This window comes from Osmia bicornis, chromosome 9 (genome assembly GCF_907164935.1).
Source record: "Osmia bicornis bicornis chromosome 9, iOsmBic2.1, whole genome shotgun sequence".
NCBI lineage: Eukaryota > Metazoa > Arthropoda > Insecta > Hymenoptera > Megachilidae > Osmia > Osmia bicornis.
In genome coordinates, this window is record NC_060224.1 from 10725032 (window position 1) to 10797120 (window position 72089).

At 41.2% G+C, this 72089-nt stretch overlaps 3 protein-coding genes across 3 annotated transcripts; 1 reads left to right on the forward strand and 2 right to left on the reverse strand.

The window, feature by feature from the left end:
• Positions 1 to 26668: 26668 nt before the first annotated feature.
• On the reverse strand, positions 26669 to 29158 carry LOC123988104. The gene is made up of 2 exons (XM_046286950.1): positions 28856 to 29158; positions 26669 to 27978 (listed from the first exon to the last, which is right to left on the reverse strand). The coding sequence occupies exons 1-2, from the start codon at positions 28986 to 28988 to the stop codon at positions 26669 to 26671; spliced, it is 1443 nt and encodes a 480-aa protein (XP_046142906.1). The 5' UTR covers positions 28989 to 29158.
• A 337-nt stretch (positions 29159 to 29495) lies between these two features.
• On the reverse strand, positions 29496 to 31309 carry LOC123988105. The gene is made up of 2 exons (XM_046286951.1): positions 29694 to 31309; positions 29496 to 29643 (listed from the first exon to the last, which is right to left on the reverse strand). The coding sequence occupies exons 1-2, from the start codon at positions 31307 to 31309 to the stop codon at positions 29496 to 29498; spliced, it is 1764 nt and encodes a 587-aa protein (XP_046142907.1).
• Positions 31310 to 41301: 9992 nt separating this feature from the next.
• Positions 41302 to 41937, forward strand: LOC114881967. The gene has a single exon (XM_029198853.2). It carries the CDS (start codon positions 41302 to 41304, stop codon positions 41935 to 41937), a length of 636 nt encoding a protein of 211 aa, XP_029054686.2.
• Positions 41938 to 72089: the final 30152 nt, after the last annotated feature.

Here is a 72089-nt window from a genome sequence, read left to right on the forward strand (position 1 = left end):
TTCGAAAGCGAAAAGCGAAAATACTTCAACAACTTTCAATAAATCACCGTGATGAAAACCAGAAGTAAGGTACCTATGGAAGATAACGATAGCAAAACGCATCGTAATAAGTAAAGCACGCAATACTGCCCGAAGATAAGCCGTAAAAGCTATCCCTAGTCGGTAACCAACCGCAGCACCAGAGATATTACCAACCGCAATTATTCCATTTACCATATAATACTCGGCTCCGTGACGGTTATCCACAGACCAATTATCTGCCCCGCAGCAGTTACCTACCGCGCGCCAGTTACCCGTTACAACACAGTTACCGTCCGCAGAACCATCCATCGTACAGCCGCGCAATCCTAGGAATCCATACTTACCATGAAACCTATCATCAAAGATAAGTCTGATATACAACACTATTCGCGAAGGTAAAGGTAATTATACTGAAAGTGAGAGGTAACAAATAAAACTTCGAGACGGGGCAAAGTCAAGAATAAATTTATTAATAAGTAAGTCAAAGCTACGATTATCATTTATTACATAAATCATTTATGTTTGTGAATAAACTGAAATAAAATATATAAATATAAATATGAATATGCATATGAATATAAATATAAACATAAATATGAATACGAACTATAAAAGAAAGTGAACCAACCATAAAGCTAGATTAATAACAATTATGAAATAAATCAACCCGTATAAAACCCGCAGACTGCGCGGAGTGCAGGACACACTGCGCTAGCACATTATCGCGGTGCAGAACACAAATTGTGCATAAGTACCGAAAATAAAGGAAAACAACCGCCAAGGAAAGAGAGGCCGAATAAATAAATAAGCTAAATAAAACAAATAACATAAGACACTTAACCAAATAAATCAAAATGAAAATGAAAATCAAAAATCAAGATCAGAATAAAAATAAAAATCAAACAGCGCATGTAACGACGCATGTAATCAAGCAAATCTCATACAACCAATCAAGCACACAATTAAATAGTATTAACTAATACTAATTTACGGGATAAAATAAAAAATAAAATAAAATAAATCAAATCAAAATAAGATTAGATCAATTAACAGGGAAGGAATAGGATGTGAGCCCAGCATAATGCATGACATAATGAATAAATAAATAAATAATATAACAACGCGATCAAGAAAGTCGCAAAATTTAAACATTATACTGCCGTACCGTTTAGAAAGAATTGAATTCGCCTCAAACTCTTCCCTGCACATCCCTGCATGAGAAATCCTCGGAACCTCGAAAGGCTTGACAAGGATGTACAAGGTCGAGGAGCAATGAAAATTAACAAATAAATGTGTAAGATAAATGAAATATATAAGACAATACTTATAATCGATCAAACCATAATTATAAGTACATGAATTATGCAGGCCAACCAAAAAGGTTGAATCATCCAAATAACTAAATTTAAAATAAAATACAGATAAAATACAAATACAAAGCAATAAGAAAAATAATGAAATAAAATAAACGTAAAGTAGAATAGGCCATAGAAAAGTCATATTCAGAGATCAGATGACGGATGACAAATTATTTACAGAAACATAACCCTAAAGTGTCAGAGCAACCAAGTGTCAAACCAGTATGCAAGGACTTGTTAAAAGAAGCAAATTAGCAGTTAAGAGAGCTGAATTGCAACTGAAAATGAAAAAGGGAAGAAAAGAAGGGAAACAGGGTAAGATAATAACATACTATAAAATAGCAGGAATAGCCCATCCTGATGAGATGGATATTAATTTTACAGGAACAGCACACCGTCACGTCATCAGAAAGAACCTTACAATTACCAGAGAGAGACGTCGTGCATGAGTTGAATTAAAGAATATTAAAGAAGAATGAGAATAATATGAAAATGTCCAAGGAATATCAAGGACGTACAGGCAACAAATCAAGAATCAAGAAATCAAGAAGGCGATAATGAAATAAAATAAAATAGCGATAAACAGTGATGGCGTGGCACAGATAAAGTATAAAAATATAAACCGAATGGAGGAAACCATAAATAAGTACATTAAACATATTAATACCATCCACGACACTCCGTACCATCATGAAGATCAAAATAAGCTACATCATATCAATTACTTTAATTCAATTCAATTCAGAGTGAAGAACAAATGAGAGAATGAAAGAATGAGCGACAGAACAGTAAAGTAGTTAATTAAAGATATTAGAGAAGAATGAGGTAAATAATAAGACATAAATTATAAATTGAAGGCCGTAACCAGCAACATAATGTAAAATGTAATGTAACGTAAAACAGTGTAATGCAATGTAATGTTACGTAAAGCAGTGCAATGCAATGTAATGTAATGTAGAGTAATGTAATGTGAAGAAAATGAATATAATGTAAAGAAAGAAATATAATGTAAAAAATATGAAATGTAATGTAATAAAATAGAATACAAAATACAGAAATTGAACTGAACGTATACCATAACCGTAAAGATTATCATCCCAATTACCCTATTTCTTAATCAAAGTAGATTATAAGTCAGATTATAAATGATAAATAATAAATGATCATGTCACTACAAATGCAAGAAGAACCGATTATTGGATGACATATCAAGATAATAACTAAAGCGACAAAACAAATCATCATTAACTGCGTAGTTCAAATAGAAACTGATCACCATATGAGGTATCAAGATAGAATAAATAAACAACAAAATCAAATCAAATATAAAGAGCGTAGCTAAATTAAACACCACATCATTGTACAATCGAACAAGTAAGTCTGATATTAAACATTCAAACCACTATCAATCAATTGTGAATAAATTATGAGTAGACATTTGCACAGACAAAACCATTCATCATCACAGAAAGAACAATAAATCAAATCCACTGGCCTTGATCAATCAAAATAAAAATAAATAAATAAACAATAAATAATGAATGAATATTGAAGGGAGCCAACAGTTCAAAAGATTGTGAAATTATAAATTATAAATTAAGAAATCAAGAAAATAAAGAAAGTGTCAAGTGTAAACTGTAAAGTGTAATGTGTAAGCAAAATAACCAGCACAATATACTGTGATATAAAACAAATAAAAGAATAAGAATAAGATACAGTGAAGATACAGTGAGATACAGTGAAGTGAATTTCAAAATAATATAATCATAGATAATATAAACCATAGAATAGACACCTTCAAAGATGTCGGGTCGAGGTCCGTGGAACCTAACCTAACCTAACCTAACCTAACCTAACCTTGCCTAACCTTTTTTTTTTAAATATTTTGACAACAAGAAAATACATTTACGTAAGCGAGGAACCCGCCGGGTTAGGAGGGGTCTCGGGCAGTGTGGGACTCAAAGGTACATACCAAAACAAGTTTCCCTGAGTTTGATCGTTACAGTACCTCAATACCCACCAAAAACTTGCTCCGTATCGGCCACAGATACCTCCGGCAACCCCAGAGGGCTTTAATGGAGAGCATTCTGTGTAGCCACGATGTTGCTTACACATCGACCGACTCGGACGACCTAAAGGCGTTCAGTCGTCCAAGAACGTCGCGCGTAAGCCCCAGCGCACCTCCGCTTATAACGCAGGCTATTTTGACCGACGGTGATTTCATTTAGCCACAGAAGGTATAGAGTGCGTTGGTGGACACTCTACAGCCGCTGTGCGTACACACCGCCGGAACTGTGCATTATCCTTGCAGAATCATTTTTCCCTACCCGTATGTATTCGCAGGAGATGTGTAGGATTGAGCTGAGCCGCTTGGTCACCAGAGGCCGCAACACACATTTGGGCGAGCTAAGCCTCTCGATGGGCGGATCTCAGCCTAGGAGAGGTCGCGAAAACGAAGGAGTGCTCGCATGAATGCGAGAGAGAGGAGAGCCCGAGCCGCCTGGACACCAGCGACCGCTTCACACATTTGGGTGAGCTAAACCTCTCGATGGGCGGATTTCGGGCCTGGAATTGGTTACGCGCACTGAGGAATGCACGCATGATAGCGAGCGAAAGGAAGTCTTGGGTTGCCTGGATACCATCGACCGCAACACACATTTGGGTGAGCTAAATCTCTCGATGGGCGAATTCTGGGCGTGGGAGAGGACGCGAAAAATTTTTCGAACGAAGGAGTGCTCATGCGAGAGCACGCGGTAGCGCACGGAACGCTCGTGTCGTTTGTCACATGCATTCATCCATCCATTCAGTTCATTCAATTCTATACTACATGTGTAAGGGTGTAATGTAGAAACCGAACGCGAAATGGCGGGCCCCCGCGGACCCGCAACCGCGAGACCGCGAGCGCACAGGTTCGCGGCACGACCACCAGGCGGCGACCGCAAGAACCGCGTAACTCGCGAGGCGGTCTGCCTCGCGAGCATACATATACCGCGCCGCGAACCGAGGATAGGCAGATCTACTCTTTCGAAGCGAGTCTCATGACGAGCGATAACGAAAGTACGATCATCTACATTTTTGGGCTCCTGCATCCTCCAACAGTGTTCGTCGGACGAGGCGCGTACCGCGGTCGTCCGCCGATAGCTCCACTGTATCCGCCAGCCACTGCCGGGGACTCTCCCGGACGGCATCCCGACCGCCGGCCTGGACGCACACGACATCCGAGCGTCCACCGGAGCCACGGTTTTCCGATTATCGAGGTGGGACCAGACGCGCATCGCGGTCGTCCGCCTCAGTGACATCTCAACCCGCTTCTTGAGTATCATCCGCCTACCTCCGTCGCAATCCGCCGGGTCACCGCGCCGCGACCGTACCGTACCGCGCCGCGACCACACCGCGCAGTAGTTCTAAGTCCGCACCGTGCCGCGTCATAGTTATAAGTCCGCAAAGTGCCGCATCATAGTTATAAGTCCGCACTGTTCCGCGCCGTAGTTATAAGTCCGCGCCGTAGTTTAAGTTATTTAGATTGGAAGAACGCTCAGGGCCGTAGGATAAGCATACTGTAGATACGCGAACCTAGGCTAAGTATACTGTAACTAACTAGAATAAACCACGTTATTCCGCTAATCATCGTAACAGTTCTTACCCGAACCCCGGACTTGCCGACTGAGTCGGCACCCCGGCGGAGTTAACCGTAACAAGGGCACCGTAAGCGGAATGCTACGTATAGTGCGGATGCAATCAGAGAACCTAAGGGGAAGAGTAAGAAGCGTCGCGGTTCGCCGAGAGTCGGCCAGCGAGAGGAAGGTTGAGGCCGGCCGGTCTCGATCCACTGCCCGGCAGGTACAGTGAGAGGGAAAGATCGAGCTCGGGATGCTGTGAAGAGCGAGCGCGAGAGAGGGGATCAAAGAAGAAGCCGCGGGTCGGAATCCGGGAGAGAGCCGAGACCCGAGCGTAATGCGTCCGAGATTAGAGGTCACTGATTGGGGATCGCGCGCCATGTTAATGCGATTTTAATTGAATTTAAATAAATTGATGAAATGTAAAGAAATTAAAATGTAATAAAATTCAAAATTTATCAAAATCAAAAATTTACAGAAAACTAGAATTGATGTTTCGTGTTTGAAGAACCACATTAATATTATAATTAAGAATTGATACGAACCAAAACCTTGAATTTTAAATTTGCCATGAAAATTAATCTTAAAGGTAATTAAATACAATTTTCGCGAAAGAAAGTTGGTGTAGGTTGCTTTCAAAATTAATTATCAGAGAGAGAGGTAGATGTATGGAAAATGTAGCATGTATTAAAATTGGATTAGCGAAATTTGAATTTTAGATTAGGCACGAAAGCTAGCAGTTTTAAGCGCCTCGTTGGGCGGGTGGGAGGCGCGTACTAACGGGTGATGAACGGATTACGTCACGCGCTCGGAGGTAGCGGCCGAAACTGGGTCAATGGGTCAGCCGTCGGTCGGCGTCTAAAGGGGGTGCGAACGAACCGTGTTCGTGTACAAAAGGTCCGATACTGCCGATCTGAAGGGGCTTCGCGCGTGCTTCCTTTTTAGTCGCCTTTTACGACAAGCCAAGGAGGCTGGAGACGTATTCTGTAACCCCCCGCCTCCAGGGGAGGATGGGATGTAGTCTTCCACAGTAAATGTGTTAATGCGATGTAGATGAATAAATGCTCGTTATCTTAGAATTAAAGTTATGGGGAGGCTGAAATGGGTGATCAAGGAGAAGAATTGTACTTGAAATTAAGGGGGTTCTGAGAATCTTGAATTAAGATAACATAACACATAGAAACTGAAAGTTTAAAAGTAAAAGCAGATGTGTACAGTAAGAATGCGTGTGGATCCTGAGCAGAATGTAAAAGGTGAAAATAGTGGAGTAATAAAAACATAAATAAAGAAATAAATGGAGGAATAGGGAAAAAGGACGCTAGAGAACAACGAAAAACAGCCAGAAACAGCTATAAGCGGAAAGTTTGTAAAGCGGCATACGGTACATTTGGAGTTAAGCTGTACCAGGTGTCGGGTAGGGTAGGCGATAAAGTAGGTGATGGGTAATAAACGAGCAATGAGGAGCAAGGCGCTAAAGGAGGCGACGTATGGTAAAAGCGGTGCAAGTTCGCCAGGAATAATAGAGTAATAGAGTGAAAGTACAGTGAAGCAGTAAAGCAGAGTAAGGCAGTAGCATAAACTAGGAGGCCTGCTCGAGCGACCAGAAGGAGACAAAGGAGAATGGAAACAATAAGGAAAATAAAGAAGTCGGAGTTTTATTGTTCACGTGAAGCGTAGCTGACAAAAAATAAATATGCAGGGGCACGCTGACGGGCGCGGGAGTCATGTCGGAAAGTTCCCGTGCCTGACTATCAAGGTGTAGTGGGTGTGTAGGAGATGCCGCATGGAGGGAGCTACATATTCGCGTACAGCAGGAGGGTCCAAAAACTAGAGTAGATAGGGTCATGGTTCGTCGAGAATCGGCCAGCAAGAGGAAGAATCGGGACGATCGAACTCGCTCCACTGCCCAGCAGGTACAGCAAGAGGGAAAGATCAAACACGGGATGCCGCAAAGAACGAGCGCCGGGGGGGAGATCAGAGAAGAAGCCGGGAGTCGGGATCCGGAGGAGAGCCGAGACGCGAGCATAATGCGTCCGAGATTCGAGGACGCTAATTGGAGATCGTACGCTGCAGAAAATGCGATTTAAATTAAATTTGATTAAATTGATTAAGATGTAATTTGAAAAATGTAATAGAGTTCAAAGTTCAACAAAATCTAAAATTGGCAGGGAACTAGAATTGGTGATCCGCAGTTGTAGACCGCGATAATATTATAATTGAGAGTTGATACGGGTCAAACCTTGAATTTTAAACTTATCATTAAATACGGAGGTAATTACATACAATTTCCGCGAGAGAAAGTTGGTGCGGATTGCTTTCAAAATTTGTTTCCAGAGAGAGAAGTAGGTGTTCGGAAAAAGGAGCATATCTTAGAATTGTGTTATCAAGATTGTAATTTAAGATTAGACGTGAGAGCTAGAAGTATTAGGGCGCCACGTCAGGCGGGTGAGAGGCACGTACAAACAGGTGATGAGCGGATTACGTCGCCTACTCGCAGGTAGCGGCCGGAACCGGGTCAACGAGTCACCCATCGGCCGGTGTCCGAAGGGATGCGAACGGACCTCATCCGTGCATGCCGGCTTGTTGCTGCCTATCTAGAGGGGCTAAACGCGCGGTGCCTTTTAAGTCGCCTTTAATGACAGGCTTGGGAGGCTGCAGACGTATTCTGTAACCCCCGCCTCAAGGGGAGACTTGATTCTATACTTCCTCAGCAAATAGGATCTGATATAATCGAAACTCTGGTCTATGCTTTATTAAGTCAACACCCTTGACCGTTATTGATCAGTGGGTGCAATTGATTTAATTGTAATTTATTCACGTTATTAATGTTGACTTGATTAGGTCCTTTCATCGAAGGCTTGGTAAGTTTTGGGTTGCCGGGCTTTGCTGAAGACGACTACGAGACCCCTGCTTCGATCGAGGGGAGGCGAGAAAGCGAGGGGAGTGTGCCGAAGCGCGTGTCTCGAAAGCGGGGCTCAAGGGTGAGGGACTACCCCTCGCAGGTTCCCCCAGCCACAACGATTGCCGGCCGCTCTGGATATAAATTGGGGCACCTCGTAGGGGCCTTCATTTAGTACATTTCTAACTGGGGAAGTTGCTAGTTCGCGCTGTTTGTGGTGCACCGAATCGAAGCTTGGAGCAATACGCGTGTGTCGATACGTGCGCCGTGGTGCAGTGAGGGGTTATTGTGCATAACTAAGCGCAGCAGATCAGCACAGCACACCACAGCACATTGCTCATCCTCGCAGCGAAAAGGACCCGCTGTCGCCGACAACGCCCACACGCCAAGGCGTCTATAGCAGAGGCGGGTGAAGAAGAAGAGGAAGGAGGAGTAAAACAGAGGAAGAGCGACGCAGCCGATCACTATCAGTCATCCTACGACAAGCATCGCTGAGTAAATAAGTATTGAGTGATCATTTGTCGATTAACGTTTATCGCACCATCCTTGTTTGTTCAGCCTGCCCGTTTAAACACTACTATTGTTGCTGATGTTGGTGTTAGTTCCGCTGCCGTTGCTCGGCATTAATACGTAGCTGGTTATTCCTTGATTGTCAACCAAGCTGGATATTGGCCGAATGCCGACTGTAAATAGCTGTTCGGTTTGCCGGTGTCCTGATACTAATTGCTTAGTTCTATCCTTACTCTTGATGAAGTTGATTGAATTAGTTCGATCTTGACTAGCTTAATTAATTAAATATATTCAGTTAAATCCTGGCTTGGCTTGACTTCGCTTCACGTTGTCGCGTGGTTCCATGATTTGTTTCTAAGTCGGGTCAGGTCAGCCCGCTGTCCCGCTTCATCCTTGGATTGGGTTGCGTGAGTTGAATTAAGTTGATAGGGCAGGGCGGAGAGGGAGGGTGATGCACGCAGATTGATGCGAGTCAGTTGAAACAATCCCTTCCGTGCTACAGTTGTTCCCTTTTCTCCCCCTCTTTCCCCCTTTTTTTCCCTTCCCTTTTTCCTTCCTTTCTCTTATTCCCTTTCCCTTCCTTTCTTTTCCCCCTTTTGATTCAGATTTAAGTTATAGATCATAAGTCATTTGCTTCGCTTTCCGAACCCATGTTACTCATTGTTCGCTGTGGTTTAGGATCCTTGTACCGTGAGGGTCATAACCGGGGTTGTCATTGCCGTTACAAGTCGCAGTAAGTGTTGGTCACTGCCATGTCAGTTCAGCTCGACTTAAATGTAGATCCTTGTACTTAAGAGTGCCCGTTTCCTTTTGTTCCGATAGCTACGTTACTGTGCTGCTAAATCTCCGAGCCGAAGAAGAAAGAGTACAGGAAAACATGCCTGCGTTCAGCGTACTGCAGATCAATTTCAACAGATGCCGCGCGGCGCAGGATCTCTTGTGGCAGGCCGTGAACGAGTTTCGCGCGGATATAGTCGTCATCAGTGAGCCGTTTAATCCTCATCCGAATTGGCATCAGGACAGGAGCAGCTCAGCCTCCGTGTGGTATACGAATCGTAGCTGCGACATGGGGGTGACTAGAAAGGTGTTTGAGACAGACGAATGCGTGGCATTGGAGACTCGCGAGTTTGTGATAGTGAGTTGTTACTTCTCACCATCACTGACTATAGAAAGCTTTGAAGGTCAATTACGGGGTCTTGCGACATGTCTATCAAGTGTTAGGAAACCGATTATAATCGCCGGGGATTTCAATGCCCGCTCTCCGCACTGGGGATCAGATCGCGTATGATGAATTTGATCGAGCAAGCAGGGCTGATGCCCGTGGCAAGTCAAGGAGGCCCGTCATTCGAGCGTGGTGGCGTTGGTTCTCGAATCGATGCCCTTGCGTGTAGCCGCAGCCTCCACGGTCGAATATCTAGGTCCACAGTGTCCACGCGCTATTCAGGGTCGGTTCACCGCTATCTTATTCATCGATTTAAAGCTAGACCAGAGGCTATTGGTTCGTCCGAGGATTCTCTTTGGGAGGCGAGACTAGGTCGCCCGGACATGGAGGCGTGGAGGGAAATAGTGAGCGGCCAGTTACCGATGCCAGGATCCCTGGATCCAACAGTTCAACGTAGTCAAGAGAGAGAAGCTGCAGCAGCCGGTCCATCGGAACAGTCCGCGCTGCCACCGCTGTGCACCGTGGCCGAAATTGATGAAGTGATTGAGGAGTTAGAGACGCTCTTTCAGTCAACCCGTCCACCATTGCCGACCCGCAAGAGGTGGAAAATGCAAAATGTACCATGATGGAGCCAGGAGATAGCAGATCTTTGTCTCCAAGCAAAGCGTCTCCGCCACCGCTGGCAGAAGGTGGCTCGCCGGAGTCCGACGGCAGCACGACAGCAGGCGCACCCGTATCGCATGGAGATGCTGGAAAGCCGACGTGCCATATCCTTGGCATTGCGTCGAGCTAAAGAGGCATCGTGGAGTGAGATGGTCTTGACTATCCAAGAAGATCCGTGGGGGAAACCCTACAAGGCGGTCATGAATCGTCTGAAGGGGAAGTCGCCCCTGGTTCGCCTCAACCGAGAGGAGTTCCACGCAACGGTGTCCGCGCTTTTCGTGGTGGAGCAGGAGCGACAAGAAGAGGCTGCCATCCCAAGGAGTAGTGCAGCAGAAGAAGAGGAGGAAGACGAAGCAAGAGGAGAAGAAGCAGCGCAAGCTTCATTGATCTGGCCTCGTCGTCGGCATCCAACGCACGCGAGATCGCGGGGGTAGCCGCAGGGTCAAGCGCTGTTCCTCCTAACACCAGAAAGAGATGCTGAAGCCCAGGGGAGGGCACCTCGCGCCAGGGGGACGTGTTCACGAACGAAGATGTGAGGTACGTAATGGGGATGTTGAAGAAAGGAAAAGCTCCGGGTCCAGATGATATCTCTGGCGAGGCCGTTCACGTTCTGCGTAACACTGCATCCGGCTGGGTTTGTGCCCTTTTCAATTCCTGTCTGAGGCTAGGATACTTTCCAAGGGCTTGGAAAGTAGGGTGTCTGGCTTTAATACCGAAGGCCGGGAAAGCCTGTAATTCTCTTTCCGACCTTCGACCGCTTTGCATGCTGTCAGACATGGGGAAGTGTTTCGAATATGCTTTGCGCGTGTTAATGCTAGAAGCGATTCGCCTGTCTGGAGGGCTGTCGGTGCGTCAATTTGGGTTCATGCAGGGCAGATCAACTCATCAGGCGATGAAGGTGGTCATGTCGGAGAGGGATCGTGCGCGCAGAGGGCGAAATCACTGTCTGCTAATTACCCTGGATGTGAAAAATGCATTTAATACAGTGCGTTCGGACCGCATCCTGGCTGCAGCCGAGCGCCGTGGGTTTCCGACCATAATAATGGACATGTTACGTAGCTATGTAAGCGAGCGAAGAGTAGGAACCCGGACGCCAAGCGGTGAGTGGGTGGAAGTAGCTGTATTTGGTGGGGTGCCACAACGATCAGTGTTGGGACCACTGTTGTGGAACCTATCGTACGACGGGCTGCTGGAGGTGCTGCTGCCACCAGGCGTGACAACCGTGGGTTTCGCGGATGATATGGCGCTGCTTATAGTAGCCCGATCATTAGACAGAGTGCGCGAGCTGGCAGAACATGCCTTACGTGTGGTGGGGGCGTGGTACGAGAGAGAGAGACTGGTTCTCGCGAAAGAGAAAACTGAAGCAGTGCTCTTGACTGGGCGGCGCGTACCCGACGGACTTGTACTATCGTACGAGGCCGCGATAATCAGGACACCGCGTTCGATTAGGTACCTTGGTGTGATGTTCAGTAATAGCAGACTCTTTCATAGTCAAATGAACCGGGTATGTGAGAAGGCAGTAAAAGTAGCGCAGCACCTATCGTGGCTGCTGCCGAATCCACGAGGATGCGGTCCGAAACCGCGTTTGCTGTATTACCGAGTGCTAGAATCTATAGTTTTGTATGCGTCTCCGGTATGGAGCGAGGCGGTGGAGTACGGATGTGTGAGACAGCGATTGACATCGACACAGCGGTTGGGGTTACTGCGCAATGCCTTCATCAGAGGCATTGTGCGCGCTGTCAGGTTGCATGCCGTGGGACTTGTTAATAAGGGCCGGGGCCGCTTTTTATGGGTACGAGGAGGCGGAGGACCCGGAAGAGCGCGTGAATCTGCCGCAGGTGGTGGAATATGACACCTTTGATCGCTGGCAAACTCGATGGACAACCTCGGCGAGCGGGGCCTCGACTCGCAGGCTGATTCCCAACATCGAGGCGTGGGTGGAGAGCAATGGAGCACGTTACCTAACCTATAATCTGGCGCAGGTGATGACAGGTCACGGATGCTTTGCTCATTATCTCCATCGGATAGGAAGAAGTCCGTCCCCGAGCTACTGGTTTTGCGATCCTCCAGTGGACGATGATGCGTGCCACACAGTGTTTGTGTGTGATCGTTGGGCAGTGCAACGAACACTTCTATACCTGGAGGTAGTGGAGCTGACTCCAGAGTCGTTTGCAAGCTGTCTTCTGGATAGACGAAGACGACGCTCTCTTATATCGTTTGTAACCGAGGTGATGACCAAAAAGGAGAGTGTGGAGAGAGCAAGAGAACGCGCAGGGTTAATGGTGCCTCGTCGAGTCCGCCGGCGAAGCTCCCGTCACTCCCGCGGCACACGCGGATCCCGGACGAGGGGTGGCCGTGGGCGCCGGTGAGGCCAGACCGGCGAAATTAATGGCATTAGTGAGGGCAAGCCAAACGCACGCACGTACTCAACCCGACCACCTAATTATGTTTGCGAGTATGTGAGTTAAGTATGTGAGTTTAGTATGTGTATTATTGTATCTGCGAGTTTATCTGTGAATTTATATGTCAAGAAAACATTTGTAAGGGAAGGTAAGGAGTTACGTAGAATGTTATTAATAAATGGACGCCTTGCAGGCATTATTGCTTGATCATAACTTAATGTTTGTGTTTACCCAGTCCAGTAATAGGAATGCTGTACTCGTGTCATAAAATAGGGCACATACACAGAAGTTCGAAGGTAGGGTTCACTCATTGAGTTGATCATTACCGGCACAATCGATGCCAAGTATATTATTCGCGTATCTGGAAAATTGAGGCGAAGTCGTACTCATGAGGCCACGCTGAGCGAGAGCAGGGAGGAAGGGGAGCAGCGAAGGAGCACTTCCGCACGGGCATCTTGCCAAGCCATACAAAATCCGACTTAAAAATTTAATGGGTGCAGTATGCAGGCCAGGTAGTCCGATGCCGGGTTAACGAGTTCCGTCACCTTTGGCAAATAGCAGTTGGGAAGGGCCCACACGGGGAGTACGGTAAGGAAAATCAACCGCGGATCGGAGTCCGGGAGAGGGTCGAGACGCGAGCTTAATACGCCTGAAACTCGAGGTCATCAATTGACAATCATGCTGTGCAAAGTGTAATTATGATTAAATTGATGAAACGCAATCTTGAAATAGTCAAAAATTCTAAAATTGACAAGGAACCAGGGTCAATGATTCGTAGTTGAAGGACTATGTTAGTATTATGATTGAAAATTGAGAAGAGTTGTAGATTTGAATTAACTTATCATAAGAATAAAATTAAGAGGCAATTAATACAGTACCGCGAAGGCAATTGATGCGAATCTTTCTCAAAATTAAGCGTTGCCAGGGAGATAGGTAGATATTCGAACAATGAAGCATGTATTAGAGTTGAGTTTTCATGATTGGATTTAAAATGAATGAGGCGTGAGAGCTAGAAGTTTTAAGCGTCTCGTCAAGCGGGTGAAAGGCGCGCACCGGCGGGCGATGAGCGTATTAAGTCGTCCACTCGCACGTAATGTCCAGAACTAAGTCGATGAGACGACCATCGGCCGATGTAAGAAGAAGTGCAAGCGAGGCCCGTCCGTGTACGACGGCCTGAAGGCGCCAATCTGGAGAGACTCCGCGCGACGTCCCGTTTTAGTCGCCTTTTACGAGAAGCCAGGGAGGCTGGAGACGTATTCTGTAACCCCCGCCTCCAGGGGAAATTCAATTCCATATTTCAAATCATAGCCCAGCAAAGAACCAGAACACGAACATGATGAGCCTGGAGTTTGAGGTTGTCGACTGACAGTCGTGCAGCGCAGGAAATGCAATTATATTTAGGTTGATAGAATGTAGTTTGCATAAAAGAGTATGTTATAGTTCAACATTTCCAAATTAAGGACAACAGGGAGCTAGAGTTGATAATTCATAATTCATAATTATGAATCTATACTAGTGATTAGAAGTTGAGAGGGATTCGTAAATTGATTTTTGTATTAACGTGGGAGTTGAAGCTAAGGGGCCATAAATGTAAGTTCACAAAATAGGCTGCTGATCACTATTTCAGGACTTAGGATCAGCAGAATGCTAGAAACGATGTTCACAGAGTGAAAGGTTACATTAGAGTTATGAGAGGTTTCGTACTCTGGTTTTAGGTACATATGTGAGCTAGAAATCAGATTTAAGATTGCATGGATTCAACCGTTGATGAGCCGCTAATCGCAGTTGGTTATTTCCCTAGCTGCTTGCCCAAGCAGTTGCATAATTGAAATTAGAGTATAATTGAGACTTCAGCAGGTCAGAGATCACCCGAACCGCGTGAGCCACTCGTTGGAGGCGAAGCGCCTCATCGAGAGATGGGAGGAACATGCGGACGAGCGACGAGCGAATTCCGCCGCCCGCTTGCGGGTGATGATAAAAACAGGTCAGTGGATCAGCCATCAGTCAACGTCCAAGGAGTGTGGCCAAGTCGCGCCCATGCACGTGAAACCCGCCGTTAGCTATAATAAGGCCACGCGCCTGCCTGGGGGCGGCGGGGTGGGAGCAGATGAAGGTGATGTATAGATGATCACTCAGCGTCTCCCTCGCCGCCACCCGCCAATTTTGCACCATGCGCCCGGCCACAGGGGACGCCCAGCCCAGATCCACAATGGATTTCCCCTGAAACCTTTTTTTTTTTTTTTTACGTGGGGGAAATGTTCAAAAGACGCTCCCAGCCCTCCTGGGGAGGAGCCGAGGGTAGTGCCGGATTTTTACCGGCTAAAACCCCCATGGTGGCCTACGCTGTGTGTTGGAAAGGGCCCCGGGACCTCTGACGAACAACACCGGGGCCCAAACACCCATGGCGCGTTGACGCCGCCTTGCTCGGGGGAGGGTCTAGCTTTGGCCCTCCCCCTACGTGCCAAACTCCGCCGCCATCGGGGGCCACACCTTCTGGAGAGATGGCTGCCTGTAGGGCAGTCTCCAAAACTCGGTACTGCCCGTACAGATCCTCCTCCCTCGCTGGGTCGCGGAATGTCCTTCTTCTGCGGGCCCTTTGCCACTGGCGACGGGCTGCGAGACAATCTAGTCTCAGATCACCAATTTCGCCCGTCCACCAGTAGGCGGCCCGACTGGGGAGGTTCTTGGTCCAGGGCATGGCGGCGTCGCACACCGCCTTCATGGCTCCCCGGAACCATTCTACCTCCGCCCCAATGTCCGCGACCGGCCCGGCAGGTGTTGGCAGCGAGGCCAGAGCGAGGGCTGCAGCCATCAGCACGTCCTCGTCCATCCTCTTCAGCGCCCATCGTAGCGGTGGTGGTCCAGAGGGGCGACGGGTGGTGGTGGTAAGGTCGAGGCGGATGTATAGATGGTCACTAAGTGTGACCGCCTCTTCCACCACCCTCCATCTCTGTACCATACGCGCGGCCAGGGGAGTAGCGAAAGACAGATCGACTATAGACTCCCCCTTGGCACGCACACAGCTGCTAACGGACCCCACATTGAGCAGGTGGAGTCCTAGCTCCGCCGCCCAATTTACGACCGCCCTGCCTCTCGCGTCTGTCCTCGGGGAGCCCCAAAGTGACGCATGGGCATTAAAGTCCCCGAGGACTAGCACTGGCCGGGGAGAACAACGGGAGACAAAGCCCCCCACCCGGTCCAGGTACTGTTCATATTGCGCGAGAGGCCATCTGGGCGGGGCATAGAGCCCCACCACCGCTATTTCACCCCACAGCACGGCGACGAACCTCCGGCCCCGTTCCAGTGGGGCGGGGTGTGGGGGTACGGCGGTGCCAATAATCGCCACGGAGCCGTCCTCGTCCCCGAACCAATCTGGTCTGTCGCGGACTCGCTACGGCTCCGCGGCCACCGACAACCCAGCCTTCCACTCGTCCAGGGTTTGGAACAACATGTCCTGAGCCCTGGCCGAGTGGTTCAAGTTGACCTGAAGTATAGGGCCCTTGGGCCACATACCTAGGCTTTACGAGCCGCCTCCGCGGCATTTTTACTCGCCGATTTGGCAGGGGGATTTTTCTTGCCCCCCTTCGTCGACTCCGCAGGCTTGGTCCTTGATGCCTATTCCTTGGGGGCTGTTCCTGCCCCTTCAACAGCACTCTTCTTCTTCCGCTGGGAGGAGGAGGTGGCACAACCTTTGGCCCCCAATCGATGTCCCGCGGGCCGCCCCAGGTCCGCACAGAGGGGGCATCGCGGGGTGGCGCTACACTTGCTGGCCACGTGGCCCGACTCTCCGCACGCATAGCAGCGGTCGGACCTATCAGCTTCGCAGGTGCATCGCTGCCTAACATGCCCTCTTTGCAGGCAGCGATAGCACTGCAATGGCCGCGGTGGTAGCGCCTGTATTCTGGCCGAGGACCACCCGACCAGAACCCTCCTAGAGGCGGATAACTTTTTGCGTGCCGCTAGAGGGCATCTCGCCCAGACAGTCCCCATCCTTTGGGGGCAGGTGCAAATCTCCCCCATTTTAATTTCTTCAGTGGAGCAACCCCCCGCAGCGGCCAATGCGGCCGCCACCTCCGCCGGGGTGACCGAGTCGTCGAGAGCGGTCACCCTGACCTCGCCCATTTTTATGGGGCGGACAACCCTCACCTCGGTGCCACTGAACACCTGGCGGAGTCGGTCAGCCAACTTGGCAGCTTTCTCCGTCCTGTCCTCCCCACGTAACTCGAGGACCAAGCCACCGGTCCGAGCTCTTCTGGGCATCAACGCCGTGATGCCCAGCTCCTCCAACTTGACCCGCTCCCGGGTCATGAGCATGGCCACGGCGTATGAGACCTTAGCCTCGGCAGCTACGTTGATGGTGACCGCCGCAGTACGAGGAGGGCGGGGAGCCTTCTGCCTGGCTGGTTGGGCCCGTTGCCCCTTAACCACCGGTGCCGCCCCTCTCTTCTGCCCCTTCTGCGCAACCACCTTGGAGCTCTGGGAGGGAGGGGCCTTGGCCGCTGCCGCCTTCTTCTCTGCAGCTTTAGCGTGGCGGCCGACCACCGTCACCCAGGTCCCATCCACCGTCCTACGATGTTCTTCGACAATCCGGGCCATTCTAGCCTCCACAAATGATGCCGGTTGGTCGGGTGCTGAGGAAGGCCCCGGCAACTGCTCCGTGGCAGGCAGGGTCCTATTCCGCACCCGCCTTTCAGCTTCCTTCCTCGATGCAGAGGGGATGGTTGCAGCCGCAGCTCCCCCCTTAACATGTTCCGCCCTCTTAGGCGGGGGCTGGACGGCTGCAATAGCGGCTTTGAACTCCGCCCGGAGCCCCGACAGGCCCTTTTCGAGGATAGCCGCAAATCCCCTCATCAGGTCGGGCTCGAGGCCACCAACCTTCCCCTCCTCTTTGCCAGGTGCAGCAGCTGGGATTGGGACTTGCACCACGGGACATTCAGGCGGGCAAGACGGTAAGTCGGAAGCTTCGACTGCGTCCTTCCTCCTTTTCCTGCCCGCCTCTTCGCCAGACAACGGCGAGCCGGGGCCTTCAGGCGCCGGCACCTCGGTGGCAGCGACCCTGCACGTAATGTCTGCCAGGCTATTTTGCAGGATGTTGATTTGGGCCTCCTGGGCAGCCACTCGTTCCTCCCGCAGCTTCAGCTGTTCGCGAAGCTCCTTGACCTCTTTATCGGCCCTGGCAGATGCTGCCCTGATTCCCGCTTCCGTGTGGATGGCCTTAAGGTAGCGGGGGGCCATCCTCAGCTTGCGAACAAATGTCCCTTTCAGCCCCTTGGAGACGCCCGCGACCTTGTCAGTGTCGCGACAGAACTTCAAGGACTGCGCAATAAGGTCGCACGTGGGGACTTGACTTCCTCCGCCAGGTCCTCAGGGTCTGAGAGGGACCTGATACCCCGACTCGGTTCTATAGGGTCCTCGTTAGGATAGAGCACCCTTCTCTCCTCCAGCAGGTCAAGTTCCCGGCGCTGGACATCCAGGACTCTCTGCTTAGCCGCCGCGACCCACACGTACTGGGCCGTGGTCGGCGGGCGACCCCTCTTGCTCGTGCGCCGTGCCTCCAGAGATACTGCCGAGGAGAGTAACTCGTCCGAGTCCCAGTCCGCCTCACTCTCTCTGGATGCGGGGGCATCAGAGGCCGCCGGGGAAACTCCGGCCCCTCCTTCTACCGGCCTCAGGGGAGGCCACTCCACATCCGCCCTAGTTAATCGGACGGATAAGCGGCGCGCATCCGTTACCCTGCTAGTGCTGGGCTGCACCATATCCTCCGAGCCCGTTTCACGTCTCACGTCCTGTTGAACAGCCGCAGTCGTCGTCGGTACGTCCCGTCCAGTGTTTGTTGTTGTTGTTGGCGTTTTTAGTTTCAAGTCATCCATAGTGTTCCCACGAGTGGGTCGGTCTGTGGGTCCACCCGGGCAGACCCGCTTTACCCGGGTAAGGCTAGTACACCCGGAGGGTCGCCAGATACCCCGGGGTTGGCCGCTAGAGACTGATGCACCCATCAGCCGCCCCTGGCGCAGACCCCAGGGGCGCCCTCATCACCGCGTACCGCAGCTTGGGGCTAGAGATATTTTATAGCGGTTGTCATCCATGCGGGCCGGCCAATGAAGGCAAGCCCCCCGTTACAGCGAAACGTGACCACTGGGTTACGGTGTAATTGCTTGGGCACTCCGGGTTCGCTACCCGCACCCGACCGCCACGCAGCCTGGCCCCTGGAGAACTGAACGAGGCTGCAGCTACCTTTTCGCCTCTCCGACCCAGGCCTTACTGGCAAGGGAGGCCACCTGGGGACGCGCCACGTCGGGGTATCACCTCCCCGCCCAGCCAGTACACTTGGCTACTTTTTTTTTTTTTTTTTTTGGTTCAGTTCGAAGAGGAAATGCGTTTGCGCACGCGCGGGTTGGTTCCCCTTTTCGTCTATTCGGCTAGAGGGGACCCGGGCAGTGTGGGACTCATGTCCGCCCTGAAGGGGCAGCCTGGCGCCCGTGAGGTGAGGGCAAACCCAAAGAGGCAACGCCAGAAGGGGGCAACCTGGCAACCCATCCCTTAAGGGTTGGGTTTAGCACAAGAGTAGGCCACAGCCCTGAAGGGGCGACCTAGACGGGCAGCCCAAAGTGGGCACTCCCGGGGCTGGATATACTACCCACTACAACCTCTCCCCTAACGTGGGCCGCCGGCACCTTTTCACTCGTTAGAATTCATAAAGGAATACAAGCGTATAGCCACAACGACGCTTCGGCACTTCAACGCATTTCGCGTTATTGCTGCCGCCCGTAAAAACGCCATGCGCTAGGCACATGGGGCATCTGCGGATCCACGCCGTTGCACCTCCGATCCAGCGGAAGGACATTTTCAACCTGTACGATAAGGCACAGGATTTTTCTTCGGCCACGACCAGGAACCGGAGCTTCTGCTCAACGGGTGGTCACGCCATGTGTTCATCTGTTTTAACAGGGCTTGCTCTTCAGCACAGCCAGGGCCCGGGGCGAGTCCTTTCCCCGGTTGACTGTGCCACATCTTGGTAGGCTGCAATCTTCGATGACCTGTACCATACATGCTTTACACACACACACACACGCTCATGACAAGCATAGCGCTTCGAGTAGCGCTTCGAATGCCCCAAATATGCAACGATAAATAATGAATAAATAATGAGTAAAGAATAAATGAATAAATAAATGAATAAATGAATGAGTGAATGAATAAATAAATAATGAATAATGAATAGGAATTAATGAGCACATGAAGCCCATGAATAGAGTAGAGGAGCCCATACATTCAATAACAGCTGTCATAATAAGCATACTAAACATACTAAAACTGGTTAAATCAAATCACAAATACAACGGGAAATAAATATATATATGCATCTAATGCATCTAATGCAATAGAGCAGTTAATGAATAGTTAACAGTAAAAGAAACAGTAAGCAATATGAGAACGTGAGAAACTGTGAAGTAAACATGAGTACTATTGCACGCAAGCAGGCAAGCGAGCATATGTGAACTGGACATAAGCAAATGACCAACAAAACCTCCAAAACCTAAAACGTCAAACATACATACATACAGCCGAGCAGCCAAATAGCAGAAGAGGAATATTTAACATTCAACACTAGCGCACAATACAATCACATAAAATTAAACTCAAGATAAACCATAAATTTGAGATGAAATAAACCAAGGATGTGAACCGTAAAGTAAAATAAAGTCGCCAGACAGATAGCAAATAGCAAGCCAGCCATGAGAGAAGGGAAGCAAACATAATGTTGCGCCGGGGAGTGGAGCTCGCGCTTTCCATAGTTAAATGAATACACCAGGAGCAAACCAGACTGTCTATATTTCAGTTACACAATTGGTTTAGCAATAGATCCGTACAGGTCGGCTTCCCGATACAATCTGATATTTAAAAAGACGCGCGGTTGTCTAAGAGACCTCAAGCATCCGGTGACGTGTTTCCGCCCGAAACAAGGGATAGCTTCACGTTATGACCCGACGACAGTTTCGGACGGGGCAGTCGATGGCTCTATCGATACATCAAGAAGCGGTCGATGCGTCGAAAGAGCGGGAACTTCTCGCCGTCGCAACAATAACATAACATAGAATGCTACTAATTATTATCAGAGGTAAAGGTAAATAAGGTACAGTATAAAATATAGAATATAGGGTATAACCAGAAAGTAAGCTGGGAAGAAAATAAATAGGTGAGCGTAATGTAATACTAATAATTGAAACCATTCATTGAAACTATTAAGTTACTTAAATTTACTTGCAGGAACATTTAAGCGACCACAACCTCAACGTGGTTGGCAAGCGAACGTGATGGAGTACAATCAATGATCAAATGAAGACAATAAAAAACAATTAGAAATTATTGCGAGCAAATCATCAATAAAGACAAGTAGCAACATATACCTCATAATGAGAATAATAGGAAGAGACAGAACTGATAACATCAGAAACTAACCATAGTATTAAATGTAAAATGTAACATAATTCTAGTCTATTTGCAGGAAGCCCTAACGCCAGCCAATGGAAGTGGAGGTAGAGTGTAATTAACGGATAACAGGAGAAGAGAATACCCATCTGATATAATATGGGGAGCACATGAGACCTCAATCGGCATAAACCATAAGGCAGATCAAACAATTCAAATAGTTATAAATTGAGTAGATTATATTGTTAGTGGATTATAATACCGCTCCGATAAGTATGGTATTAATATTAATACTGATACAGGTAAGTCGATACAATACAGCGCGTGGTGAAAACTAATCAATAATTAACCCCACATACAACCATATTACTACTAAATCATAATATAAAGGTACAAGAAAACTAAACTACACTACAATAGATCAAAATTACTATGAACATATGTGTATGTATAATATGTAACGAAAACACTCCAAATATAATCAATTTAATAAGTATACCAATGTAGATAATTAATTAAACTCCTCATACCATAGTCAGTTTAAAGGATGCAGTTCCATTAAACCCCCTTTAATACCAATTAATAGAAAAGGCATATAGGTGCTAAACCAAGCCAGACACTCCTATAAGAAAGTCATATCAGATCCACGGTCAAGAAATTCCAAGAATTTAAGGAACCATAACGCATATATGTATGTATAGAAAACCATAAAGACATTGTATCATGCAGAACGGACTACCGCAGCGTATGCCTCCCTGAGCACCAGCCGTATTAACCAATACTGAACTAACACTTTCCAAATCAGAATCAAAATCAGAATCAGAATTGTAATTAAGAAAGGGTAATTAATGTACAAAAGATTGCATAAAGTACTGTAAGTATTCAAAATACACAGATTCACAACTGTCACAGCTGCACTAGAATTGAATTAAACATAGTATGCAAAACATTATCCTGAGGGGGGGGGGGGGGGGTACGAAGAGCTACAAAAGAGCAGTGAATAATATTATAGGAACATGGAACGTAAAACGTAACACTCAATTGAAGAAGAAGTCAGTGAAACATGTCAAGTGACCAAGAATAAAAATAAGAAAAGAATAAGGATAGTGAATAGTGAACGGCGAACAATAAACCAATAAACCAACAAACCAATGTCGTTACACGTCATTCATATCTAAATTGCTAAGGGATATATGATACATCTTATAGTCTACAATTAATTGACAATGCCTGGGAGCCCAAACAACCCCCGAAAGCTTAGAAACAATGCATGATACTACAAGAGGAACTAAGGACCTAAGAACTAAGAAACAAGAAACCAGAATCAGAATCAAACCCACCCTTAAAATATGCAAAGGGATTATAAACGCAATATACGCATATGATATAAACTCATTAACCCATCCAATCCAGATAGACTCTTCTAAATTCCATAATACAAGACCCATTAAACTAAGTCAAATAAATATAACCGCAAATATAATCGCATATATAATCATCACAGATATAACCACAGCTATAATCACAGCAGGTAAAATAAAGCAGACACATATTAATAATCTGTATCCAGTAATTTAATTCAATGCAATTCGATATGCCATATGCCATTGTTAATTACTCTGTACATTTACTTACTCAATTATAATAATATAATGGAAGAGAAAGTTAGGAAGTTATATAATAATAATGCAATACAATACAATTTAATACAGAATACTGGTTAAGTATAGCCTAACAGAGCTAACTAATATAGCTGAATAACTGGACACAACCCAAGGTATAAAATAATAATATTATAATATAACATATAATATATTCAATGCCTACAATGGTCACAGATTGAACGCAGGCTGAACGCAATTGAACGTAGATTGAACGTAGCTTGGATGTAATAACATTAATAACATAAATAAAATAATACAATATGATCATGGTATAATACAATACAATAACAATACTATAATACAATATAACATAATATAATATAACATAATATAGTATATAATATATAATATATAATAGTAAGTAATATAAATGCACAGAGTGCATAAAATGCACAAAACGGAGCTAATGATACCACATTAACAAATACACTGCAATTACACTACAATACAATACCTCCGAGCGTAGCACATTAGTACGCGCACTGTCACAGCAATCACATTCGCACGAATAAATACAAAATTTAAATTAGAAAATTCAAAATTCAATAATTTCAATAAATTCAATTCAATTAATTAACTAATTCAGTTCAATTGACACTTATCACTTAACACTTCGTATCACATCACATCATAGATGACCGATGACCATGTCAACGTCAACTAAGATAGGAAACCGGGCGAAGTAAAATAAAGAGCGCGACCATAAACCATAAAGAACATAGATACCTAGTGTTCGAATTCCCTAGTCCATACCATAATGATTATCGACCATCAAATTAACCACCAAATCATCAAATTAATCAACTAATTATACAGAATATATAAACGTTCAAAAGCGGAAAGCGGAAATAAAAGCGAAAATACTTCAACAACTTTCAATAAATCACCGCGATGGAAACCAGAAGTAAGGTACCTTCGAAAGATAACGATAGCAAAACGCATTGTAATAAGTAAAGCATGCAATACTGCCCGAAGATAAGCCGTAAAGCTATCCCTAGTCGGTAACCAACCGCAGCACCAGAGATATTACCAACCGCAAATATTCCATCCACCACATAATACTCGGCCGCTCGCTCCGTAACAATTCCGTAACGGTTATCCACAGACCAATTATCTGCCGCGCAGCAATTACCTACCACGCGCCAGTTACCCGGTACACACAGTTATCGACTGCAAAACCATCCATCGTGCAGCCGCGCAATCCTAGGAATCCATACTTACCATCAAACTTATCATCAAAGATAAGTCTGATATACAGTACTTTCACGATGGTATAAAGCACACGAACATGAAATCAAACTTCCAGACAGATCAAGATGGAAGATAAATCAGTTAGTAAAATCAATACTACGGTTATTTATTATATATAAATATGAATCATACGTTTGTAATAGGGTGGAATGAAATAAATATAAATTACATATAAATTACAAATTACAAACAATAAGGAAAAATAAAATGAAATCAAATGAATCAACCCGAATAAGATCCACAGATTGCGCAGATTGCAGGACACACTGTATTACTACATATCGCGCCGCAAAAAACAGATTATACAAAACAACAGAACAACAGAATCAACGGAATCAGGAATCGCCACAGAACGAAGGGCCGAATAAATAAATAGAATAAAACATTTAACTTAGACAAAATCAACCAGTAAAGTCAAACGACGTCAACAACGCATGCGATCAGGAAAGTCCCGTGAGCCCAATAAAAACAACTCTCGGTCAAATAATATTAGTTAGTAAAATAAAATAATAAATCAATGAAACTAGAATAAATCATGGTAACAGGCAACTAGCAGAAATGAAATGTGAAGCAGAAATGAATCAATAAATCAAGAAAAATCGAATCAGATCAATGTATAGCTTTAATCAATCAACATCAAAATGAAGGAATGAATGAATAATAAATGAATGAATGTACGTAAACTGAATGCAGGTAAAACAGCTAAGGATATTCACAAATTGGGAACTACAGAAAGTGTGTAACGCGCAACATACGTAACCAACATAACCGACATACATAGCCGACATAATGTAATGTAATGTAATGAAATGTAATATAATGTAAAATAATAAATACAGCAAATGAGTTATATTCCAACTAAATATAACCGTAGGCCTTATTGGCTCAATCCCCCCTACTATATAAATTATAGATTATACGGTTATAAGTCATAGTGTTCGAAAATGCGTTAATTTCAACCGTCGCCACACGAATCGCGGCAGCACTCTTCAGCGCGACCGGCAGCCACCTTGGATGCCGGTCAGGCTGACCAATCACCGAGCTTGACGCCACCGGAAAGAAGCCAACGGCTCTTGCTACGACGAAGCTAGTGATTCGGCCATTACGGTTTTGTATCGTTACGGTAAACACGTGCAGTACTGATTCCAAATATTTCTAGTGCAATTAACGAATTTCGATTCTAAAGAACTCAGCATCGCAACGCGAATTCTGTGCCGACGGCCAACGCGAACTCACGGTTAATCTAGTTCGTGCAAATCCACGAAACTAGTAGAATTTCGTGGTGACCACGTGTTGAACCAACACATGGTTTTAATACAGCGCAATCCCAATCGCAAATTCTCCGCGACGCGGGTGAATCTTTACGATCTACGGTCATCATAAATTCGTGCAACGCACAATTTATTGTAAACACTGTACATAGTGTATTTGTGCCTGTAAATATACATTGTTTGTTTTGTGCAATCTCAAGTGCATTCATTTTCAATTGCCGTCTCACTGCCGATCCTACATTCCGAACCGGTTCTCAATCGCAAACTCAAGACCTCCTTACAATCTCGAACACTTTTGAACACATAGATTGCAAACTGTAAATTGCAAATTGTAAATTGTAAGCGATTGCGTCCATACAAATGCAAAAGGAATAAAAATTTACACCGAAAGATGTATAAGGATAAATCAAAGCACGCCTCGCAAGCATCGAAGTTTCCGCCACGCGCGCAAATCCGGCAGTAAATAAACAGGCTTGTATGCACTCTCGTACAGGGACTTTCCAACAACCAGGCAACTGGGCAGCATGCATCGATTCAGAGAAAAGAAGAGAGACCCATATTGGGGCCTTGCAAGACAACACAATCGGCCAGCGTCGTCACTCCAAACGACAATAAACAGCCGTTCAAAACGAACGTCTTACCGATTAGGTAAGGAAGAAGAAACACTGTGGCCCCTTTCTTTGAGGTAACTCTGCACTATTCTAAGTTGTATTCAATATTCCCAGCTTTAAATGCCACTTCCAGCGCAGCTGTGCAGAAGAAGAAAAAGAAGAAGAAGAAATATCTCGGAACATGTGCGTGACGCCCCTGTTTTGAAGCTCCGAATTTTCCGTCGAAACGGTCGAGGAATTGAGACGAGCTTCCGAAAAACGCTGCTCGTTGGAGCGTGAAAAAAACTTCGACGCGATCGCGGATCGGTATTTAATCCGTTTTTCGGGGAATCCCTTTAAACGATGCACAGAAGGATCGTAGACGTTTTAATCTACAACGGAATTCGATGAAGAAGCGTTTCGTAATAAGCCCGTGTTTACTTTTGTCACAATGCCGACTAAGAGAGAGAGCGAGGATTCTCGGAATCGATATATTTATATCTTTCGCCGTCTCGCCTCGCCCCCCTACAGGTGCCGAGCTACTCGATCCACCCGGGGGAACCTGTGAGGGGAAGGACGAGTGGCGGGGAACCGCGAACCTCGCTCGCCCGTCGGATATGATTTATTTTATAAACGATAAATAGTAGATACAAACAAATATGTACAGTTAATAGAATAAAATAATTAGTTTTAGTATAATGTAAATTTAAACAACAATAATGTAGAAGAAAATATAATTAATAAACGAGCAAATCTCAAACATGCCGCCCGCCTCGTTGTCGGAACGGCAACGACGTGATTGTTTCCAAGAATCGGCGGTTGCTACTGCGTCACTGCTCGTCTGCCGGTAGAGTGCCGCCGCCCGCCGTGACAGACGTATCATGAGACGTCTTCTTAGCCGTAGCGTTGTCCGTATCATTCGGCGACACGAGTGGAATCAACCGTGTGATTGCACGTGTGGTCAGTCTGGTAGCAGTCTGGACGGTCGCCACACGTGTTAGGCCATCTTTTCCCTCGTGGACCTTCACGACGCGCGCCATCGGCCATTTAGTTGGTGGTGTCGAGTCCTCCTTTAGCAAGACGAGGGTTCCGAGTTGGAGGTTAGGAAGCGCCTTCCGCCACTTCGGAAGGTGTTGCAGTTGGCCCAGATATTCTTTACTCCACCTACGCCAAAAATGTTCAATTAATTTTTGTACGAGGGCCCACCTTTTGTGTCCTCCGTCGAAATTTAAATTTTCCGGTGATTCCGGAATCGCCGACAGTGAGTGACCCGTAATGAGGTGATTCGGTGTTAGTGCGGAGAAGTCTTTGGGGTCGTCCGTGAGTGGTGATAACGGTCGTGAATTTAAACACGCTTCCACCTGGCACAATAATGTTGTCAGTTCTTCGAAGGTCAGCCTGTGACCCTCTACTGACCGAAGAAGATGCCTCTTCGCGGATTTCACCGCCGCCTCCCACAGGCCGCCAAAGTGAGGTGAGTAGGGTGGAATAAATTCCCAATTTGTTCCTTCGTTGGCGATTAGCTCAGCAACCTCCCTGTAAAATTCAGAAGCTCGTTTGAACATAGATTTCAACTGCGCATCTGCACCCCGAAAATTCGTCGCGTTGTCGCTCAAGAGGTGAGCACAGCGTCCTCGCCTCGCGACGAACCGTCGGAAGGCCGCGATAAACGCGGACGCAGACAGGTCGGACACTGGCTCCAGGTGGACAGCTTTGGTGCAGAGGCAGACGAACACGGCGATGTAGCCCTTGACCGTCTTCTGGCCGCGACCCTTTGACATGCAGAGGGTGATTGGGCCAGCATAGTCGACCCCACTGCGAAGGAAGGCCCTGGCAGGCTGGACTCGTGAAGCAGGTAAGGAGCCCATTTGCTGCGTACCCGTGTTACCTTGGAATCTTACACAGCGTACGCAATTTCTTAGGATGCGTTTGAGGAGAGTGCGGTCCTGCGGAATCCAGTACGTTTGACGGACGAAGCTTTGTGTCGACGTGAGGCCACCATGAAGAGTCTGAGCGTGTGCTGCCCGAACAATTAGCTCAGCCAAATTAGACCGACGGTGAACGAGGATTGGATGCCGTTGATCGTAGGTGAGCGATGCATGATCCAATCTTCCACCCACACGAATGATCCCGCAGTCATCTAAAACAGGCCGTAAGGCTAATACATTGGATTTACTTTTAATCGGTTTACCTGTTTTTAGATTGTGTAGTTCTTCGGAAAAATATTCCGATTGGCTCAGTCGGAGAATACATCTTCGAGCCTCATCGAGTTCCGTGGAAGTCAGGAAACCCGTTCGCCTGCTGTCGTTGCCCCGAGTGTTCCACACGAAGCGTCTCAGGTAAGCTGTAATGCGTACTAGCTTTGTCAACGACGAAAATCGGCATAGTAAGTCGTTTTCAGATTCTGACTGTTCGGCTGCGATGGTGTGGACGGTAGATCGTTGCTCCGAGAGTGAATCGTCCTGAGAACGAATGGAGGACGGCCAATCACTGGATGGCGTCTGAAGCCACGAAGGGCCATGCCACCAGCGCTCATCTTCCTTCAGAGCCTGTACGGTAACTCCCCTGGTTGCTAAATCCGCCGGATTATCGCCGCTGCGAAGATGACGCCAATCCACGTCTGGGAGTAACGTTTGAATTTCCGCCACGCGGTGTGCGACGAAGGGCTTCCACCTGGAAGCGTGCGATTGGACCCAGGATAGTACCACCGATGCATCCGTCCACGCATATAAGGTGGCTCGTAGAGGAAGTATGCCGTCCCGAACCGCCACCATGAGTCGAGCCAGTAGCAGAGCTCCGCATAATTCCAAGCGCGGAATACTGCAGAGTTTGATTGGAGCGAGCTTCGTTTTTGCGATGAGGAGATGCACGTTCGCCATGGTGGAGGTACTTGGTAAGCGTACATAGACTGCAGCGGCGTATGCTCGTTCGGAGGCGTCGCAAAAGCCATGCAGCTCGATGTGATCGTGCATCGCATCCCTGTAACTAACCCAACGTGGTAATGAGATAGTCTTTACCTCTTCCAGATCTTGACGAAACTGAAGCCACGACTCCTCCAGGCGGACTGAAAGCGGTTCGTCCCAATCTGCTCCTGACAACCAAAGATCTTGCAGTAGTGTTTTGGCGCGTATGAGTACTGGTGAGGCCCATCCAAGCGGATCGAAGAGTCGAGCAGTGTAAGAAAGGACGAGTCGTTTCGTCCAAGTTCGGATGGTTGACGGTTGGTCCGATTTGGCCGAGGTAACAGTAAGCGTGTCTGCCACCGCATTCCAAGTCAGTCCTAGCGTCTCCGCGTCGTTGCTCGCCTGCAGGAATTTGTGGTCTCTTTCACTAGGTTCCCCTTGGGACGTGTAGTTCAGCGTCCACTTATCAAGAGGGAACCCGCCCGCCATGAGGATGCCGATTAGCTGCTGTCGAGACTCCTCAGCCTTGGCAGGATCGTCGGCTCCAGCCAACAGGTCGTCCACGTAGGAATTTCGACGCAAGATGGCTGCGCCCAAAGGAAATCGTTGTTCCTCATCGTCTGCCAGCTGTTGTAGAACTCGTAGAGCAAGGTAAGGGGCTGAAGTTGTCCCGTAGGTGACCGTGGTTAAACGAAAGTCGCGGACTTCGTTTCCAGCTTCGTCTCTCCACAGTATGCGCTGCCAATCTCGATCGTCAGGATGGACGGCTATCTGACGGAACATCTTTACTATGTCCGTAGAAAATACGCATCTCGGGAACCTCCACCGAGTGAGCACCAGCCAAAGGTCGGACTGCAGACGTGGTCCTGACGCAAGAGCCTGGTTCAGCGAAGGTCTGTTGCCTGAAACATAAGATCCGTCAAAGACAACTCGAATTCTTTTATTTCCTGACCCGGTGGTTTTCCAGACTGCATGGTGAGGCAGGTAGTTGGCGTTAGCGACATCATACTTGGAGGCTGGTTCCATGTGGCCCAGTCTCCGATACTCCTCCATGAAGCCCGCATAAGATGTTTGCAAAAAGGAGTCCTTCTCCCATCTTCGTTCGCCAGCCAGAAACCGTTGAAGAGCGGCACGTCGCGGTACTCCGATGTCTTCGGGTGTAGCCTTCAGAAATGGGAGCCGCACCACGTAACGACCTAGTTCATCACGTGAGTGCGTTTCCTTGAAATACTCCTCACAAGCTGTGTCTTGAGGGCTCCACGGAGATTTCGAAGGGACCTCCTCAAGCTCCCAAAATCTTTGCAGGTCGTTTCGGAGATCATCCAGGCCTCGGATGAGTTGCACCCGAGCCACCCCTGAAGCTGGATCGTCGGAGGTCGAAACCGGCCCCAAAGGGGACCATCCAAACGGCGTGCGGACCAGCGACGGAGTTCCAGGAGGGCCTACCTTATTTTCCAAGAAAAGGTACCCACAAACGTCAGCTCCAAGAAGTACGTCGACTCTACGTGGTAATCTAAACTCCGGATCGGCCAGCGGCAATCCCCGCATGTGAATCCATGGATGGTCCTCCACTGGATGAGACGGAGTTGGAGAGGTGACTTTCCTTGTCACCAACGCGTTAAGAGTGATGCGGAAGTCGCTGTCTGCGCAGGACGTAAGCTCGACGGAGACTTCGTGTTTGGCCATCCCGACGCTCTTCTCCTGATAACCGGTGAGTAACACCCTCACACTTTTCCGCTGTAGCTGGAGCGATTGCGCGACCTTCTCGCTAACAAATGACGACTCAGAGCCTGGATCTAAAAGAGCCCTGACGTCTAAAGTGCGACCCTCAGTCGACTCCAAGCGGACCCGCGCGGTTGCCAACAAAATCACCCGTTGAGATCGGACCGTATAAGCAGCACTCGTGCTCGGTGTAATTATATTTGCCTTGGATGACGATGGTTGATCTTCCCGAAAGGCATCGTGTAACGATGTGTGGTGATTGGCCTCGCAAACCAGGCAGCGAAAGTTTGACTTGCAGGCTGCAACTTCATGACCTGAATTTAGACATGCTGTACACACGCCTACCTTTTTTACCAGCGACAAACGGTCTTGCGGGTTCATTTTCTTCAACCTAGTGCAGTGGCCAAGAGTGTGTGAGCCAGCACACGACGGGCACGTTTTTGCTGTCTTAGGCTTGGCTGTTTCCTTGGCGTTCGTGGTCAATGTTACCCTTGTTCGAGTATTTGCAACGGGTGTCCGCTTGGAGCCTTCCTTGGACTGGAGGAGGGGCGTCGCCGCATTCGTACCTTGAGCAGAAATAATAGCGTGAGCACGATTTTCCAGAAAATCCACTAACGCCTCAAACGGGGGAAGCGTAGTGGGATCAACCAAGGAAGTTTCCCAAGCGAGTCTCGTGGTTTGATCCAGCTTTTCGGTGAGGAGGAACGAAAACCAGTCGTCCCACGACTCCACCGGTCGCTCCAAAGCGGCGAGTGCATTCCTTGACTGGCGGAATTCGTCGAGGATCCTTTTAATTTCCTGAGAGGACGCCTTTACTATGGGAGCACAGGTGAGGATGCGACGCATGTGTGAGGCCGCTAAGATCCTTTTATTACCGTAGCGACGCTCCAGGGACGCCCACGATGCCTCGTAATTACCGTCCGTCATCGGAGTGCAGGTAAGCATGTTTGCTGCGTCACCTGTAAGACTAGATTTAAGATAATGTAATTTTTGCACCTTACTTAACTTTTTCGAGCCGTGAATTAGAGCTCTGAATTGATCCCGATAACTTTCCCACTGTAGGAGATCCCCAGAAAACGTGGGCAGCGAGATCGTGGGTAAAGTCGGTTCGCCTGACGACGCTTTGCCGGAAGAATTCTCGTCTCCTGGCTTATTCCGGTCTGGGGCGAGTAGGGCAATCCTCTCCTCCAAGTCCACGACGTGCGAAAGGTAAGTACTTTCAATAGTGCTGAAAACGTCTTCCTTCAAGTAAGGCACTGATTTATCAGCTGCGCAAATAATAGATTTGTGAGTTGACGAAAAATCACGCCAATAAGTATCTAACAGCTGCCTCCGTTGCTGCAGCATAATTAGAGTAAGTTTTTCTTGCCCGATCTTCAGTGTATTCCTCATGAAACGCTCTATACGTCCGGCCAGGTCGTCTTGAGAGCGCAGTAGGTTTTCGAGTGACGTCGACATGATGAGTCACCCCGCAAAAACTGTTCTCTAACGACACGTAAGGACGTACACAGCACGCGCGTGAAAGGTCACAACTCGCGACCGTTGGCGGTTTGAAAATTCGGACCGTTTAACGGCGTGTACGTGATAAAGAATACGATTATTCTGATTAGACGCAAGAAAATCAAGTCAGCGTAACTCACAAGAAACTGTAGTCTTTAACCCTTTTTCCAGCAATTCGGGAAGTCCAGCGGGCGATCGGCCACCGTTGGATCGTACTTCGATGCACTGAGGACGCAGTTCGCCAAGAGATCACTCAGATCACTGCACTCACGGCCGGAAGACAACGTACCGATTCGCGATGGTCAGGATCGAGGTGCCGGGCAAAAATCCGGCTCGAAGGACCAAATGTGTTGAAGCTCCGAATTTTCCGTCGAAACGGTCGAGGAATTGAGACGAGCTTCCGAAAAACGCTGCTCGTTGGAGCGTGAAAAAAACTTCGACGCGATCGCGGATCGGTATTTAATCCGTTTTTCGGGGAATCCCTTTAAACGATGCACAGAAGGATCGTAGACGTTTTAATCTACAACGGAATTCGATGAAGAAGCGTTTCGTAATAAGCCCGTGTTTACTTTTGTCACAATGCCGACTAAGAGAGAGAGCGAGGATTCTCGGAGTCGATATATTTATATCTTTCGCCGTCTCGCCTCGCCCCCCTACAGGTGCCGAGCTACTCGATCCACCCGGGGGAACCTGTGAGGGGAAGGACGAGTGGCGGGGAACCGCGAACCTCGCTCGCCCGTCGGATATGATTTATTTTATAAACGATAAATAGTAGATACAAACAAATATGTACAGTTAATAGAATAAAATAATTAGTTTTAGTATAATGTAAATTTAAACAACAATAATGTAGAAGAAAATATAATTAATAAACGAGCAAATCTCAAACAGCCCCTTTCCTTGAGGTAAATCTGCAAATATCTCGAAAACGGTGCGACCTATGGCAAAATGTTAAGAGACCTTTTTTGTAGGAAATTAAATGTCCTACTATTTATGTACTATGACCTTTTTTGATCAGATGCGTTGTTTTCGAGAAATATCAAGATATTTAAAAGTTCCGAATCCGCACCAACATTATAAGGATGAAGAAACACTGTGGCCCCTTTGCTTGAGGTAAATCTGCAAATATCTACGAACCGGTGCGAGCTATGGCAAAATGTTACATAAAAATCTTCTTGTTCTTCTTCTGCACAGCTGAGCGGGAAGTGGCATTTACAGTTCGGAATAGTTAATACAGCTTACAATAGTGCAGAGTCACCTCAAAGAAAGGGGCCACAGTGTTTCTTCATCCTTATAATATTGGTGCGGCTTTGGAGCTTTTAAACATCTCGATATATCTCGAAAACTGCGCATCTGATCAAAAAATGTTTAGGAGGAGTTCAGTCACATACACACGCACAGAATCTACATTAGAAATAATGTAATATACTGATTCTTGCATACAGATCTATGTACATTTAATAACAATATCAATATTACTATATCTGCATTAGAAATGTAATATATATTTAATAACAGTATAATTATTACTATATTTGCGTTAGATATGTAATATACATTTAATCACAATATGATTCTTAGTATATCTACACTAGACGTAATGCGATATACTCATTCTTTACCACAGAACAGTGTTCATTTAATAACAATATCATAATTACTATATCCACATTAGATATAATGTAATATACTGGCTCCTTCCTACAGATCAATGTACATTTAGTAATAATATCATTATTAGTATATCTGCATTCGATATGCAATATACATTTAATAACAATATCATTATTACTATATCTGCATTAGATATGTAATATACATTTAATAACAATATCATTATTAGTATATCTACATTAGATATAATGTAATATACTGATTCGTTACTACAGATCAATGTACATTTAATAACAATATCATTATTAGTATATCTACGTTAGATGTAATGGAATATACTGATTCGTTACTACAGATCAATGTGCATTTAATAACAATATCATTATTAGTATACCTGCATTAGATATAATGCAATATACAGATACCTTCCTACAGATCAATGTACATTTAGTAACAATATCGTTATTACTATATCTGCATTAGAAATAATGTAATACACTCATACCTTCCTACAGATCAATGTACATTTAATAACAATATTATTATTACTATATCTACATTACATATAATGTAATATACTGGTACCTTCCTACAGATCAGTGTACATTTAGTTACAATATCACTATTACTATATCTGCGTTAGATTTGTAATAGACATTTTATAACAATATCATTTTTAGTATATCTACATTAGATGTAATGGAATATACTGATTCCCTAATACAGATCAATGTGCATTTAATAAAAATATCATTATTACTATATCTACATTCGATATGTAATATACATTTAATAATAATATCATTATTACTATATCTGCATTAGATATATAATATACATTTAATAACAATATTATTATTAGTATATCTACATTAGGTATGTGTTTAAAGTTCGAAAATTAAAATGAATAATCGGATGGTGAGTGAGGTTTTAGGTAGAATAAAGTCTAGTTTTTAATTAATTATAGCTTTAGGTCTTAATTGATTAAATTATAGCTTTAGTTTGTAGTTTTTTGTTTAGTTAAGACTTGAAGATTTGTAAGATTTGTAAAGTGTTAGATCTTTTAGTTTTACAATAAACCAGTTGGCTTTTAGCTCGCTCTTGTCGTTCTCTCTCACTTAACCGTTCTCATTGTCGTCTGAATTTCTTATAATTCTCGTGAGAATCAGTGGTCGCACAGGTGAGCTCGAAAGTTTGGTAGAGTGGGAAGAGCGACGAGAACGAGCGCCTCGTTAGTGACATTAATTTAATTCCAAGTAAGTGTTACCGATACGTCGGTAATTAAGATCCCCAACAGTGTGTAATATACATTTAATAACAATATCATTATTAGTATATCTACATTAGATATAATGTAATATACTGATACCTTGCTACAGATCAGTGTACATTTAATAACAATATCATTATTACTATATCTACATTAGAAATAATCTGTTCTCGGCGAGAATTAGAGTTTTCGGAAAAGGCGTGGACTCCGCCTTTTCAAAGACGTGGGCGTCGAGGAGAAGATGAACGACACAGCTTACCGGTCACTAATTGCGTATAACTTATAATTTTTACACAATGAGCCGTGAATGTAGTACTACAAAAATCACACTTGTGTTTTAATTTGGGATTACACGATTCACAGACTTCGCGGTGCAAGGCACTGAATTGAAATTAAAAATGCTCCAAACTCGAGTAAAGATAAAGCTCTTGGTTGTTGCTGTCGCTTGATAATCGCTCTCTGAATTGCTTTCGCATTAATGCCGTAACGGTTCGAATTTAGGAGTTTTAATATTGGCGAGCGCTCGGATCGGTGGTTAGACAGCGCAGCAGCGATTGCTTTTACGTATTTGGTGAAGACGGGATTATCGATCCATGTTACCGACCGAGATATTCGTACGAGTTTGAAGTGCGAAATTCGTACACGTACACACGTTATAAAGATGTAGAAACACCGTGGCCCCTTTCTTTGAGGTAACTCTGCACTATTCTATGCTGTAAATGCCACTTCCAGCGCAGCTGTGCAGAAGAAGAACAAGAAGAAGAAGAAATATCTCGGTACATGTGCGTGACGCCCCTTTCCTTGAGGTAAATCTGCAAATATCTCGGAAACGGTGCGAGCTATGGCAAAATGTTAAGAGACCTTTTCTGTAGGAAATTAAATTTCCTACTATTTATGTTCTATGACATTTTTTGATCAGATGCGCAGTTTTCGAGATATATCGAGATATTTAATAAAACTACGCATCTGATCAAAAAATGTCATAGAACATAAATAGTAGGAAGTTTAATTTCCTACAGAAAAGGTTTCTTAACATTTTGCCACAGCCCGCAACGTTTCCGAGATATTTGCAGATTTACCTCAAGGAAAGGGGCGTCACGCACATGTACCGAGATATTTCTTCTTCTTCTTGTTCTTCTTCTGCACAGCTGCGCTGGAAGTGCCATTTACAGCTTGGAATAGTGCAGAGTTACCTCAAGGAAAGGGGCTATAGTGTTTCTGCATCCTTGTAATGTTGGTGCGGCTTCGGAACTATTAAATATCTCGATATATCTCGAAAACTACGGATCTGATCGGAGAATGCCATAGAACATAAATAGTAGGAAATCTAATTTCCTACAACAAATATCTCTTAACATTTTGCCATAGCTCGCACCGTTTCCGAGATATTTGCAGATTTGCCTCAAGGAAAGCGGCGTCACGCACATATTCCGAGATATTTCTTCTTCTTCTTGTTCTTCTTCTGCACAGCTGCGCTGGAAGTGGCATTCACAGCTCCAAATAGTGAATACAGCTTAGAATAGTGCAGAGTTACCTCAAAGAAAGGGGCAACAGTGTTTCTTCATCCTTATAATTTTGGTGCGGCTTCGGAACTTTTAATCATCTCGATATATCTCGAAAACTACGGATCTGATGAAAAAACGTCGTAGAACATAAATAGTAAGAAATCTAATTTCCTACAAAAAAGGTCTGTATTCATTTTGCCATATCTCGCACCGTTTCCGAGATATTTGCAGATTTACCTCAAGGAAAACGGCGTCACGCACATATACCGAGATATTTCTTCTTCTTCTTGTTCTTCTTCTGCACAGCTGCGCTGGAAGTGGCATTTACAGCATAGAATAGTGCAGAGTTACCTCAAAGAAAGGGGCCACGGTGTTTCTACATCTTTATAACGTGTGTACGTGTACGAATTTCGCACTTCAAACTCGTATGAATATCTCGGTCGATAACATGGATCGATAATCCCGTCTTCATCAAATACGTAAAAGCAATCGCTGCTGCGCTGTCTAACCACCGATCCGAGCGCTCGCCAATATTAAAACTCCTAAATTCGAACCGTTACGGCATTAATGCGAAAGCAATTCAGAGAGCGATTATCAAGCGACAGCAACAACCAAGAGCTTTATCTTTACTCGAGTTTGGAGCATTTTTGATTTCAATTCAGTGCCTTGCACCGCGAAGTCTGTGAATCGTGTAATCCCAAATTAAAACACAAGTGTGATTTTTGTAGTACTACATTCACGGCTCATTGTGTAAAAATTATAAGTTATACCCAATTAGTGACCGCTAAGCTGTGTCGTTCATCTTCTCCTCGACGCCCACGTCTTTGAAAAGGCGGAATCCACGCCTTTTCCGAAAACTCTAATTCTCGTCGAGAACAGATTATTTCTAATGTGGATATAGTAATAATGATATTGTTATTAAATGTACACTGATCTGTAGGAAGGTATCAGTATATTATATTATATCTAATGTAGATATAGTAGTAATGATATTTTTATTAAATGTACATTCATCTGTATCAGGGAATCTGTATATGACATTATATCTAATGAAGGTATAGTAATAATTGTATTGTTATTAAATGTACATTGATCTGTAGTAACGAATCAGTATATTACATTATATCTAATGTAGATATACTAATAATGATATTATTATTAAATGTATATTACAAATCTAATGCAGATATAGTAATAATGATGTTGTTACTAAATTTACATTGATCTGTAGGAAGGTATCTTACAAGTATATTACATTATATCTAATGTAGATATAGTAATAATGATATCGTTATTAAATGTATATTCCATATCTAATGCAAATATACTAATAATGGTATCGTTATTAAATGTATATTACATATCTAATGCAGATATAGTAATAATGATATTGTTAGTAAATGTACATTTTTCTGTAGTAAGGAATCAGTATATTCCATTACATCTAATGTAGATATACTAATAATGATATTGATATTAAATTTATATTACATATGTAATGCAGATATAGTAATAATGATATTGTTATTAAATGTATATTACATATCTAATGCTGATATAGTAATGATGATATTGTCATTTAATGCACATTACATATCTAAAGCACATACAGGGTGTTATGTAACGCATTTTCACGCTCCTAGGTGGTGGTAGGGGGGATGATTCTGAACAACTTTTTCCTTTGCGAAAAATTGATCCGAAGCTTCCTTTTTGAATTATTAAGCAAAAAACTGACCAATCCGAGCGCGTATAACGCGCGGGCTCAGGGGCGGCAGCGTCGGCTACGAAGCGGGGCTTGACGTAGGTCGCGAACGAACGGCTCGGCACCCCGTTTACATAGCACAATAAAAAAATTAAACTAGTTAAACATTTTTTGTTGTTGTTCAAAACGAATACGGAATCTAATCTCTTGTCGCCTGTCATTATGTAAAAAAGGAAGTTTTAAACATTCTAAATAACAAATAAAAATGTTTGAAATGAAATAATCAATACAAATTTTAAAACAATTTCAGTGAAACTTACCCATTCGTTCGTAAATTCCTATCTGGGTCAATCCTGGGTTATTGTGTCAGTCTTCATCATTTGACGAAGAAACGCGTGTGCAGAACAGCTGATTTCACGGTCGGGCTAGTGAACTTGCCTCGTTTATTGCACTTAGGTACAATAAACGCTTTTGTGTGGTCGTTTCAGTGAAAAAAATCGACCCCGAAAGGGACTGCGCGAGTGCGATACCTAAGTGCAATAAACGAGGCGAGTTCACTAACCCGATCGTGAAATCAGCTGTTCTGCTCACGTGTTTCTTCGTCAAGTGATGAAGACCGACACAATAACCCAGGATTGACCCAGATAGGAATTTACGAACGAATGGGTAAGTTTCACTGAAATTGTTTTAAAATTTGTATTCATTATTTCATTTCAAACATTTTTATTTGTTATTTAGAATGTTGAAAATTTCCTTTTTTACATAATGACAGGCGACAAGAGATTAGATTCCGTATTCGTTTTGAACAACAACAAAAAATGTTTAACTAGTTTAATTTTTTTATTGTGCTATGCTAACGGGGTGCCGAGCCGTTCGTTCGCGACCTACGTCAAGCCCCGCTTCGTAGCCGACGCTGCCGTCCCTGAGCCCGCGCGTTATACGCGCTCGGATTGGTCAGTGTTTTTGCTTAATAATTCAAAAAGGAAGCTTCGGACCACTTTTTCGCAAAGGAAAAAGTTGTTCAGAATCACCCCCCCTACCACCATCTAGGAGCGTGAAAATGCGTTACATAACACCCTGTATAGTAATAATGGTATTGTTATTCAATATACATTGGTCTGTTGGAGGGAATCAGTTTATTACATTATATCTAATGAAGATATAGTAATAATGATATTGTTATTAAATGTATATTACATATCTAACGCAGATATAGTAATAATGATATTGTTATTAAATGTACATTGATCTATTGGAAGGCATCAAGATATTACATTATATCTCATGAAGATATAGTAATAATGATATTGTTATTTAATGTATATTACATATCTAACGCAGATATAGTAATAATGATATTGTTATTAAATGTACATTGATCTGTTGGAAGGCATCAAGATATTACATTATATCTCATGAAGATATAGTAATAATGATATTGTTATTTAATGTATATTACATATCTAATGCACATATAGTAAAAATGATATGGTTACTAATTGTACACTGATCTGTAGGAAGGTACCAGTATATTACAATATATCTAATGTAGATATAGTAATAATGATATTTTTATTAAATGTACATTAATCTGTATTAGGGAATCAGTATATTACATTATATCTAATGAAGATGTTAGGGAGTAATCTTCCTTAGTTGGTAGAACTAGATTGTAAAGTGTTCTATAAGTTGGCCATCTTATATTATTAGATACGTTTTTGTTTTACTTTAAGAGTTATTATACCCCGAAAAAGAAGCTTGTGTTTTAGGATTACAAAATCCAAATGAATCGCGTGATAAATTGAAAAAAACAATGTTTTCTGTTATAATTCACTACTTAATAAATAAATAAAGTGTTGTTTTATGTTTATTAAAAGATAACAGAAATATGTATAATCTATATCCAGGCCCACGTGCAATCCAACAGGTTATGGGCCCAGGTTCACGCTGTGCTATCAGAGATATAGATTATAATCGTAAAAATAAGTAAAATAAGTAAAAGATATAAGTATAAATAAGTAAAATATATGTAAAAACAAGTAAGAAAAAATAAGTAAAAAAAATATAAGTAAAAATGAGTAAAACTAAGTAAAAAATTTAAGTAAAAATAAGTAAAAATGTAACGGGGTCGGTCGGTTCGGTGCGCACGGCGTTGCGCACCGCGGTCGGTTTCCCCGTGCCAGGGTTCGCAAGGGAACAGGTCGGTAAATAATGAGGCGGTGATATGTTAGAAAAATATATATGTTTATTCGGCTATTCGGTTATTGCGGCTATCCTCGCCGGGTTGGTCGGGCGGTATTCTCCGGCCTCGGGTATTATAATCAGAATAGTGTCTGGTGGTTAGACAAGTGGAGCCGCTTTCCTTAAACTACTGTACAGATCTCACGTACTACGGTCGGAACCCGGTCCGTCACAGAAATCACGCGGAACTTATACCTAACGCTCTTACAAGCTAAACGGACGCACGCTGGTATACGCGGAGCGCGGGCGCAAGCGGAGCGCGAACGCGAACAATTCAGCGAAAGCGACGAGGCACTGTCGAGTGCCGAGAAAGTCAACGCAAAAGTCGGGAAAGGAAAGACCCGATTGGGCCGACGGTATTTTATTCAATCGCGCTGCGGTGTTTCGCGCTGCGGTGGAGTTGTTGCCCGTTTGCCTCACGCGGCTCGTCTTCTCGTACGTCGAGGTAGAACCGAGCAGCGAACGAGACGACGACCAATCCTGGCCAGCCTGGGTAGCGCCGCGAAGCTGGACGGAATCGGCTGCCAAAGGCAGAATACGGTGCCGTGTAGACTAGCGTTCGGAATCCCCGCGGAAGCACCAGCAGAGATTATGAACGCGCACTAGCTTGGTCACCCCGGGTCAACCACGGGACTGACGAGGCTAGGCGCCTACGGCCGCTGGACCTATAGGAGCTGCCAGGTCGTAGCGTAGTGCAATGCTACGGCCCGTTGGCCAGAGATCTCTTCGCCAGGAAACCCATGGCGTCGAGAGCTCTGGTGCTCCGGTCCGGACCTCCTAGAAGGTCCCCTCGGGGCCGAAGCCCCGAGGCAACTCTCCGATCCTCGCATCGATCGGTCCTACTTATAGTCTAATCGCACGGGAGTGGGGGTGCCGCCGTGGTGGGGCCCGCGATGCGCGACGCCGATCCGCGGCTGTCGTCGCAACAATAAGAAAAAAATAATAAGTAAAATAAGTAAAAATAAATAAAAACAAGTAAAACCACAAAATAAAACAAACAGCAATAATGGAAAAGTGTACAAATGAAGAATTGAACCAAATAGAAAAACTAAGGGGATCAGACAACTATCAGATGTGGAAGTTTCAAGTACTAATACATGTGGAAGCAAGTGACTTGAAAGATATAGTAACGATGGATCCACCAGATCCAAAGACTCAAGTGTGGAAAAAGAAGGATGCAAATGCGAAGAGGATAATTGTAATGTCGATAGAAAAGAAAATCATGACGCAGATAATGAACTGTGAAACTGCAAAGGAAATATGGAATAAAATTAGGGCAATCTATGAAAGAGACAATGAACAATTAAAATGCAAGTTGCTGCAAGAGTTCTTTGCTTACACCTATAGTAAAGATATGGACATCTCCACGTTTATAAGCAAACTTGAGAACATGGCCTGTACGCTTAACGCACTGGACACAAAGGTAACTAAAGATATGTTAACTTCAAAGATTTTAATGGCGCTTCCAGAAAATTACAGACACTTTGTAAGTGCGTGGGAATCCTCACCAGTGGAAGAAAGAACATTGGAAAATCTGACTGCCAGGCTGCTAACTGAAGAACTGAGAAATAATACAGAGAAAAATGAAACAGTGTCAACTGCTTTTAAGGCAACAGAGACAAGATGCTACATCTGCAACTGATCAGGTCATATCGCCAAGTACTGCAAGAAATGGAACTATAGAGGCAGTACATATGACAGCAAAGGAAAACGATACTTTAATAAAAATGTAGCTAGCCATAGTTCAAGGGTAAATACCACAAATAACAAAGAAAGGTCCGCGTCATGCAGCATATGTAAGAAAAATAACCACGTGGATGCAGACAGTTACTTTCGGAATAAGACAGATAAGAATAGACAAACAAATCTAGTCTCCTTCCTGGCACACGGAAGTACAGAGAACTGGATTGTAGACTCAGGGACGACTTCGCATATGGCAAATGATAATAAAATACTAAGAAATACAAAACCCACTGACTCAAGTATTAAAGTCGCCAAAGCAAATGAAGTTATGAAAGCTGAAGGCGTTGGAGATGCAGAATTTGAAGCCTGCAAATTGAAACAAGTAGTATACGTTCCAGAATTGACATCTAACCTCTTGTCTGTAGCTGCAATAACGAATAACGGAGGAGATGTTCTATTTACCAAAGAAAAGGTGATAATTAAAAAGAAAAATAAAGAAATTTTAAGAGGAAACAAGACTGAGAATGGTCTATACGAAATCAAAATGAAATTAAAACCCAAAGACAGTGCACATTTGACCAAGGAACAAAACCAAGTTGAAATGTGGCATAGAAAACTAGGACATTTAGGAATAGAAAACATAAAAAGACTAATAAACATGTCTGACGGGACAAATATCTCAAAGAAAGATGCAGAAGAAGCTAAAGAACTCTGTGAAACGTGTTTAAGAGCAAAGCAAACAAGAGAAAAGTTTGAAAAGGAAAGATCAAGAGCTACGAGACCCTTGGAATTAGTCCATACTGATCTGTGTGGCCCTATAAGTCCAGAAACATGGGATAGAAACAGGTACATTCTAACCTTCTTAGATGACTATACGCATTACACAATGATATATCTCCTGAAAAACAAATATGAGGTTACGGAAAAGGTAAAAGAATACGTGACATTGGTGGAGGCTAAATGGAATCTGAAATTATACAAACTAAGGTGTGACAACGGGCGTGAATACATGAACACAATACTTAAAGACTGGTGTAAACAAAGGGGTACGCAGCTAGATCAAACAATACCCTACACACCGCAACAAAACGGTCGGGCAGAGAGACTAAACAGGACACTAATCGACAAGATTAGAGTACTGCTCATAGATTCCAAAATGAATAAAGAAATGTGGGGAGAAGCTGCGTACACAGCCACATATCTGTTAAACAGGAGCCCGACGAAAGCATTGGACAAAACTCCTGCTGAAGCATGGAATGGTCATAAACCGAACCTGAAGAACATAAAATTATTTGGATGCAAAGTATACGCAAAAATCCTGGAACCTCAGAAGAAGTTGGATGACAGATGCAGAACTTATATGCTTGTTGGGTACGCTCCAAACGGATATCGAATCTGGGACTCAAATAGGAGAAAGATAATAGTAGCAAGGGATGTGGAATTCGATGAGGGCAAATTAGGTGCAAACGAAGAGAAAAGAGAAAATAGCTGTATACAATTGAAAATTACGGATACAGAAGAGAAAGACCAAACTGGAAATTCAAATGAAGAAGATGAGGAAGACAATGACCTAAATGAGGAAGTGAATACATCTGAAGAATATCTAGAAGCGGAAAGCAGCACAGAAGAGCGAGAAGAAGAAGCTGAAACATATCAGCATACCCATACCCAAACTACAAGGCCAGTCAGAACACGAAAGCCACCAAAGAGATACGAAGATTACTATGCACTACTGACATATGAAGAGGCTACTACTGGACCTGACAAGAAGAAATGGGAGAAGGCAATAAAGGAGGAAAAAAGTTCACTGTTGAAGAACAACACCTGGCAGGTAATAAATAGATCAGAAGTTAAAAATAAGAAACTATTAACCAGCAAATGGGTCTTTAAAGGAAAGAAGGATGGGATGTGTAAGGCGAGATTAGTAATAAGGGGTTGTCAACAAAAAGCAGGCATAGATTATACTGAAACTTTTAGTCCAGTTATAGGTAACAGCACGTTGAGAACGCTGTTTGCTCTGGCAGCAATGAAGAAGTTCAAAATAACTACCTTCGATGTGAAAACCGCATTTCTATATGGTGACTTAAATGATGACATCTATATGGCGGCTCCAGAATGATTTGAATATGGTGATAAGGTATGCAAACTAAATAAAGCACTTTACGGATTAAAACAAGCACCGATTACATGGAATGTAACATTTACCAACTTTCTGAAGGAAAAGGGCCTGTACCAGTTAAAAACAGAGCAATGTATTTTTAAACAAAAAAATAACAATCTGATTCTAGGAATTTACGTTGACGACGGAATCATAATGGGAAACGATGAAAAAGAAATTAACAATCTTCTTCAAAATTTGAGAGAAAGGTTTGAAATAAAAATTGATAAAGAACCCAAGACATTTCTAGGCATAGAGATCACTTTCAAGAGAAATGAAATTCGACTACATCAAGGTCAGTATGCCAGTAAGATTCTTGAAACATATAGAATGGATGAAGCAAAACCAGTGAGGGCGCCATTAGAAATAGGGAGAGATAACACAATGCCTAAAGAAAATACCACATATCCGTACCGTGAAGCAATTGGAAGCCTTCTATATCTATCTAGTAAAACGAGGCCGGATTTGGCGTTTGCGACGAGCTATGGAAGCAGACATATCATGAACACCAAAGAAAATGATGTGAAAGACGTAAAAAGAATGTTTCGCTACATAAAGGGAACTCTAGAGGAAGGTATAAAATATGAAAATGAGGCACCAGAGAATAAAATCACAGCATACTGTGACGCAGATTTTGGAGGGGATCCTGAAAATAGAAAAAGCACTACAGGGTATGTCATACTATACGGCGGAGGACCGATCACCTGGTGCAGCCGAAGGCAATCTACAGTGGCATTATCAACAACAGAAGCAGAGTACGTGGCAGCTGCTGAATGCTGCAAGGAACTGTTGTATTTTAGATCGCTAATTGAAGAATTAACTTCCTGTGAACTAGTGATAGACTTGAACATAGACAATCAGAGTGCGATTACGCTAATAAATAACGGGGTAGTTAACAGAAGATCTAAACATATAGACGTTAAATATCATTTCGTGCATGAACTTGCAAAACAAAAAAGAATTAATGTAAGATACTGCAATACGGAAGTGCAGTATGCAGACATATTCACTAAAGCACTGAATAGCTATAAGTTCAATACCTGTAAGGCTGAAATTATGTTTACGAACGACAATGACTTAAATGTTAACTTTCGGAAGATTAAGGGAGAGTGTTAGGGAGTAATCTTCCTTAGTTGGTAGAACTAGATTGTAAGGTATTCTATAAGTTGGCAATCTTATATTATTAGATACGTTTTTGTTTCACTTTAAGAATTATTATACCGCGAAAAAGAAGCTTGTGTTTTAGGATTACAAAATCCAAATGAATCGCGTGATAAATTGAAAAAAAACAATGTTTTCTGTTATAATTCACTACGTAATAAATAAATAAAGTATTGTTTTATGTTTATTAAAAGATAACAGAAAAGTGTATAATCTATATCCAGGCCCACGTGCAATCCAACAGAAGATATAGTAATAATGATATTGTTACTAGTTGTACACTGATCTGTAGGAAGGTATCAGTATATTACATTATATCTAATGTGGATATAGTAATAACTATATTGTTATTAAATGTACGTTGATCTGTAGGAAGGCATCAAGATATTACATTATATCTGATGAAGACATAGTAATCATGATGTTGTTATTTAATGTGTATTATATATCTCATGCACATATAGTAATAATGATATTGTTATTAAATGTACATTGATCTGTAGGAAGGTATCAGTATATTACATTATATCTAATGTGGATATAGTAATAACTATATTGTTATTAAATGTACGTTGATCTGTAGGAAGGCATCAAGATATTACATTATATCTGATGAAGACATAGTAATCATGATGTTGTTATTTAATGTGTATTATATATCTCATGCACATATAGTAATAATGATATTGTTATTAAATGTACATTGATCTGTATGAAGGAATCAGTATATTACATTATTTCTAATGTAGATGTAGCAATAATCGTATTGTTATTAAATGTATATTACATATCTAATGCAGATACAGTAATAATGATATTGTTATTTAATGTATATTACATATCGAATGCAGATATAGTAATAATGATATTGTTATTAAATGTATATTTCATATCTAATGCTGATATAGTAATAATGATATTGTTATTAAATGTACATTACATATCCAACGCAGATATAGTAGTAATGATATTGTTACAAAATGTCCATAGATCTGTAGAAGGTATCAGTATATTCCAATATATCTAATGTAGATATACTAATAATGATATTGTTATTAAATGTATATTACAAATCTAATGCGGATATAGTAATAATGATATTGCTATTAAATTTACATTGAACTGTAGGGGGGAATCAATATATTACATTATATCTACTGAAGATATAGTAATACTGATATTGTTACTAATTGTACATAGATCTGTAGGAAGGTATCTGTATATTACATTATATCTGATGCAGATATACAAATAATGATATTGTTATTAAATGTACATTGATCTGTAGGAGGGAATCAGTATATTACATTATATCTAATGAAGATACAGTAATAATAATATTGTTACTAATTGTAAACCGATCTGTAGGAAGGTATCAGTATATTACATTATATCTACTGTAGATATAGTAATAATGATATTGTTATTGAATGTACATTGATCTCTAGTAAGGAATCAGTATATTCCATTACATCTAATGTGGATATACTAATTGTTATTAAATGTATATTACAAATCTAATGCAGATATAGTAATAATGATATTGTTACTAAATGTACACTGATCTGTAGGATGGTATCAGTATGTTACATTATATCCAATGTAGATATAGTAATAATGATATTGTTATTAAATGTATATTATATGTCTAATGCAGATATAGTAATAATGATACTGTTACTAAATGTACATTCATCTGTAGGAAGGTATCAAGATATTACATTGCATCTAAAGCCGGGTATCCACCAGTATCAAACGCCCGTATCGTATCACCGTTCCGAACCCTTTTGAATAGGCAGACGTTGCCTCGTTGCATGCAACGGCATGCTGCGGCGCGGACAACATTTCTTCGTTTCTTGATATAAACGGTTAGGCAATAGGACTGGGCCACTACAGGCGAGGAGTTTCGTTTTGCTGCGTGGCGTTCCAAAGGAACGGAGGCAACGGGTCCATCCGAAAAATTTATCGATTCTTTGCTGTTGCATCGAAGGAAAGGTTCATGCGTTGGCACTTGACATAGCGTTTCGTGCCGTCACTTGGGTTTCAATTTATTTGAAATCTTGCGGTATTATTGGATTCATTTCAAAAGCGATGAAATTATTTATGAATTTAATCTAATTTAATTTAGACAAATTTTATCGTCTAAATATATTTAAACAGATCAATTATCTTCGGTGCTACGCTGTACATAAAAGAGCAATGTTAATAATCACCTGTGTGATTATTGAAAAAGGACAATGTTAATTTTCCAGGGATTTTTCCGTGGCCGAGTATCGAAAGTTCTATTGGTCTGTGATACGGAGGCGAAGGAACGGGCCGATCCGAAAATTGTCGGTTTCTTGTCGTTCAAAGGATTGGTTCGGAAACCACTTGAAACATAAAAACAACATACCCAGGCGAAGGCCCGAAATGCTATGTCAAGTGGAAACATGACACTTGAGGCACGAGATAATATGATTTGGAATTGGATACATCAGTGAGATAATACTAATGCAACGACTGAACTTGGTCATTTTTCATTTTTTTCTTAAAAAACTGTTACCAACATATTTGTGACGTTTTTCTGATTAAAATGATACCAAACACGATATGGTTTGGATAATTACACTAAAGAAACAGCATGCAGCAACTCGAAACTTCTCGCCTATAGGAGTTTATTTCAAGACACGAAGAACTATTGTCCGAGCCGTAGCACGCCGTAGCATGCAACGAGGCAACGTCTGCCTATTCAAAAGGGTTCGGAACGGTGATACGATACGGGCGTTTGATACTGGTGGATACCCGGCTTAATGTAGATATAGTAATAATGATGTTGTTATTTAATGTATATTACATATCTAATGAAGATATAGTAATAATGATATTGTTACTAAATATACATTGATCTGTAAGAAGGAATCAGTATGTTACATTATTTCTAATGCAGATATAGTAATAATGATATTTATATTAAATGTACATTGATCTGTATTAGCGAATCAGTATATTACATTATATCTGATGAAGAAATAGTAATAATGATATTGTTATTAAATGTATATTACATATCTAATGCAGAGACAGTAATAATGATATCGTTATTTAATGCATATTACATATCTAATGCACATATAGTAATAATGATATTGTTATTAAATGTATATTACATATGTAACGCAGATACAGTAATAACGATATTGTTATTAACTGTACTTTGATCTGTAGGAAGGTTTCAAGATATTACATTACATCTAATATAGATATAGTAATAATGATATTGTTATTAAATGTATATTACATATCCAATGCAGCTACAGTAATAATGATATTGTTATTAAGTGTACATTGATCTGTACGGAGGAATCAGTATATTACATTATTTCTAATGTAGATATAGTAATAATGATATTGTTAGTAAATGTATATTGCATATCTAGTGCAGCTACAGTAATAATGATATGGTTATTAAATATATATTACATATCTAATGCAGATACAGTAATAATGATATTGTAATTTAATGTATATTACATATCTAATGCACACATAGTAATAATAATATTGTTATTAAATGTACATTGATCTGTATGAAGTAATCAGTATATTATATTATTTCTAATGTAGATATAGTAATAATGATATTGTTATTAAATGTATATTACATATCTAATGCAGGTATCGTAATAATTATATTGTTATTAAATGTATATTACATACCTAACGCAGATATAGTAGTAATGATATTGTTACAAAATGTCCATAGATCTGTAGAAGGTATCAGTATATTACATTATATCTAATGAAGATATAGTAGTAATAATGATATTGTTATTTAATGTATATTACATGTCTAATGTACATATAGTAATAATGATATTGTTATTAAATGTATATTACATATCTAATTCAGATATGGTAATAATGATATTGTTATTAAATGTATATTACTTATATAACGCAGATATTGCAATAATGATATTGTTATTAAATGTACATTGATCTGTAGGAAGGTATCATGTTTGGGATTAAGCTCGCGTTCATTTAAATTAGACAAAGTTATGTCAAACGCCGAAAACATTTCGGCGTTGTCATCGCGCTCACGACAATAAAAACCGCGACGCGGCGACGATCGTCCTACTCGTTCGCTATTCACCAACGAAAGAAAAGTTATTCCAAAAGATTCAGAACACGCGACTAATTCGCTCAACGTACTTCAACTGAAAGTACATTTGTATAAACCAGTTTTGCCTTTACTAATTAAAGGCCACGGAGTGTAAAGTGACTCAACACTCCTTTCTTTGATTATTAAATTATATTACGTACATTAAAAGTGTCTATAAACATTATTAAACTCCTTCCTTCCTTACTGAAACTACCGGTATTTTGCCCAGAGGAAAAATTTATTCTCTGCGCGCAACATATCAAGATATTATATTATATCTAATGTAGATACAGTAATAATGATATTGTTGCTAAATGTATATTACATATCATTTCAAAGTTCCGACGCCGTACCAACATTATAAAGATGAAGAAACAGCGTGGCCCCTTTCTTTGAGGTAACTCTGCACGATTATGCTCCGGTCTGTGTCGGTTTGCACTAATTCGGACCCAAATAGCGCATTACCGTCGAGACATCGCCGATGGTTCAACAATTACAGGCCGTTTTGTCAATTACACGCTGTAAACGCACTCGCTTGCACGATTTTGCTCCGGCCTGTGTCGTTTTGCACTAATTTGGACCCAACTAGCACATTCCCGTCGAGATTTGGACGATATCACCGACGGTTCAACAATTACAGGCCGATTTGACACATTTCACGCTGTAAACGCACTCCCTTGCACGATTTTGCTCCGGCCTGTAATTGTTGAACCGTCGGTGATATCGTCCAAATCTCGACGGGAATGTGCTAGTTGGGTCCGAATTAGTGCAAAACGACACAAGCCGGAGCAAAATCGTGCAAGGGAGTGCAGTTACAGCGTGAAATGGGTCAAATATAATAACAGTATCGTTATTACTATATCTACATTAGATATGTAATATACATTTAATAACAATATCATTATTACTATATCAACATCAGATGTAATTTAATATACTGATTTAATCCAACAGGCCAATCTACGTTTAATAACAATATCATCATTACTATATCTACATTTGATCTAATGTGATATACTGATTCCTTCTGTTGGCGAAATTCTCCACGTACACGCGGCATGACGAAGTTGGCAACGAAAATAATTCGTTGGTGCGTCGTTACTGATAGCGGCAGCACCTCTCGGGCCCACTTTGTCCACGCGGTCCCCTCTCTACGCCGGAGCCGGCACGATCGACGCCATCATCGATTTCCTCCTTCTTGATCGTACACTTCGGGTGAACGCACGTGTTTCTTGCCCACGCTCACGTTACGTATCAAGTCCGACCACTCATTGTTAATATAACAACTATTGACCGCGCCGTGTCCACGCAATTACTTTCGAGTACATCTTGTATATTGACCACGCTTCGTCCACGCATTATTGTTGTACATTGTTCTTAACCACGCAGTTTATTCGTTAAACATTGTTCATTGTTTTGTAAGTGACTGTTGTAAATAGCTGACGCGCAATAAAGGCATTGTGTCTATTGCAAAGTGTGCCTCGTTTTCTCAGCCCTTTCAGCCCACGTGAACACGCAAACACCTTCCCACAGATCAATGTACATTTGATAACAATATCATTATTACTATAACTACATTAGATATAATGTAATATACTGATCCCTTCCCACAGATCAATGTACATTTGATAACATAATCGTTGATACTATATCTACATCGGATATAATGTAATACACTGATCCCTTCCCACAGATCAATGTACATATAATAACAGTATCGTTGTTACTATATCTACATTAGGTATGTAATATACATTTAATAAAAATATCATTATTAATATAACCACATTGGATCTAATGTAATATACTGATTCCTTCCCACACATGAATGTACATTTGATAACAATATCATTATTACTATATCTACATTAGACATAATGTAATATACTGATCCCTTCCCACAGATCAATGTACATATACTTTAGAACTATAGATATAGTAATAAAGATATGGTTATTAAATGTACATTACATATCTAATGTAGATATAGTAATAACGATACTGTTTGTTCTGTGGGAAGGGATCAGTATATTACATTATATCTGATGTAGGTATAGTAATAATGATATTGTTATCAAATGTACATAGTTCTGTGGGAGGGAATCAGTATATTACATTAGTTCCAATGTAGATTTAGTAATAATGATAATGTTAGTAAATGTACATTGGCCTGTGGGATTAAATCAGTATATGAAATTACATCTGATGTAGATATACTAATAATGATATTGTTATTAAATGTGTAACGACCCCATAAGAAAAACAATACATTTTTATTTTATTTTTCTTTATTATATTCCATACAAAGTATTTTATTTAATTTTTTATTGTTAATATTTAATGTATAAAATTTCAGTAATAAACATGTTCATTTTCGTCGATAACCGAGTCTGTTAAATTCATCGATGAAAGTTTAGTCGATAAGTCAGACGGTAAAACAGTTTACCGATAAATTATCGACGTCTGACCGCGCACGTGCCAGCGCAACCCCAGTGAACACATAGTGGGGTAGAATTCTAGAGCGGGGATGCTGGACCACCACGTGATGGGGAAAACCCAGCTACCCCAAGAACTCTATGTGGAAAAAAAGTGCCGACTCAGCAAGATCTGAGTATAAATAGAGGCGTTCCGCACAGTTTCGATGCAGATCTTCTCAGGCCTCGGTCTGAAGCAGACAATACTCTGAACAGTAGAGAAAAGCTTGCGCTGAACTGTTTAGGCAGCGATAGAGCGCGAGTTACAGCTATTTCCTACTCTTCCACTGGTGGCGTGCAGTACTACAGATCAGTGGACCTCCTATTTACGGTACGCAACGTGTTACACAGGTGTTACGCTAAGCCAACATTTAAGTGTAAAGAGCTAGCGAGGAGCGGAGCTCTTTGAACGGCCTGCGATTAACACAGCTCTGGTATAACCAGAAACCGATTGCGACCCATAGGAAAGGTTAACTTGATTCTAATAGTCTAGCACAAACCTCTGGAATTTAGTTTCTATAGTCATTATTGAAAATTAAGCAGAGTATTGACTGTTATAGAAGACCACGCCGCATTCGCGTTAGCGCTATCGATAATTATTAATTACAATAATTTATTACTAATAACTAATTACTAATTTCTATTACTAATTACATATTTCTTACTGTATTCCTAATTTAGGGCGAACTAATTATAATTTTTATTGTATTCCTATTTCTAGCCGCATTTATTGTGATACTAGCGATTTTGTTATACATTACATTTCAATTAATATCCACTTAACTTTTATTCTTGAATAAACAAATATTAATCAGTTTCTAGCACATTAGTGTTTGGATTTCACTCCATAACCGCACACCACGCGAACCTATAATCCCTAAAACACAGAATACGAGTCGCCTTCTAAGGGAACCGCTCTCCCTACAAGTCGGTGCAGTGACGTACTCACTCTGGGTCGTTACAAATGTACATTGGTCTGTGAGATTAAATCAGTATATTCAATTACATCTGATGTAGATATAGTAATAATGACATTGTTATTAAGTGAACATTGGTCTGTGGGAACAAATCAGAATATTACATTATATCTAATATAGCTATAGTAATAACGATACTGTTATATGTACATTGATCTGTGGGAAGGGATTAGTATATAACATTATATCCAATGTAGATATAGTATCAACGATGTTGTTATCAAATGTACATTGATGTGTGGGAAGGAATCAGTATATTACATTAGATCCAATGTAGATATAGTAATAATGATATTGTTATGAAACGTACATTGGTCTGTGGGATTAAATCAGTATATTACACTACATCTAATGTAGATATAGTAATAACGATACTGTCATTATCTGTACATTGATGTGTGGGAAGGGATCAGTATATTACATTATATGTAATGCAGATATAGTAATAATCATATTGTTACTAAATGAACATTGGTCTGTGGGAATAAATCAGTATATTACATTATATCTAATGTACATATAGTAATAACAATACTGTTATTAAATGTACATTACATATCTAATGTAGATATAGTAATAATAATGAGTGATGCCCACTTGGACGTAGGCCAATTGGACGCGTCCCGATTGGACGGTCCCGATTGGACGCGTTTATTTTGGACGCTGTGCCGATTGGACGCGTTCCTTTTGGACGCTGGACCGATTGGACGTTGTGCCGTTTGGACGCCGCACAGTGTGGCAGGAGGCTCAAAAACCTGGCATAAATTAAGCAGCTCTTTTTTTCGGTGAATTAATGTGTGATTGGTCAATGAGAATATAAAACAACTCGACAGAATCCAAAAACGATCGGAGCGTAATCTTTTTTTTAAACATAATTGTTTATTACAATATTATTACATATAGTTGTAGTTAGGATTATAGTTGTAATTGTAGTCGTAGTTGTATTTGTAATTATAGTTAAAATATATAATTATTGTTCGTCTGAAGAAGTGAAATCTTCAGATGAGCTAGTTTCTGAAGAGCATATAGTACTTAGCTGATATGCTGGAGCCTGTGCAGATTCTAACATGTTTAGAGCATCTGCAGGAAATGATTTTAATTTTTTTGGTGGTAGCTGTCGCAGATTGGAAATTATAGGATCCGAAGATATTAATAAAAAGTGGAAAATGTCTTCGTTGGTATTATATCGAGACGATTTCCGCGAAAGTTTATTGCGAAATAATTTAAAATCTTTGTTTCTGGCCTCTTGGGCCTCTTCGCTGAGTTGCCCAATTGGCAGTAAAGCATGGGTTATAATTTCCGCACCGTGAATTAATATTTTGTGAACGGTCGGAGGCATAGGATACCACGGATATAATTTTACGAAAGCTTCTGCTGTAGCTTTCGTATAATTTGTAAATTTATTAATGTTTATCTTATATCCGCTAGAAGTAACTTTCATTATAATACTAATTCTACGTATAATGTCACTATCAACACCAGTAATATTTGTAGACACTTCATGATTTTCAAAAAAACTTCTTGCGGTATTACCGTCATTCGTTGTACCGAATTCGGGTTTAGGTTTATCAACGATCAAACCCAATTTAGTTTTGAATTGTTGTTGTATATAATTCTTCGTCGCTGCTACAATATTTTTATGCTCCTCACCTCGGGCTTGCCATTTTTTTATAGGTAATTTATATGCAAGATGCAGCAGGCATTCAAAGCACCTAATTCATGCGTGCAGCACAGAGAGACCAAACTCAAGATTAGTTGTGTTCACTGTTGCACTATAAACTAGTTTAAGGTTATTAAAGTTTTTTGACGTAAGTCCACATAAATAACACTTTTGGGTTGATGTTGTTTCTGTTAACGCGTTGCATATCTTTCCGTCAATCATTGTTAGCAGAAGCTTATGTTTAACTACAACATTCATTCCATCCAAATTACATATTGAAGGTTGCAACTCGTCTATTTGTTTCTGGATGTTGACCTTTTCAGCTACTATAGTAGAATTTGTTTCGGTTATAAACTGGAATCGAATGGGCCGACAAAAACGGGTCGATGATGTCCGGGGATTTTGCCAAATAATGATATTATCATCCGTTGCAACGGATTCACTGCAGCACACTTGGATTGGCACTAATGATGTCATAAACACAGTTGAATCAGAAGATTCTTCATCGTCAAATTTTTGTTTATATTCGCTATTTCCAGATGAGCCATCGAAGCCCCATTTGCTTATCATAATAAGATTTTTAAGTTCTTCCAAGTTTAGATTTTTTAAAATATCGATTTGGAGAGACAACAATCTTGAAACGGTATGGTTGAGCAGAGCTTGCAGTTTTACTTCCGCAGACGAAGACGAAACACTAATGCAATTGCTGTCTGGGTAACACATCTTTTTTGCATTCTGTACAATTTTGTACGAGGGAAATCGTAATTTGTCTTTCGATCTTATAATGTTATATTGATGACGAGTGAGTTTACTGTCAACTATCATTGCTAACGCTTCTTCTACTGACATCGTTTGTACTGTATTATTTTCAAACTTCTTCATCGCTCTTTTATATTCTTTTGCACGAGAAGGTGAAGAAGATGTTAATTCCTTCACTAATTTTGACGTCTCTGTTTGTCCCTGTAATCGCAAACTCATTTGTGTTGCCCATGCCAACTCGTCAACACTTCGCGTAGCCCTCAAATTCTCTGTTTTAAAACGCTTTGTTCGCTCCGAACAATCACGGAACAACAATTGGTGACGACCAACCCCTGCTTTTGATGTTACGGAACTAAAGTTTTTGAATGTTACAACACCATTCAACCAACTTATATTTGCTTTTAAAAATTTATTTTCAATTCGGTAAGAATCAGTCTATTTGTTCCTAAATGTGGATATGAAGCGAGACCACGATATTTTTAAAGAAGCTTCCTTATTGTGTGGACACATTGTGCGATTTACAATTTCCCGATACACGTTTTCCAGTTTTCCATTAAATGAACTTTTTTCAGAAGACTTAAACATATTAAACAGTTCCATCCTGGTTATTGTAATACAATTATTTGAACGCGAATCTGTAAAATAGAAAAGCTATACAAAAATAATATATCACAAATGTGCGACAGCGTGCACCTTTTATTTTATATTATTAAAGTCAAATAGGTGTTTGAAGTTAAAAAAAGATAGATCCTTTGGGAAACACTTAAAACACTTAAAGAAATTTTGCTGCATCTAAATATGTATTCTTGTACTTACCTTCTGATGTACTAGCCATATTAATTTGCTCTTAAAAAATACAACAGTAAAATAATAACTTATATTCTGATCAAAGTGTATGAAACTAGATTGTGTTTTCGTATCTGAACAATTAAACAAAACAGTTGAACTAAACTCACGTGTTTTATTTCTTCCTGTTGCTATAGATACGAGCACTCATTATTAAAAATAAATAAATAATACGAAGCATTTTTAGAATATACAAGCGTAGAGGAAGAAATAGTAACAAAAATATTTTACTCACAGCTAGAATTGTGTGTAAACCCATTACGCGGTGGCATGTACTACGCGCAAGAAAAATGTAATCGCTTAAAAAGTGCAAAAAAGTTGCAATCTTTTTTTTCGGATTATATAAGCCAGATAAATTTCCAACGTTTTAAAAAGAAAAGTTTTGTTGGGACGCGCGGGGAACCTAACTAAAAGCTTAGGAATATATATACATTTTGCTGTTTCTTTCGAAACAACAGAAAACTCCACTGTATTTACACATTACAATATTTTTTAAATGTTATAATTTAAATGTTATAATGTAATTTTTTATTTAAGATTAAGACGAACAACCCATATTAATTTGGATTTTAAATACTGTCACGTATTCAAAAGAAATACGCTTATAGGAAGACTTCTTTTTCTCTCTATTACTAAACTGACTAGCAATGCACAATTTTAAACTTAAATAATATCGACATCGACTTTCGAATGTCTTTATTTGCGTTTGATTCTATAAAAATAGGTTGTCAACTATAATTTAATGTCTGAAAATCGCGAATTTTCAAATATCCATATTTTCAATTTTTGCCAGGTTTTCAGGGCTTCTGCCCTACTGTGCGCCGTGTCGTTTGGACGTCGTGCCATTTGGACGCCATACGTTTTAAAATCATTGCTTTTGGAAATCGGCAGATGGTGGTACTGTTCGTCGATTTAAATTTCTATGCTATTTGACTGCTTATGCATGCTGAAGTATATGATTACATATATCCAAATAAGGTCAAATAGTTATGTGTAACGTTTGACAGGTATAGGTTATAGTGAAAAACATGTGGAAATTGAATGCAGTTACTTTCTTACAAGATATATCTGGAAGTATGTTTAAGGTAAAAGAAATATTAAACCTTACTTTCTTCAATACATTCTTTATTCCAAATTAATGTTGTTGTGTACAATGTATCAATATATAATACTATGATTTCTTTTTCTTTATTTTAAGCATTTATTCAGACATTGAAGAGGAAATTACAACTGTTACGTTGCGCGTGCGACGGCGCAACGTAAAAGGAAAGGAAATAAAAAAGGATGTTACTGCTGTTTCAATTAAATGGTTGAAAGGCAATTCCCTATTCTTTCTCCCCTATTCTGACGCGATGGTTGGTATCGCTGCCACCAGTCTTGAGCGGGTTAACGCTCTCGACAATTAAAAGACGAAAGACAAGTTTATTAAGATGTTAAAATTAGAATTTAGATTATTAGTCCTTCGTTGGGTTCGTTCAACGCTTTAGGTCCCGTACGGGTCGCTCCTTGAATCTGCATGTGATGGTAGGCGTGTATAGCTGAAAGGTGTTAGGTGTGTTTAAAATGAAATTGAAACTGTTTAATTTTGAACGGAAAAGTCAAGTAAATAACAAAATGTAAAATGCCAAAAATCGAGATCTAAATTAATTTGGAAAACTCGTTATTGAAAATACCAGTTCATGCGAATTGTTTAACAAGTGTAAAGATGCTTAGTATAATTTAACAAAAATATATAATAATGTGCAAACGCTCTGATATCACACTTGAAACTGTATAAGTAGTATACCGGTCGCGTAAATGGTTGCTATTTCGTTTTCCTTCGAATTAACGTGAAATCGGTTTATTTCCGCCGTGAGGGTACACCCCAGCACCCCAGCATACTCTCGGCACCCTCGAAAGGGCTGGACTAAGGTGTCCCTTTTGATATTACAGAAATTAGAAAACGAAACCGCAACAACCGAATAGCAAAAATAGTCGAAAATATTAATCGATACCTCGTATGATGGAACGATCCGACCGGAGATACTCTCGGAACCCCGAAGGGCTGGACCAGATCGCCCGTTTTGCCAACAGATAGAAGTCGTGTTCAAAAATGTAATAAGATCGACTTGCCGAAACGCTGTTAATATAATACAAGATAATATGTTCGCTTGTAGTTCGCTATATGTATTTGCTTGATAATCTGGAACATCAAAGAACGGTAAATTTTCGATCACTACACTTGTCGCGGTGGAAAACGAATTATTACGGACGAGTACGTCGACGAGAGACAAACGAATCCCACAAAAAGTAAATTACATGTAAAAGAAAGGTAACGCCAAGTAGTTTAGGCACTATATGGTACATATTTTGTGAATTTTCTAAAAAAGTAATGGATATCATGCAAAACCAGCCAAGTATTGAGTTATATATATTTTTCAAAATATTTATACTTGGCGTTTGGCTGCCTCGTTGCGATTCAACAAAATTTGTTGTACGTTATTCCAAACCTATGAATACATTATCGACTTTATTGGAGCGAAGCTCCTCTATTAAACGACTGATAGGCATTTTTTGTGACTTTTTAACTCAAAAACTGGATTATCAATTTTGACCATTTTTTGCAAGCTTATTACAGTGGTTACTATGAGTGTTCATATACAGTGTGTCCCACGTAACTGGAAACACTCCAATATTTCCTAAACTATTAAAGATACAGGAAATTGCTTTGGTGGTCATTGCATGGTAAGATGGAGCAACATCTTGACGTAGACACATTTTTTTTTGCATCATTATTTTCAAAAATATAATGGCAAAGTTTGGTTTTTTAAATGGAACTATATATTTTTCTTTCGATCATTTGATAGTGCTTTTGAAATCGAATTCACTGAGCTTGCATGTATACACTTGATTTTCATTTGTTTACGAGATATTGCACTAACAAATTTGGAGATTTTTCACGGGAAAAATTCCCTTCAGTGGGAAATATCAGCAGGGGTCCTGTTCGCGCGTAAAGTGCCACGTGTTAAGCAGTACCACTTGAAATGGATACCACGGGCGGCCAGCAGGACGGCAGGCCCAAACCTTAGACGCGAACAGGACCCCTGCTGATATTTCCCACTGAAGTGAATTTTTCCCGTGAAAAATCTCCAAATTTGTTAGTGTAATATCTCGAAAACCAATGAAAATCAAGTGTATACATGCAAGCTCAGTGAATTCGATTTCAAAAGCACTATCAAATGATCGAAAGAAAAATATATAGTTCCATTTAAAAAACCAAACTTTGCCATTATATTTTTGAAAATAATAATGCAAAAAAAAATTTGTCTACGTCCAAATGTTGCTCTATCTTATCATGCAATGACCACCAAAGCAATTTCCTGTATCTTTAATAGTTTAGGAAATATTGGAGTGTTTCCAGTTACGTGGGACACACTGTAGAATAAAATCAGAGATCGGTGGTGTCCTTCAGGAACGGTCACAGAAACCGATACCCAGGTTAAGGGGGTAAACGCAGGTAATGCAGACATGTGACATTACCGGCAAAAATGGGCCTAAAAAGGGGTTTACGGGAATACATTTTTCGTCCTTATATGAGAAGATTTGGTACTGGCTGAGGGTTCGTTCGAAAGAGGAAGGTCCAATGCAGGGTGCTGTGGTCATGGTTCAACAAATTTTGTTGAATCGCAACGAGGCAGCTGTAACGTCCCAGCGGTTCCCCAATTTAGAAATGAATCGTAATATTAAAATAAGTCGATAAATGTTCAGCCAGTAAGCTAGATCATCGGTAAATTATCGACAAACGACCACGTGTGCGCCAGCAACTCCGATGATCTCGCGGTGGGGTAAAGTCCTAGAGTAGGGAGGCCGCGTGAATTAAGGAGCGGGGATGCTCGACCGTCACGTGATGGGGAATTCCAGCTACCTGAAGGAATTCTATATTGAAAAAAAGCGCTAAGTCAGCAAAACCTGACTATAAATAGAGGCGTGCAGCGCGAAGCAAAATCAGTTTGGTTTCGACCATTCTCAGCTCGACTTCGACTTAGGTCGAGGGCAGCTACCACTCTATCATTAGAGGAAAAGCTACGGTTGCTCAGCGCTGAACTACTTAGGTAGGAATATAGCGACAGAGTAACCGATGCTAAACTAAATTCCTTTCAGCGACATGTACAAGTTTCTACGGATCTACAGACCTCCTACTCATGGTACGCAACGCGTTCACTACATGTGGGTTTAGTCACCTATCAAGTGTAAAGAGCTAGCGAGGAGCGGAGCTCCTTGATCAAGACCTATACTACACATAGCTCTGGCTTGCCCAGAAACCGATTGCGACCTGTAGAGTGGTCTGTTCATATCTGAGGGAATAGTACAGGTTGCTTTTGATAATAATTTCCAGTACTTAGCGTAGTTGGTGATTATTCAGAGTGTTGGCTGTAGCTATAGTCAGCTCCGCGCTATTATCAATTATTATTAATTATCATTTATTACTAATTACTTAATATTAATTCTAATTATATATATTAATTACTAATCATATATTTTTTTCACTGTATTTCCAAATCTAGGGCGAATTCATTATAGTTTCTCATTGTATTCTTATTCTAGCCGTACCTATTGTCATATTAGCGATTTTATTCACTTTAGCAATTAATATTCACTTACTTTATTGAATAAACAAATTGAATGTATAATTATTAAACGGTCGATTTAGTTGATTGTTGAATGATTAACTATTACATTCTATTGATTTGATTGAAATGCAGAATGAATTTGAAATTAAAATATATATTTTAAGAGGTGAAACCGTCATCCGTATATTTTCCCTGAACAGAATCAAAATTATTTACTTTCCTGATTTATAATAAAGATCTTATCAGTATAGAAGCGGACGATGCATTTACGATAATTGCAATGCCGTGGCGATTTATGCGTTCATTTAGAATCTATTCGCATCGTTATTTCAGTGAATTCGGCATTTCGTTTTCTATGAATTTAAACACTTCTTCGAGACCGTTCCTTCGTTTGTCACGTCTGGAAAATTTTACAAATTTGTCCGCCTCACGTTCCCTTATCAAACCTTCGGGTTATAGGAGTCTCCTCATGTAAGGGACGTGGGGAGGGCGAATTACTGCTTCATCTTTTTCAATTTTCTCCTCGACCCTGTGTTTTCTCATCAAGCCTTCGGGTTATAAGAGACTTCTTCATGTGGGAAAAGCACAGGGAAGAGTTTGAGTTTATAATTATTCTATTTTGTCTTTTCTATCCTTTATTCTCTTTACATTTCTTAATTCTTTTCTTTAATTATTATCCCTCCTTGAAACTATCGTCGTGCTCAACTGCGTAGTAACAGATTTCGAACTAGACAAAAACTCGGGTTCGACCGAGGAGAGGTATCATAAACAGCGTTCGCTGCGCAGTTAGCCAGTGCTTCGCATTATAGGGGTCTCCTCAGGTTAACTGCGCAAAAGCGTAAAGATCAATTTATCTTTTTGATTTTCAACCGATACTCTCCTCTTTTGCACGCGTGGGCGCCAGTCGGTCCCTAATCTGATCGTATGCGTGAAATGAGTGCTGGAATGGAAACGCGGATTGATCTATCTATTTGAATATTTGGTTGAAAGAATAAATGAGGAATGAGAACCCTCGCAAGCAAGCGTTAGCAAGCGTTCGAAGACTGTTTAGGGGCGAAGGGTCGAACGGGGCAATAAAAGTCTTTGTATCGAATTCCGAGAATTTGCCTGAAACCAAGACCCAACGGTAATTTTCAAATAGCAAGAACGTTCTCGATCTAACTACGCTGCTAATGTATTAACGAATTTTCGACTTAATAATCAAAGACGATGAATATACTAAATAATCGAAGATTTCATACGAACACCGAATGCTTTACAACGAGCGTACCAGCGATTCGTGTTGCGACCTACGAACAAATAATTACAAAACCGCCAATTGTTAATCAAAGAATCTCGCGATCACTGATCAATTATTTATATACATAATAGACCGACGGATATAATTCATGTTCAAAAGTATTTGCATTAGTTCTGATTTAAATCTTCTATATCTGATATTGAAACTGTAAGCGAGAATGGAATATTCCAGAAAAATTCTACTGCGTAGAAACACCGAAAAGCCGTTAGACAGAGATGGAACACCAAGAGAGAGAAAGAACATAGTCTAGAGGAATGTAGCTAGCACGCGTCTTCGACCAATAGCGACGCGCGCGACGCTGTCGTCACGCGCTATGATTTGTTGGAATGTCCCCACGCAGGACATCATCCTCGCGACGGGCCCTTCCGGCCAGGATCGCGATCGATTCCGATCACTCTTCGTCGAACAATCGAGTAAGTCGTGACGGGAGCCCGTGCGTTCAGAGATAGAGTTGCCGATTGTCCTTTGTGTAAATTAGCTGCGCGACAAGTCCTACCCGTTAGGCAGAGTGTCGTGAGGGTGAATTTCGCGAATACGCGGCAAAGACTCAGTGACGCGCACGTAAAGCCTTTTCCTACTATTAAACCTCCATCTTTTGTCTTTTCTTTTAACCCGTTTGATCGCGTATTTTTTCCGAATTAGATTCATTCGCGTTTATAATTATACTATTTCGAAAATCGTAATCGTCTCGTGTCTTGTCTATTGTCTAGTTAAATTCTCATTCGCAATAAAAGGGCAATCGGGCGCGCGACAAGTGTTAGTGCGACAGGTTCCTCATCTCTCTCTTGGTGTTCCAGATTCAACAGCGATTATTCAACGATTTCACAGCGAACACCAAAGCGATTTTTCATATATTATATTCTACAGTTCCACGGTAAGCCTGTTTATTACTAATTTGTCGAGCACGGCATTATTATCGATATTTCAACAAGGCAAAACGGGCGATCTATTAAGCCTACGGGTTATAAGAGTCTCTTCATTCAAGTCGTTCCCTCGCTGAGTGAATTCGCTATTTTCCTAATTTCTGATTTGTCGAGATAGTCGTCTGGTAATAAAATATACTTGCGTTTGCCAATTAAAATAATAGATCTCAATTTCGAATCAAAGGCTACATATATATTTTACACGATTATTCCAGTCAAACTATAGTCATTATTATACAATAGGTTAAGCATCTTTACTCTTGTGAATTATAATTGTTATATTCAAATTCAGCTATTTACCAAATCATATTTATCAGTATTATTTCAGTAATCAGTTTTCTTTGTTAGCTGCAATAGTTTCTTTGAATTACATCTCATTTTTGTACACTAACCAGTTTATTTTATTTCTTTGAATTATAATACCTTTTCTTACATCAAATCCAAGCACACCAACACAACGTTTCAAGGAGGGACCCGTACGGGACCTAGAACACTGACGAACCCAACGGGAATAAATACCTAAATTTCCGTCTTTTAAAATTGTTCTGATCGTAGAGGACGTTAACGCGTCATACGCGGTCAGGGCTGGTGGCAGCGAGACCTTTCTCATCGCACTAATCAATCAATTCAGAAAAATTAACAACTGAAATTTCTTTTTCTTTTTATCTTTTACGTTGCGCGCTCGCCTCGCGCCGCGCAACGTAACACGTTCAAAATTTGCCGTTGTCGCTAGGCAGTTCTTAGAATTTCTAATACAATAGTGTTTATTGCTTTGTAACGTCCCAGAATTATTCGCGAGCACGCTACTGCACTGACGCGTAGGGAGAGCGGTTCCCTATGAGAAGGCGACTCGTATTATTTAATAATAAAATAAAAGAGAGATTATAGGTTCGGGTGGCACGCGGTAAAGGAGTAAAATCCAACGTTGATTCCTTTCTGAAAAGTATGTGTTTTTATTCAAAAAAATGTGTTTTGTGTTTGATTATAATATAATAATAATAAAGAAGGTAAGTAATATAAAAATATTATTGAATGTAATTAAATATAATATAATGAATTGATGTAATTAAATAATGAATTGAATTAATGTAATTAATTAACAAATGTTGCGCCCTGTTTTGAAATACAAAAAGAAAATAATTGTATTAGTTGAGTACAATGAGTACGCCCTGGATTAAAAAATACAAAGAAAATAACAATCGTGTTTGTGCTAAAAATGAAATACAATAAAAGAAAATCAGATTATTAGTTACAAAATAATTCAACCTAAAATAAAAATACAGAGAAAAATAAATTGATTAGTAAACGCGGCTCTAGATACGATTATAAAACTTTAAATCTATAACTTGGATTTATAATTTAATATAATTAAATGAATCGATCATTTGTCGGAAAATTGGCTAGAATCCGTTCTGACGCAGTTCGGTTTCTGGGCAACTTAGCCGTCACTGATAGGCCGCATCCAAGGAGCTTCTGCTTTTGCTCGCTCTTTAAGCTTGGTAGCGAACACTGCAAGACGGTATCGTCGCTCTAGAGCCAGTGTACTGATAGGCCGCATCCGAGCTTCTGCTCTCGCTCGCTCGTTAAGGGCACAGACTCCTTCGAGGCCTCCTCCGAATCGATGTAAGCGCCATTGGAAAAAATCGGGCAATCGTGAAAACACATAATTGAGAAATTCGACATTTGACGGTGTGACATCTAACGTCATTATGCAGAATAAGAAACGAAAGTGAGGTGGCATAGTTGCCAAATCACATCATTTGAGAGTTCTATCGCGGTGTTGCCGCATCTGTGACCATCTAGCAAAATGAATTTGCTCGACCCGAGCGAGATTTTGATTCCTGGCGGACATAGAAAAGGATAGCGCGAGAGAAAGAGAAGGAGTATCATGAATGAAACAACGTAGGGCCGATCGGCGGAAATATAGTCACACGCTACGACAGATTCGATGAGAGTCTGTAATACACATAACGTACGCGACTATAAAACTTATAGGAATAAAAACTATATGGCATTAATAATTTCAGGAAAGGAATGAAAAATAAAGACATGTAAATTGATCTATAATATACAATATTTATTGATTGAAATATAATCAATAAATATAAACAATGCCTCTTCTTTCTCCGCGACGTCTACATCGTCGATTACCATGACAGCCACTCCAGCCACGTGTTATTGACATTTTTTTCATCTAAAAATAATAATGAATTTTAATATAATTGTACCTGCATATACAGGGCGTCCCAGTCTAAGTGTGACAGAATTATATTAAAATTTATTATTCATTTCTTTATTTCTTATTCTCTTCTTGAAATTATTATGTCAGGTAGTTTTCATTCCTATAAGTCTTATGGTCGCGTACTTACGTTATGTGTATTATTTCATTCATTCCACCCCTACCAGCACCACGAATCCGTCGTTCTTTGATGTTTCCGAACATAGAAAAGGATAGCGCAAGAAGGATAAACAAAGAGAGAAAGACTCGCAAGCACAACTCCAATATTATGCTACTAAATGTTGATCGATTTATATTGTGTTTAGCTTCATTTTAATGAGAAAAATCTTCTCCACATGATAGTGAAATTTTTATTAACAAAAAGTACCAAATAAAAAACTTTATTCTGTGCATTAGTATGATCACATTGACACGGGACATTTAAATGAAGGCAATAAATCCCGGTTTCAGTCCCTCTTTCGTCTTTAGCTACTGACTCTTTCTAATCAGTGTTTACTGACTAGGCAATCAAATTTGAAAAATGATTCTCCTATTCCATAACAGTTGCGGAGTGGACCGGCAATAGTTATGTACATTTATCGAGTTTTCACTGTATATGGTGCAAGTTTTATAATTCATTTTTCTGGCATACCATTTCAAGTATTCTATCTGTCATTTAATTAATAAAAAAACATGATTATAAATATGAATAAAAAAGTTTGATGGTTGCACACATTAGTACATGTATTGTTTCATTCTCGGACCTCTTTCACTTTCGAGCGCCCTATTCTTTTCTATGTCTGGCAGGAATCAAAATCGGCTCGAGCCTGTTGCAATTGTAACAGATGTGGCAACAGCGTGACAGAATTCTTAATACGTTGCGGCAACTATGCCATACTTGTGGCTATATTCGCGTAGCCGTTTGTGGTGTCATATTAGAATTTACATTTATCGACTGATTTGTGTTTTTATCGACCCCGATGATAACGTGGTCAAATATACCATCATTGCCTCTGACGGAAAATCAGTGAACTATTCTTCCGTCTATTTGACGTCTGATGCGTGCAAATCGTAAATTTCGTTTTACGTCTTCCAGAAGTGATAAATTGTGAAAAATTGAATTTCAGTGACATTGTGCTAGTTCAAGGAAGGGTGGTCTGGTGTGCTATGGGTGAAAAAACCATTAAATCGTCCAATATTTGGTAAAATGCAGCCGAACACAGCATTCGGCAGCCATGTTGTCTGCTTATAACAGCGTCTGTCTCAATCTTACAGTGTCAAAAATACCATTTTTCTCAACGTATGGTGTTTATTAGCATTGAAACGGACCAGACCACCCTGTGGTGAAGTCTACTCGTGGGTGCTGTACCCGCGAAAATTTCATTTCTGCAATTATCGAGACGAAAAACGAAATCTACGAAATCGAGTGTCTCTCTCACGCATGGCGTATACGTGCATGCTTTTCGTTGATTGTGTCAGTGCACGCATACAGGTCATGGCACAAGGAGTCTGTGGCCTTAAGCATGGTTGCGAACCTGACACATAGGAGAACCGCTGCGAACCGATAGTTGAGCGCTCCGGGTCCGGCGCGGAACCTTTGCCGCCTCGCCGACAAAAGAATCTATGCGACTTGAATTCTAAATAAAAATCGTACCATGGACCCGTGTCGGACTACGATCAGAATCGAAGTGAAAAGTCTCTGCGCGGCACGCTCGTATTCATACCGGAGAACTGCTGACGTAGCAGTTTTTTTTCTACCTGTACTTTCGATACGGGAAGTGTTTGGACTTTGACCTGCGTGTACGTGACTCCGCGCGTATCGCTATCTCTGTCTACGCACTGTTGTTGTCTCTTTCTATTCTGCACTTGTTCCTGTCTCTTTCTACGCGCTATTGCTGTCTCTATCTATTTATTCCGCGCGCTGTGTCGATCTTTTATCGTCGCGGTAGTTTTATCGACGCGACAATTATCGACGTATACTTTTGGAGTATATAAATTCTTTGTTAAATATTAATAAATATAAGATTCTTTTTGGTTATTAAATATGAATATAATTATTTTAATCAAAGTAGTACAATAAATAAAAACGAACTGTTACAAATTTCTAATTATATAAAAGCGAAAAAAAAATAAATTAATGTTTTAATAAAATGCTAATTATGGAATTTCTTTTTGTTTATACCTCCTGCTGGATGTTACAGCTTTGAACGACCCTTGATTATCGAACGACGGTCGAACGTTCGCGCCGTTTGAATTTATAAGGGTTCTCATTCCTTAGTTTCATCGTTTAAATACATATTCATCCATCCATTCCTTTCACACTATCATCCCGATCAGGTAATAATGATCCTGGTTGGACCGGCTGACGCTTTGTGCAATAGAGAGAGAAAGAGTTTTATGAACAAAGAAGTTATTACGGTTTTCCCGTTTCTACGCAGTTACCAAGGAAAATTCCCGGAATGCGAAGCACTGGCTAACTGCGTAGAGCTGGTGTTATGCTAACGGCTCTCTCTCTCTCTTTCGAGCTAAGTCCGAGTTTTTATGCGCTATCTGATATTAACCTGTGTTGTGTTACTATGGTTGGCGACGATAATTTCAAGGAGGGTCACGTAAACTATTGTAAAAGAAGGAAATAGAAATGACCTTTCCTCGTGTACCTCGCATGAGAAATTCTCGGAACCCAAAAGGGCTTGACAAGATACACGATTCCAGGGTAGAGCAGGTAAAGAAAAGAAAGCGGTAGGAGAAGTGAAAAATAGAAAAGAATTAAACTCAAACTCTTCCTTGTACACATCTGCATGAGAAATGCTCGGAACCTCAAAGGCTTGACAAGAATGTACAAGGTCGAGGAGGAATGAAAAGATTGGCGGAAAAGTGAAACACCCACCTCACGACCCTTACAGGAGAAATCCTCGAAACCCCAAAAGGGCTTGATAAGGGACGCAAGGCGGATAAATTTCGAATTTTCCGCCGGGGCGTAACATTACTATATCTACATTAGATATGTAATAAACACTCAATAACAATATCATTATTACTATATCTACATTAGATCTACTGTAATATACTGATTCCTTGACACAGATCAATGTACATTGGATAACAATATCATTTATACTATATCTGCATTAGATATAATGTAATATACTGATCCGTTCCCATAGATCAAAGTACATTTAATAACAACATCGTTGATACTATATCAACATTGGATATAATATTATATGCTTATCCCTTCCCACAGATCAATGTACATATTATAACAGTATCGTTATTACTATATCTACATTAGATATGTAATATACATTTAATAACAACATCATTATTACTATATCTACCTTGGATCTAATGTAATATACAGATTCCTTCCCACAGATCAAGGCACAGATAATGACAGTATCGTTATTACTATATCTGCATTAGATATAATGTAATATACAGATTTATACCCACAGACCAACGTTCAGTTAATAACAATATCATTATTACTATATCTACATTAGATATATTGCAATATACTGATTTATACCCACAGACCAGTGTACATTTAATAACAATAGCATTATTACTATATCTACAGTAGATAAAATGTAATATACTGATCCCTTCCCACAGATCAATGTACATATAATAACAGTATCGTTATTATAATATCTACATTAGATATGTAATATACATTTAATAACAATATCATTATTACTATATCTACATTGGATCTATTGTAATATACTGATTCCTTCCCACAGATCAATGTACATTTGATAACAATATCATTATTACTATATCTACATTAGCTATAATGTAATATGCTGATCCCCTCCCACAGATCAATGTACATTTAATAACAATATCATTATGACTATATCTATATTGGATCTACTGTAATATACTGATCCCTTCCCACAGATCAATGTACATTTGATAACAATATCATTATTACTATATCTCCATTAGATATAGTGTAATATACTGATCCCTTCCCACAGATCAATGCACCGATAATGACAGTATCGTTATTACTATATCTGCATTATATATAATGTAATATACAGATTTATACCCACAGAGCAATGTTCATTTAATAACAATATCATTAGTACTATATATACATTAGATTCAATGTAATATACTGGTTCTTTCTCGCAGATCAATGTACATATAAGAACAATATGATTATTACTATATCTACATTGGATCTATTGTAACATACTGATTCCTTCCCCCAGATCAATGTACATTTGATAACAATATCATTATTAGTGTATCTACATTAGATATAATGTAATATACTGATCCCTTCCCACAGATCAGTGTACATATAATAACAATATCGTTATTACTTTATCTGCATTAGATATTACGGGATATCCTGATTTATTCCCACAGACCAGTGTACATTTAATAACAATAGCATTTTTACTATATCTACATTAGATACAATATAAAATTTCGTTTCGTTCGGAAGAGGAAATGCGTTTGCGCACGCGCGGGCTGGTTCCCCTTTTCGTCTATTCGGCTAAAGGGGGCCCGGGCAGTGTGGGACTCATGTCCCACCCGGTCGACCGTGCCACGTCTCCTTAGGCTGCAATCCTCGATGACTTGTCCCTCACATACTTCACACACATACACAAACGCTCATGACAAGACAAGGCAAGCATAGCGCATCGAATACCCCAAAAATAAATGCAACAATAAATAAGTGAGTCAATAAAAAGTAAGTGAGTCAATAAGCCCATGAATAGAAGAGCCCATAAACGAAGAATAGATAACAATTAAATACAGTAATAAAATAACAACCATAATAAACGTGATGAAACGTAATTAAATAACAAAATACAACAGAAAAACAACGGATACATGCATCTAATGCAACAGAACAGTCAATGAAATAGTTAAAAGTAAAGAAAGAAACAGTAATAAACATGCGAACATGCGAACTAAACATAAGAAGCATAGTAAGCGAGCAAGCAAGCGAGCACATGTGAACTCGGCATAAGCAAAGCAAAAGCGAATAACCAACAAAACCTCCAAAACCTCAAACGTCAAACATACAGCGAAGCAACCAAGCAGCAAAAATGAATAGTAAAGAGTATTTAATATTTAGCACTAGCACACAATATAATCACATCGTTCAAAATAAATTCAAAATGAACTATAAAATTGAAATGAAAATGAAAATGAACCAAGGATGTAAAAGGTAAAGTAAAGACGCCAGACAACAGATAGCAAATTCCAGTCATGAGAGAAGAAGTAAAACAGAATGCTGATAATTATTGTCAGAAGTAAAAGGTAAAGTATAGTATAAAGTATAACCAGAAACAGCGGATTCTGATGCGAAGTAAGCACACGCATCACCACAAAATGAAGAAACAAGATCACCACAAAGAAAGGGTACGCCATATATGTATAGCATAATAAATAAATGTATGTGTAACAGGGAACTCCTCATAATCATCTGTTAAAACTATCAAGGTGACTGAAAGAAAATTACAAATAATAAGAAGCGAACTGAGGGCTTGCATGAAATGCTCAAACCAGCGAAGCTGAGAATCCCTCCTGAGGGGCCTAGAAAACCAAGATAATGTGAATTAAAGTCAATAAGATTATTTAAACTACTAGACTGTGCCACGTGTAACCAAGCAACCCTGCAATGAACAGACGTACTTGGAAGACGATCAACATATGTTTAAAAATGTAACGGCTCGTTGTTCGACACCGTTTGGCGCAAAAACATCGACAATTCAAGTCAAGCGTTCCGTTCGCTCCTTGAATTTGGGCGACCGTTTATTATTGTCTCCCAAACTTGTTGTGCTCTCCTAACGCTTTAGTACCCCCTTCGCCCTTCGTCTCCTACGTCGGTGTTTGCAAATTCTAACCGGCGTGTATCGTTTCGTTCGAAATCCACCAATCGCGATCTCCCATCCAACCGCTCCGCTTCGTATATATATACTCCCCAAAACCACGCGATGATAATAATCGATAAAGACACGGCAAACCGATACCTCACTTTCTAACGTTGCGAATTCTGGCGAGAAAACAGCTGCACGCGTCGAGCGTCTTCCTTTGCGTTTCTCCGTTCGTACCACATCAAGATTGTCCGAGTTTCTTGTCCGTTTGTAATTTTCGTTTGTTCGTCTATGTTTAATAAACTTGATCAGTTCGTCTACTCGCGGTTCGTCTATTCTTTCTTCGGGCTTCCGAATTCATCTCCTCTTCTCTAACGTGCCCGCTCAGCGCTGGGCGTTACCAGCAGTTTTCCGGTTCCGCGCCAAAACATTATTTCCGTGCGGAAGAACATAAAATTGAGCAGGCCTATTGATGACGCTAACGCCAAACATCAAATTCAATACATAATACATTCTTATCACATTAATTCATGGGAAAAGTACCATATCTTCAAAGAAGAGAAAATCAGCTGGGAGTAAAAGCAGAAAAGAAGAAAATAAAATAGATGGTGAGCATAATGTAACACAAATAATTGATTGATTGTTTGAAATTATTGAAACTGCTTAAATTTGCTTGCAGGAACATTTTACACAACCACGACCTCAAACGTGATTAACAAGCAAAGATGGTGGGGAAACAATCAAAATGATCAAATGAAGGCAATGGACAATAAATTATAAATTATTGTTAGCAAATCATCAGTAAAGATAAGTAGCAACATATGTCCTATAAGATGAATGATGATGAACATAATGAGCATAATAGGAAGAGATAAAACTATTAACATCAGAAATTAACCATAATATTAAATATCAAACCGTAACCATAATTTTAATTCATTTGCAGGAAACCCTACGCCAGCCAATAGAAGCGAAGGCAAAACATAACGATTAATAGGAGAAGAAAATACCCACCTGACATAATATGAGGAGCAACAT

What these genes read in the sequence shown, in the direction of transcription:
- LOC114881967 (XM_029198853.2), top strand. Translation starts at nt 41,302, where the DNA reads ATGGAAAAGTGTACAAATGAAGAATTGAACCAAATAGAAAAACTAAGG.
- LOC123988105 (XM_046286951.1), bottom strand. Translation starts at nt 31,309, where the DNA reads ATGCGTCGCATCCTCACCTGTGCTCCCATAGTAAAGGCGTCCTCTCAG. An exon ending in GCAGTCTGGAAAACCACCGG is followed by an intron (nt 29,644 to 29,693) that starts GTCAGGAAATAA and finishes CTTATGTTTCAG; the next exon opens with GCAACAGACCTTCGCTGAAC.
- LOC123988104 (XM_046286950.1), bottom strand. Translation starts at nt 28,988, where the DNA reads ATGGGCCTCACCAGTACTCATACGCGCCAAAACACTACTGCAAGATCT. An exon ending in TTCGTCAAGATCTGGAAGAG is followed by an intron (nt 27,979 to 28,855) that starts GTAAAGACTATC and finishes GGCCTGTTTTAG; the next exon opens with ATGACTGCGGGATCATTCGT.